The sequence below is a fragment of the Aphidius gifuensis genome, linkage group LG4 (assembly GCF_014905175.1).
Source record: "Aphidius gifuensis isolate YNYX2018 linkage group LG4, ASM1490517v1, whole genome shotgun sequence".
Lineage (NCBI taxonomy): Eukaryota > Metazoa > Arthropoda > Insecta > Hymenoptera > Braconidae > Aphidius > Aphidius gifuensis.
The window spans coordinates 10,130,914-10,191,861 of NC_057791.1; the positions used below are offsets into that span (position 1 = coordinate 10,130,914).

A 60,948-nucleotide genomic window follows, 5' to 3' on the forward strand; every position below is an offset into this window, starting at 1 on the left:
TAAAAATTTTTTTTGTATAGATTTTACATACAAAAGCTTCACAAGCGCCGTGAGTGGTAAAAAAAAGCCCTAAATTGTAATGCCCTGTGAATTGAACTGCAGTAATCTACCAGTAGACTACTGGTAGAACATACCGGAAAGACTTACCAATAATAGGTGTGTTCGTTCACTTTTCACACCGAGCGTATGCACGGAGCGTATGCAAGAAAGCGCTAGAGTCGTGCGGCCATTTAATGAAACTTTAGTAACTAAAATTTACTGTTTATCTATTGTTATTTGTTTTTTCCAGCACCCGTATTCACGGGGGCAAAATTGTTCTCATTAATTTAAAAAAAAATCTCAAAAATTTAAAAAAAAAAACTATTAATTTAACAAAATAAACACAATGATCGAAAATAACGAATGTTTTGGTAAATTTTAGTTACTAAAGGATGACCGCGCGACTCTAGCGCTTCCTTGCATACGCTCCGTGCACACGCTCGGTGTGAAAAGTGAACGAACACACCTAATCTACCGGTAGTTTACTGGTAGCATATATTTAATACTACTATATTGCGCATAGGGTATGATTTTGTTCGGATTCATTAGGTGCTTTCTTTTGGGTGTTTATTTTTCATCTTGTCCATTTTCGCGCATGCGCAATGAAATGCGCAGTCAGCAAAAAGCCAGTTTGCAACAGCGTAGGGCATGAGGGTCTGGATCAGCGATGTTTTAATTCTTTCTTTTGGAAAGTCATTTGCTCGACGCCACTGTTCTCACAAGTTTGCATGACAGGCGCATGTGCATGATCATGCGCATGAAAGTGAAAAAAAATAAATACGCGAAAGAAAGCACCTTTACGGTGCAGACATCTCTCTGTCGCAGTCATACTGCTCGACGAAAATCTTTTGCGCATGTCCGAATTATTATTCGAGTGTGAGCTCGGAAACATTCGGCACACTGAAATATAATAAAACTGGAAGGTGAACTCCTATGCTTAGCCAATGTACGGAGTGTCGCTAGAGATAGCAATACATTGGTTGGCATTCCCTCTCACTCACGCATGCGCACATTAAATCTTGTACAGTCAACGTCAAAACAAACTAGTACTACACGGTATAAAAGTTACATTACATTTCAGTAGTCTCAACCAATTATAATTGACGTGACTGTACCGACAAGGACAACATCCCAACCATTGAATTTCTCTCTCGGCGGCACGAAGTTCGGCTTCCAGTTTTATTATATTTCAGTGATTCGGCAACGCACGCAAATTCATTGTCATGGTGAGACATCGTCCGGACCCTTTGCTTGATCGGTTCGTGATCGCCCACGTTTATTATATGAGCCGGGAGCTTAGAGAGCGGTAGACCTTCTGGAGTTGGAGCAATGTGTGCATCCAACAGGTCTTTCAGACGACGTTGTTCGTCTTCTTTCGGGATCTGTAATCCATTACATGCAATAATGCTATGTATGGATTCCACAGGATCAAACGAGAACGATTTATTTGGCTGATCGCGATAGAACCACGTCTGTCCAAAGAAATCCACTACTATTCCAGCAATACGCAGGAAGTCGATACCTATAATGAATGACTCTGACAGAGAGGGCATCCATAAGGTTTCTATCGAGATCGTACGGCCACCAAGTGAAATTGGAGTCATCGACGTTTGTCGGATGATTTCCACTTGTCCGTTAGCTACGAGAACCTTTTTACCGGGAACTTTCAATGGTTGAATATTCGAAGACTCAAGCAATCGAATACCTTCTAACCCAGCGAACGTGCGCGTCGCACCGGAATCCATCAAAGCATTAAGAGAACGTCCACCGATAGAGATGTTCAAAAAGAAAGTTATCTTTTTACCGGGACCAAGCGATCTTTGCAATTTCTCCAACATAGGATTGGATTCAGGAGTGGCCCAATCATATGCGAGACCCTGTTGGTTAGCATCGTCCAAGATCGTAGTCACAGGGTGAATTATACGATCGGACTCGCGTTTCCCGGGTTGCATCGAGAACAATCGATAGTCGTGGAAATCGATATTTTGTAACCGATTTTCTGACCTGCACGGCGAGAACTATCGGCCAAGGTTAACAACGAGGATTTCTCACCATCCTCCTCAAAATCACCGGGGGGAGCCATACTTACTTTTCATAGTAAGTGGTTACGTTGTGTATAGAACTAGTGACTGGATACCGTAGTTACCGATGGATACATTAAACAAGATGGCTACAGTAAAAACGAAAATTTAAATTTAAAAATTTTCAAACTTTCCCGCCAAAAGTGGTTCACGAAAATTCCAATAGATGTCGCTAGGTGCGAAGATTGGCCGGCACTCCTCATTGGTCGAGAAGGGCTAGGAGTTGCGCAGACGGCAATTATCAGTTCTCGATGGAAGGGATGATGGCCTATATAAGGAGCCGTCTCAAACAGAGCAGCTCATTATCGTCTTGGCTACCTTACGACTTGGTTCTCTTCTAACGTATTGGATCACTACTTGACTTGGATCACTACTTTAAAGACATCATTGTCTTGGCTACCTTAGGTGTTGGATCCTTTTCTTGAAAGACATTATCGTCTTGGTTCCCTGACATGGATCTCGTTATGTCTCGAAATAATAGCATTCATTAGCTGAATGAATGGTTCTCTGGCTATCTTCTACTCCGTCAGGTTAGAGGTTGAGAATGGTTCTCGTTTGATATCTCGATTATATGTTCCGTTCGATTGCTGGTTCTCGTTCGATATCTCGATTGTCTCGATTTTAGTTCTCGTCGTATAGTGATGGATCTCTTGTAATGGATCTCTAATAGTTTTGGTTCTCGCCGCAGGTAAGACTTGGCGCGGAAGTTTTACCACTCCCACTCAGGTTGCGCAGAAGTCTTATGCGTTACTTGGCTCGGAGTAAGAGTTACCCTCTCTACTCTTGAAACGGGTATATAAGCCCAGTCGCGAGCTCAAGTAAGTCACAATCTTGGCTCTCTTTGACTAGTAAGGATCTTTTAAAGAATGGCTAACTCTAAAGAAAGGTTCCCTGATGAAACCTCTGTATCGAAACCTCTAGGAGGAGACGAACAAGAAGGTTCCTCTGGTTCTCGTAATGAAATGGATCACTCTAGTAATAAGGCTCTCGGACGAATGGACAATGATCAGACGATCATTGACGAGGCAAACCATATTCCCGGAGCGCTCCCGATAGTTCCCGAAGATGATATTGCCAACCACGCCTTATTATCTAGAAAGGACAGGTGGTATAAACGGCGTTGGAGTGATATTCAACGCGTTCGCGAGCAGTTCCCGAAATGGAGGATCAGTGATAAGCAGATGTATTTTCAACGACCAGGCTCTAAAGCTTCGGCAGATAATACTGATCTCGAAACATGGAAGCTAGTACTTCCACGAAAAACACGCTCTCGAGCTCTTGCAGAGTGCCATGATGATCCATCTACTGGACATCAGAATATTATCCAAACACATGCACGTTTGAGTTCGAAATATTTCTGGCCAGGCACATATTCCGACGTAGTCGAATATATAAGCAACTGCAAAACATGTCAACATAGTAGGGCAGAGCGAAAGGTTCTCGATATGGATTCTAAGGTAATGGTTAAACCGTGGACTCGTATAACGGCCGACATCATGGGTCCGTATATAGAAAGTAAGGCAGGTAATCGCTATGTTCTCGTTGTCCAAGACACGTTCACGAAATGGGTAGAAATTATCCCAATGAAAAGGGGTACCGGCTCAGCTATCTGTAAAATGTTAAAAGATCACGTACTATCTCGCTGGGGGATCACGGAAGAAATGCTCACGACTCAGGGTACCGAATTCCAGAACAAAGACATACGAGATCTGGCTAGCCAGATTCATATGAAACTAGTTACAATACCGCCGTATCATCCACAAGAAGGTCCTACCGAACGAGTAGACCAAAGTGTGAAAATGATCACGCGCGCGTTAGTGGCAAACAACCCTGGAGAATGGAGTAGGTATTTAGGTGATATACAGTTCGCCTATAATACATCCTATCAAGGCTCACTACAAGCAACTCCGGCATTTGCTAATTTAGGCCGAGAGTTGGAACAGAAAGGATCACTAAAAAGGGAATTAGAAACGGATCACGAAAGTATTGAAATAGGTTCTCGAGATGGGTTTGAATATATGAGACGCCATGACGTTTTAAGACTAGCCTTTAAATTCGCTTTGAATGAAACTAGCAAACGTCAGGCTGAACAATGTAACAGACATCACGAAATGGAATCGTTGAATGAACTGCCATGCAGACCATGGAATATTCATTTATGTCCTGCTATATTGTAGAAAAATTATCACCAAGTGTATCGGTTGATCTCTCAAAGGAAAACAAGGCTTAAGACTTGAAACGGCAGATGATGTACGACCAAACATGCCCAAAGGGAATGGGTCTGTCCGGGTCGAAACTTCCCCGGAATGTAACAAAAATGTGGGTTCTCAATAAATAATTATTATTGAGCTTGTATAAAGTTCTTATTATTTATTTGTTATCGCCTGCATTGTTAATAACTAATAGGAGTTAGTTATTAATAATTAAAGGAACATTGTGCTAGGGCTCTGTGGAGGGCCAAGTCAGTTATACAAGACGTCGAGTGGGGCGCCTATTCGATGTTTATAACGTGACTTGGTACGTAAACCTCTTGGCGATGGCTTCCACTCCTCCGTCGAAGAGACGAACTCACCGAAGGCTGCGTACGAAGCCTGATCGTAAACCTATCGAACTGCGGGCTAGGAAAGCGTGCTGCGCATGTCCGGGGGCGATAGGTAGGAGAGTGCTACCTGAGTGGGGTTAAAGCTCACAGCAGCTGAGCACTGAACGTCGTCGTTAGACGACACAACTTGTCTGGCTCTCGAACTGATCACTTCTCTTCTCTTGACTGGCTCTCTTGGTTCACTACTGGTTCTCTCGACATCGTTTGGATCTCTCGTAAAGGCTCCCTAGGTATCAGACGTTAAGTCCTGGTGAAACTCTGCTTGAATTTCCAATGACAGACTAATACTAATGATCACGCTATATGGTTCTCTCATTATAATAATAATAATTATTATATTCTCGCTACATAATATGTATGTGATGGTTAGACCATCATTACACATAAATGTGTATGTGCGAGTTCACGAATGGATCGCTGTAAATAATAACAATAATAATAATATTGAGATATATTATTATTGCAATGGCAACGTATGTGTAAGACCTGGTCACGGATGGATCGCTGTATGGTTCCCTATACAAAATACATATCTCACATGTAGAATATTTGCTCCTACACTTATGATACTTGTGACGTCAGTATCTTGCTATAGTATAGTCGCAACGTAATATAGGCGTATGTAACACACTTGTTAGATATGTATTACAGGACTTAACGTCTGATACCTAGGGAGCCTTTACGAGAGATCCAAACGATGTCGAGAGAACCAGTAGTGAACCAAGAGAGCCAGTCAAGAGAAGAGAAGTGATCAGTTCGAGAGCCAGACAAGTTGTGTCGTCTAACGACGACGTTCAGTGCTCAGCTGCTGTGAGCTTTAACCCCACTCAGGTAGCACTCTCCTACCTATCGCCCCCGGACATGCGCAGCACGCTTTCCTAGCCCGCAGTTCGATAGGTTTACGATCAGGCTTCGTACGCAGCCTTCGGTGAGTTCGTCTCTTCGACGGAGGAGTGGAAGCCATCGCCAAGAGGTTTACGTACCAAGTCACGTTATAAACATCGAATAGGCGCCCCACTCGACGTCTTGTATAACTGACTTGGCCCTCCACAGAGCCCCTAGCACAATGTTCCTTTAATTATTAATAACTAACTCCTATTAGTTATTAACAATGCAGGCGATAACAAATAAATAATAAGAACTCATTACTTTATAACAAGCTCTTTTAATAATTATTTATTTCGAGAACCCACGAAATAATAAATTTCGTTACAGTATACGTGTGAACCGAACGGATTATTTGGACATGCGCAAAAAATTTTTGTCGAGGAGTATGACTGCGACAGAGAGATTGTCGGCACCGTAATAAATCTGAACAGCCCACTTATGGGAAAGCATAGGCGATGCGCAATATAGTAGTATTAAATATATGACTAGTAGTTCGTGGCAGTCAATAAATTAACAGTTTGAAAAATAATAAGTTGCTATGAAATGTATCAATAATCGTTGAATTCCTTTCATATTACCAGAACTAAATCCATTGATTTTTTTTGAATATTTTAATTTTATACAAATAAAGATATAGCAACTTATTTTAATAAAGAAAAACCGATAAAAATAAATAGCTAAGATAAAGAAGTAGCTAAGGAATTGATGTGGCCAAAAAAATTATGTTTTAAGCAACATTAAATCTTTAGCCACATTCTTTCCTTACTGCTATACTGCTATTCCTTAGACATTTTTGTCTTTTAAAATTCAAATAACGTGTATTTTATTTATAAAATGAATAAATATATATAGGACTAGCAGTAGCTAAAAAAAATGAAGCTAAGGAATAAATGTGGCCAGAAAAAATATGTTTCAAGCAACATCTAATCCTTAGCGACTGTTTTTCCTTGGACGTCTTTATTTTTAAAAATAAAATAATAAGTTGCTCACAAAATAATTTTTCTGGACACATTAATTTCTTAGCTACATCGTTTCCTTAGCTACTGCTTGTCCTTGGGATTTTTATTTATTTGATGAATAAAAATCATGTTATTTTACTTTTAGAAAATTAAAATCCCAAGGACAAGCAGTATACCGTATTTTTTATTATAAAATGAACAGTTCCCTGGTAGAAATGATCTCTCCGGATTTCTCCGGACTTACTCCGGATTTCTCCAGATTTTCTACGTAATTGAGACTTCCGGAGATATTTACGGAGTAATCTCCAGACTATTTCTATAATATCTCCGGATTTTTTCCGGAATTATGACTTAAAAAAACAAACACAAAAAAATGGAAAAATTAATAAGAAAAAGTAGAAATAAGAGTTTACATACGAAAAATGAAAAAGAAATTTTTTCTGAAAAAATCCGAAGAAAATCCGGAGATAACCCGAAATAACTCCGGAATAATATCTCAGGAAGTCTCAATTGCGTAGAAAATCCGGAGAAATCCAGAGAAAGTCAGGAGAAATATGGAGAAAATCCGGAAAGATCGGGAGAAATTCGTAGAAAACGGGAGATAATCCGGAGAAATCCAGAGAAAATCCGGAGAGATTATTTCTACCAGGGTTGTCATCGATAATTGTGAAAGAAAGATAGATAGATAATGTGTAAGTGTGTTACATTATCTTTTTTTTTTTTTAAAAAAATAAAGAAATAAGGTATCCAATCTTTGAAGCAAATATTTTCTGACGTAGACCAAGTGCGTTGTTCACATTGTCTATGCTAGATTATATTTGCTCCAAACACCAGATAAGAAGCATTTAACAGACAACAATTATAATGTTCGTATCAGTCATGGTCATGTTATTTTTATATCATTAACTATAAAATGCACTTGGGATTTGAACCCGAGACCACAAGCACTGTAGGCAGGGATCTTGACGACTTGACCATCTGATCACTCGATCAACTACGAAAAAAAATTAAACTTCATTACTGATTTAAAAAAAATTCAAATTAAATTTAAATTATTCATATTATACCATTGCATTAACTAAAAAATAAAGCGTGTACTAATATATATTTCAATTATTTTTTTTAATTATAGATAATTATCAATTAAAAAAAAATATAATATTTTTCTTATAAATTGATTTTTAAAGATAATATTTTCGGTATTTTAAAACAAAGAAAAAAATAATAATTTAAATTAAATAATAATTTTTTTTGTTAGCCAAATAAATCAAAGTCATTATATTTTTTTAAACTTGAATTTTTCAGTTTTATTCGCTGTTGAAAATAACAATGTCAAAGAAAAAGCAGTTGCTAAGTAAAAGATGTAGCTAAGAAATTGATGAAGGCAGAAAAATTATTTTGTAAGCAACTTCAATTCCTTAGCTACATTCTTTCCTTAACTACTGTTTGTCCTTGACTTATTTACTGAATAAAATACATATTTTATTTAAAAAAAAAAAATGTACAAGGAAAAGCAGTAGCCAAGGAATTAATGTTGCTTAAAACATAATTTTTTTGGCAACTGTAATTCCTTAGCCACATCTTTTCGTTAGCGACTGCTTTTCCTTGAATATTTTTATTTATTAAATAGATAAAATACATGTATTTCTATTTGAAAAAAAAAAAAAATGTCCAAAGAAAAGCAGTAGCTAAGGAAAAGATGTAGCTAAGGAATTAATGTTGCCAAAGAATTGTGTTTTAAGGAGATAATGTTGCTGAAAATATAATTTTCTGGAAACTTTAATTTCTTAGCTACATTCTGTCCTTAGCTACTGCTTTTCCTTGGACATTTTCATTTATAAATAAATAATATTCATGTAATTTTCTTTTCAAATAATAAAAATTTCCAAGAAAAAGATGTAGCTAAGGAATTAATGTCGCCAAAGAATTACGTTTTGAGGAGATAATGTTGCTGAAAATATAATTTTTTGGCAACCTCAATTCCTTAGCTACATTCTTTCTTAGCTACTGCTTTTCCTTGGACATTTTTATATATCAAATAAATAATATTCATGTGACTTTATTTTTAAATAATAAAAATGTCCAAGGAAAAGCAGTAGCTAAGGAAATGATGTAGCTAAGGAATTAATGTTGCCAAAGAATTATGTTTTAAGGAAATAATGTTGCTTAAAATATCATTTTTGGGCAACCTTAATTCCTTAGCTACATCTTTTCCTTAGCTACCGCTTTACCTTGGACATTTTTATTTTTTAAAAATAAATAATATTCATGTAATTTAATTTTTATACAAATTTTTATACAAATTCTTATATAGATTTGGCGCTTTTTTTATAGAATTCTATAAAATTTGTGGTTAATTTTTATAGAATAAATTTATTAATTTTTTATAGGATTTGGTTTATAAGATTATTTTTATAAAAAAAATGATTTGTATATATCATAATCATAATAATACGCTGTTCTATAAAAATATTCTTCTATAGAATTTTGAATGATTTTTATAAAATATCCGAAACGGAATGTTTTATAAAATTTTTCCTATAGAATAGTTTTTATAGAAATATTATATAAACTCTATAGAATAGTCCTGTATAGATTTTATTATATATGTATAACATTGTATATAATTGATTTATTTCATTTATTTATTGCTGTAACGTGTCTTTTTATTTATTGTACAATAATATTCATTTTTTAAACAAAGATATAAACCAAGCCAATGAAACATGATGACACTCAATCCATTGACAAACAGTTACAGTCACTTCTGAATCATCAGGGTCTATCTCATTATTAAACTCGACAAAAACACTTCTTTTTTTTATTTACCAATAAATATATATAATAACAATAAATGAAACTCTCTTCATAATATGTAAAATTTTACATAATCAAGCATCAAGGACCATGCCGTTTATGAACGATTATGCGCATCACCTTCTGGCAGTTGACTGAGCCGATATAATACATGTATTTTTATTAAAAAAAAATAAAAATGTCCAAGGAAAAGCAGTAGCTACGGAAAAGATGTAGCTAAGGAATTAATGCTGCCAAAGAATATATATTTCAAGCGAATATATTTCTTTAAAACATAATTCTTTGGCAGCATTAATTCCTTAGCTACATCTTTTTCTTAGCTACTGCTTTTCCTTGGACATTTTTATTTTTTTTAAATAAAAAACATATAAATTTATTTTATAAATAAAATACATGTAAATTTATTTTATAAAAATACGAATGTCCAAGGAAAAGATGTAGCTAAGGAAAAGATGTTTTTTACATGTTTATTTCTTTTAGCTGAATTAATTTTTTATAACATAATATGTGGCTACATTCTTTTCTTAGACCTAGGGTTACCATGCGTCCTGATTTAGCAGGACATGTCCTGATTTTGATTGGCTTGTCCTGATACGGTCCTGATTTGTCAAATGTCCTGATTTTTGAGACTTGTTCACAATTTTAAAAATTTTTTTTTTATTGTAATTTTTTTTTTTAGTAAATAGGTATAATATAGAATTTATCATTTACGCTAACTATGATAGACTCTTGAATACCTCTAATTATTGAAATTAAAATGGCGTGCAGAATATGTACCTCGTCCTATCGAGTATAGAGGGCCCGATGCAAAATTTCTATAGCGTAGGCAACCCTTCTTTTATTTTTGTAAATTTTGTGGCTTGCCACTTAATTTCTTTAGCTAAATTAATTTTTTAAAAATGAATAAGTAAGCCACATCCTTCCCTTAGCCATTTTTTTTACAGCTTATAATTTGTTTAAATAAATAAAAAGCTATTAACAAATGGCTAAAGAAAGAATGTGGCTTGCCAGTTAAATTTTTTAGCTAAATTGATTCTTCAAAAATTAATTGGTAAGCAACATCCTTTCCTTAGCCATTTTTTCTATAGCTTTCAATTTCCCTGGTAGAAATAATTTATCCGGATTTTTTCCGGATTTCTCAGAATTTTCTACGCAATTCACAATTGAGACTACCGGAGATATTAATCCGGAATTTATTCGGATTTTCTCCGGATTATCTTGGAAGAAAATTCGGTTTTTATATTTCGGATGTAAACTCTTATTTCTGGTTCTTTTATTAATTTTTCTATTTTTTTTTGTTGGTTTTTTTTAAGCGAAAATTCCGGAAAAAATCCGGAGATATTATGAAAATAGTCTGGAGATTACTCTGTAAATATCTCTGGAAGTCTCAATTACGTCGAAATCCTATTGACAATCAACTGGTAAGCAACATCTATTTCTTAGCTATTTTTTCTATAGCTTTCAATTTGTTTGAATAAATAAAAAGCTATATTGTCAAGTTGCTAAAAAAAGGATGTAGCTCGCTAATTATTTTCTTTAGCCAGTGTATTTTAAAAATTAATTGGTAAGCAACTTCCTTCCTTAGCCATTTTTCTCATAGCTTTCAGTTTGTTTAAATAATTATCAATTTAACAACTTAAAAGCTATAACAAAAAAGCCTAACGAAAGGATTTTGCTTACCAATTAATTTTTGATGGATTAATTTAGACAAAAAAATTAACTACTGTAAAAAATTTTTCTATCGTTTGTGTAATTTTGATGAATAATTATTGAATAATTAAAAGAAAACAAATGAATAAGTAACATATAATCAAAATAAATGAATTGTTATGATTATCTACTTGAAACATAAATTTATAGGTGGAGGGGGTAAAATTTTGGAGTGGGAGGAAAATGTCCTGATTTGGCTTTTTCGAGATATGGTAACCCTACCAATGGGAGTTGGCTTTTAATAAATAAAGGATCACTAGTGCAAGGCTCTGTGTAGGGTCAAGACTATTTATATATGACATCAATGGGGCGCCTATTCGATGTTTATAAGATGTCTTGATACACCAAACCTTATCGTGGCGAATGCCCCACTCCTCCGTCGAAGAGACGAACTCACTGAAGGCTGCGTACGAAGCCCGATCGTAAAATTTCATCGATTTTTCTGTCTTAATATACATCAGTTTGACTATTTTTTAGATTAAATTAAAAAAAACTATGGTAAACAGCTGCGTGGACCTAGCACCCCACATTCTGGTAAAGTTCATTTTGAAGGTCTTAATTTGTAGTAATTTGTAGTGTAGAGGGTTTAATTTGTAGTTCAAAAATTAAGGGTGGAGAAAGGGTTAAAAGGTACTTTTTTCAAAAATTGACTTAGAGCGATGAAATTAGGGCCAATACGTTCGTTGGAATTTGTAGTAATTAATATATGAGAGAATTAATTTTCACGGCGGAACCGTTCAACTACAAATTCTAATTTCTTTACTACAAATTAGCTAGGATTTTTCTGTATCTATATGATATTTTAGTTTAAATTTTGGTCTATAAACAAAAGAGTTACGCAATATTTTATTAAGGTATTATATGAGAGAATTATATTTCCCGGCAAAAAGGTTTAACTACAAATTTTAATTTATTTCACTACAAATTAGCTAGGATTTTTCCGTATCTATCTGTTATTTTAGTTATAATTTTGGTTTATAAATAAAAAAGTTCCCGAGTGGAAATCTGTTCAGGCTAGCTTGATTTGCCCCCAATCTTGATCAATACTTGATCAATGTTGCCTTAACTCAGGAAACCTCATCAAGTTTTGATCAAGATTTGATCAAGATGCTTTATTAAGGACAACCTGCTCAAGATAGGATCAAGAAAACTTTAACTCTTCTTGACTAAGGCCCTCTTGATCAAGATAGGATCAAGAAAACTTTAACTCGTCCGTGATAAGGCCGTCTTGATCCAAACTTGATCAAGAAAACTTTAACTCTTCTTGACCAAGGCCGTTTTGATCAAGATAGGATCAAGAAAACTTTAACACGTCCGTGATAAGGCCATCTTGATCCAAACTTGATCAAGAAAACTTTAACTCTTCTTGACCAAGGCCGTCTAGATCAAGATAGGATCAAGAAAACTTTAACACGTCCTTGATAAGGCCGTCTTGATCCAAACTTGATCAAGAAAACTTTAACTCTTCTTGACTAAGTCCGTCTTGATCAAGATAGGATCAAGAAAACTTTAACTCGTCTGTGATAAGGCCGTCTTGATCCAAACTTGATCACAAATTGATCAATAAATATTTATTTTGTTACTTGTTTTTTTGCAAATATATCTTGATCAAGATAGGATCAAGAAAACATTAACTTTTTAATTTATTATATATTATGTTCATTATTACGATTTTTTTTTTAAATATTGATAAAAGTTTTTTTACTAAGAAAAAAAATGCCAAACGTGGCCTAATAATGTCTCAAGACTGGTCTAAATATATAAGCTTCAAAAAATCGTACGGTACATCGTTTCCCTCCGTGGTCGAGCGGTCTAAAGCGTACCCGTTATCAACCTATACTTCGTCGGTTTGATTCTCGGTTACCGTGTATTAGAAAAAAAAAACTTTCGCGCCCGATAATTATCTAACTCTTCTCTATGACATCACACTTCATAATACAATAATAAAAAAAATGATAATTTGTAAATAATTTTTTTTTTTCAATTTTTCAATCAAGTTTTGATGAAATATCTTGATCAAATCTTGATCACGTTTAGCGTTACGTTCTTGATCAAGAATGGATTTGAAATCAATGTTGCCTGATCAAGTCTTGATCAAGACTTGATCTCAATTTCCACTCGGGTTACGCAATATTTTATTAAGGTATTTTATGAGAGAATTAATTTTCCCGCAAAAACGGTTCAACTACAAATTCTAATTTCTTCACTACAAATCAGCTAGGATTTTTCTGTATCGATCAGATATTTTAGTTATAATTTTGGTCTATAAATAAAAAAGTTATTAAGATTTTAATATTTTGGAATAAAAAATAAAATTTTTTTCCACTTTTTTGACGCTTTTTTTTGGGAAACTGGTTTAGTAAAAATTTTCTTATATTCTTTACGAGTTGCTTTTTTCTTATTATACTCGTAATTTTTTTTTTTTATTATAAACAAAAAAGTTATGCAATTTTAATATGATTATTGCTCCAATAAAAAAAATTTTTTTTTTTTGTCATCATTTTCCATCTTAAAATTAAATTTCGTTTACTACAAATTACTACAAGTTCTAAGAAAGCTATTAGACCTATTTATTACTATTTTTCTTTAATTTTCTACGAAAGTACATTTTAACTCTTTTTCCACCCTTAATTTTTGAACTACAAATTAAACCCTTTTCACTACAAATTACTACAAATTCCAACAAACGTATTGGCCCTAATTTCATCGCTCTAAGTCAATTTTTGAAGAAAGTACCTTTTAACCCTTTCTCCACCCTTAATTTTTGAACTACAAATTAAACCCTCTACACTACAAATTACTACAAATTAAGACCTTCAAAATGAACTTTACCAGAAGTTTCTACGATAATGTGGGGTGCTAGGTTCACGCAGCTATGGTAAACATAAAAACATATGGGGGACGTTCCAAAAAGCATTCGGAAACCCGCAGTCCAATTCACAGGGCATTACAATTTAGGGCTTTTTTTCACCACTCACGGCGCTTGTGAAGCTTTTGTATGTAAAATCTATATAAAAAAAAATTTTACAAGCGCCATCAGCGGTAAAAAAAAGCCCTAAATTGTAAAAAATTTGCCCTGTGAATTGGACTGCCGGAAGTTCAAGATTGTGATCATAGAAATATTTTGATACTTTGTTGTGGTAGACATGATTGTTTGTTCATGTATTTTTATAGGCACAAATCAATAAATTATTATTGTTTGATTATTAATAATAATTATGAAAATACTTTTCACAACCGTATTAAGTAACAAAAGCAAATGGCATATGCAATATGGCTGTTTTTGTTATTTACAATATCTACAGTAACCTCTAGTTACTTTTAAGTTTATTTTATCACTATATTTTTTCATCTACTGCGCCGGTCCGGGTTTCCGAGTGATTTTTGGAACGTCCCCTAGTATACTGCACTAACACTTTACCAGCTAAACACATACAGTTAAAGAACTTATATATATATGTGCGTGACTGCCCAGCGTCTACAGAAGCCTGACCCGACTTTGGTCAGTCGAGCGTTCAGACACGACTTCTGATTGCAGCGCTCCGAGCGCGAACGCGCCTTGGAGACCAATAACATAAAACTTGTATTCTCGGCAGTCCAAGGGTGCATTCCTTTAATAAAAATTTTTTTTTCGTTTTGCAATTTCGCCCTGTAATACCGACTAAAAACTAAAAACAGAAACAACGACAAAAGTGATAAATTTCTCTATGCAATATTCCAGGCTTTACAGTTTACGATAATGTGTGGTACGAGCTATGTGACAATAACAAACAATCACAACAAGTCAATTTTTCATTTATTTCAGTTTGATATTAACATTGAACAGTTATCCATCTAATAATTGGAAGCCAAAAAAAATAATGTCATGTGCCTGTACTGCCACTACAAGAAACAGCTTTTTCCTATAAAATTTTGGCCGGTATTACAGCCAATTCTAACCTCTTAGGACCCTAATTCTTATTTCTTAAGAATTATTTGTTCGACGCCACTGTTCTCTCCTCAAGTTTGCATAATATAAGCATGTGCATGATCATGCACATTGAAGTGGAAAAAAATAAATACACAAAAGAAAGCACCTAGAGTGACCGTCAGAAGGAGTTCACGAGGTATGTTATGCGCATGCGCGAACATTGACGCACACAGAGCAACTCAGAGACAAATTAGGGGGACGTTCCAAAAATCATTCGGAAACCCGGAAGGTCAAAATTGTGATCATAGAAAATTTTTGATATTTTGTTGTGGTAGACATGATTTTTTGTTCATGTATTTTTATAGCCGCAAAACAATAAATTATTATTGTTTAATTATTAATAATAATTATAAAAATACTTTTCACAACTGTAATAAGTAACAAAAGTAAATGGCATATGCAATATGGCTGTTTTTGTTGCTTACAATATCTACAGTAACCTCTAGTTACTTTTAAGTTTATTTTATCACTATATTTTTTCATCTACTGCGCCGGTCCGGGTTTCCGAGTGATTTTTGGAACGTCCCCTTTTTGCTGACTGCGCATTCAACTGCGCCTGCGCGACAATAAATAGGAAAAAAAATAAATACACAAAAGAAAGCACCTTCTAGTAAAGTGTAGTAAAGTGAGCAAGACCTAAAAGTTTCCGTTATGCCTATTGAAGGTCGAAATACTGTTATAAATGAGGTATTCATTATCTTCATATACTACTTGTGCTATTAATTGTGCTAATAACAAAACCTTAGGTTAGTTACAGTGATCTGTTGATTATTTTGTTTGATTTGGTTACAGATGCCAAATTTGACAAACGAAAATATATATATGAAAAATTCAAATAATGTAATAAAAAAAATAAAAAAAATTCGTGAAGATGGAATTGATAAACTTCAAGTAAGTGTGTGCATTGTATATTACATATATTTTGTATATTACAATATATTTGGTAAAATCTGGTAAATTTTTACAGGTCGTCAGCGATTTTGACCTTACAATGACCAAACAGCATGTCAATGGAAAAGATGTTTTAAGTAGTTTTGGTACGCATTCAAATTATTGTACTGGCTAATTATTGTACTCCAACTGATATTTATAAATGAAGATTCATTTAATCGCGATTCAATAAAATTATAGAAGTGTATTACAATACTTTTTTTTTATAATCTATAGGTATTTTTTATAGATGTAAACAACTACCACAGACCATTAAAGATTCATCGACAATTCTTTATCAAAAATACCGTCCAATAGAAGTAGATCCACATTTGGCCCTTGATGAAAAAATCAGGGCAATGGAAGATTGGATGCAAAAGACTGAAACTATGCTTCAAGGTATTGATTTTGACAAGTCTGAAATTAATGAAGTTGCTAAAATCTATGGAACATCTTTAAGAGATGGTACTATGCCTTTAATCCAGCGGCTTAATGTAGCAAACGTTCCAGTATTAGTATTTAGTGCTGGACTTGGTGACGTCGTAAAGGCTGTTCTTGAAAATCACAATATTCTGTTAGACAACGTAAAAATAATATCGAACTTCTTAAAATTTAAAAATAATAAAATAGATGGTTTTAAGAATGATCCATTAATTCATGTTTTCAATAAAAACGAAAAGGCATTGGATCCAGACTATTTTAAAGTACTCGAAGACAGGACTAATGTAATACTGATGGGAGATATGACTGGTGATGCTACGATGGCTGATGGAGTTAAATTAGCTGAAACGATTCTTAAAATTGGCTTTTTATATGATAATGTACGTACAAAAAAAATATATTCGTCTCAGTCCAGCTCTTTTCTTTTTTTCGGCCGAATCGCTTGGAAAATTTGATAAATGGTCGAATGAAAGACTAGATAGGAAAGACTAAATATCGAATGTAAATATTCTTCAAATCACTATAGATATTTTCTTTATACTATCACGGATTATTAGTTCTTTTTTTTTTTTTTTAGATTTTTTGGCCTCAAATACATTAAATATAAAGTTTTAATTATCAAATTTTCGCGTGTTTAGAAAAAGAAAAGAATCAACTAAAATATAAATGAAAATTTTAATTTCATGCTTTTCAAATTTCATAGGTCCAGCAGAAATTACCATCTTACATGGATGCGTTCGATATCGTACTGGTTGATGATCAGACGATGAATGTTGCGACCGATATTTTACAACAAATGCTGTAACGATATTTAAAGTTAATTTTTCTTTACAATCTTTGAAATTAATTTGTAATATAAAGTTTGGTCAAATGCACACACTTGTATTTTTGTTTCGAATTTATAAAATAAAGAAGATTTTATAAGTTATATCTTTATTTTTCTAAACTTATAATCTAATGCATGAAAAATATCAACACAAACCTAAAAATACGTAAGGTTTACCCATTTATTGAGTATAGCTCCGTTCCGACACGAGCTATTCGGTTATATAATTGTTTTCACCGTAATTAATTTCTGTCTTTATTGAAAAGAAAAAAAAAAAGGCTGATAGATCTGATAGGTTGTTAAAATCACCTGTAAACAATACGAAAAGATTAAGAGTTGAAATTTTTTTACCAGAAAATTTAACTGCCACCACTTAATTTCACAGTATCAATATCTACATCTCTTGGACCATTTCACAATACATGTCTAACGTTTTTAAATCACGTGTTTCTTAAGGAAGAGCAGATGAATAAAATTATGTTTTATCTTATGTATTATTTATTGAAACAAGTTTGATAGTTTTTTAAGAAAGTTTAGGCGGAGCAAGTCCATTATTTTGTGGATTAGAAACATGTTGCGTTTGTTCTGTTACTGATTGTAATAGTCTTGTTCTACGTCTCGTATAGTGCTGCCAGAGGAGAATTTGCTGATCATCAATAAATTTCGTGCATTGAGAGTTGACAACCTCACGTCTAAAATGTTCATACTGTAGCAAGTCGAGAAAATACAAACACATTGGATATTTTAGGTATTTAGCATATTCTGGCTCTTTCCAATAAACTAAATATTTAAGATAATTGATAAATGCTGAATCCTTAAAATATCCTCGTTGTGCCAAAACTAAAAATTTTTTTAAAATTAAATAACAGTATTTATTGTTATGAAATTCAACTAATTATAACATTTCGTTGTCGAATGATATGTTGCTTGTACTTACAATTTAGATAATTTGGATTGGCAAGACATTGTACGAATTCAAGCTCAACCTGAAAACGTAGACGCTGCTGGTCTTCAGTTTCCGAAGCACCTGCAAATACATACAAATAATAAAAATAACAAATTGTTTAATTCTTATAAATAATATATTACTAGTTTTTAATGATAAATATTAATACATATTATTGTCACAATAATATGTACAATATGATTTGAATTTGTTTATTTTGTCTTATTGAATAATTAATATTAAAATTAATGTTTAGTTTTATGATAAATCTAATATTAGTAATAGAATAAAATATTTAATCATAACGATTTGAACAATATAGATGTTGTTTACCATTCATTCCGATGGACGGAGGTCTTCGATCTTTTAATATTAAAGTATTTGAATCATCCAAACGATTCATATTTCGAAGTACTAGAAATATTCAATGAATGAATGTTTTGTTAGCCTGTTAAATGAAATTCAAAATTTTTAACCAGTGAACAAATTGATACGAAATGTGAAAGTTTTAAATATCGTATATTGAGAACTTACTTTTGATACAATAGCATGATCGAGTTATAATGCAAATAGATTATAATTGAATTCCAACGTTAAAAAATATTAACCACGTTGACTGTCCAAACTGTCCAAATGGTCAACACAGCATTCCCTGACTTTATTCTCTAATCTCTTGCTTCGAACCTTTGAAATTTGACTTGACGCAGTGATGAGGTGATGAATGATGCGAATGATGACTGATGGGCAATTGGGATTTGGGCAGTGTATGTACACAGTCGTCCTACATCCTGTACATCGGGACCCAGCACTATGGAAATAAAGTATGTACGTGTAAATCCGAGGTGGCTTTTTTTTATTACTAGACGCCAGTGTTGTAAATGATCGACTTTTGGGTTTAATACCGGTATGAAAGTATGAAACTCAGTAACGCTCCCTATGGCATTGCCAGATAACCAATTACCAGTAATCTACTGGTAGCTACCGGTAATTTTCGTTGGAAGTCTACTAGTAAGACCTACCAGTAGTCTACTGGTAGATAACTGGTAGGAACTACCGGTAATTCCTACGAGTAACCTACCAGTAATCTACTGGTAGGTCTTACTAGTAGATTACTGGTAAGTCTTTCCGGTATGTTCTACCAGTAATCGACCGGTAGATTACTAGAAGGACATACCGGAAAGACTTACCAATAATCTACCGGTAGTTTACTGGTAGTTTTTGCCAGTCAATTAATTCACAGTTTGAAAAATAATAAGTTGCTATTAAATGTATCAATATATGTTATATTACTTTTATATTACCAGAACTAAATCCATTGAATTTTTTTTTAATTTCAAATTTCATACAAACGAAATTAATGCAATTTATTTTAAGAAAGAAAATCTGAAAAAAAAGCTGAGGAAAAAAAAGTAGCAACAGATCTGGCCAGAAAAATTATGTTTTAGGCAACATTAATTCCTTAGCCACATTCTTTCCTTAGCTACTACTTTTCCTCAGACATATTTATCTTTTGCAAATTGAATAACATGTATTTTATTTATTAAATAAATAAATATATATAGAACAAGCAGTAGCTGAGAAAAATGTAGCAAAGGAATTAAAGTTGCTTACAAAATAAGTTTTCTGGCCACATCAATTTCTTAGCTACATCTTTTCCTTAGCTACTGCTTTTCCTTGGGATTTTTATTTATTTTAATCATAAAATGTAAATAAATTTTAATGTAAATTTATTTTTTTAAAATACAAATGTCCAAAGAAAAACAGTAGCTAGGAAAAAGATGTAGCTAAGGAATTGAGGTTGCCAAAAAATTATCTTTGAAGAAAGTGATGTTGCTAAGAATGTAATCCTTTGGCATTCTCAATTACTTAGCTACATTTTTCCCTTAGCTACTGCTTTTCCTTCGACATTTATATTTTTAAAAAATAAATTTACATGTTTTTTATTCATGAAATGAATAAAAATGTCCAAGGAAAAGCAGTAGCTAAGGAATTTAGGTTGCCAAAAAATTATCTTTGAAGAAAGTAATGTTGCTTAGAATGTAATTCTTTGGCGACCTCAATTCCTTAGCTACATTTTTCCCTTAGCGACTGCTTCTCCTTCGACATTAATATTTTAAAAAAATAAATTTACATGTATTTTATTCATAAATTAAATGAAAATGTCCAAGGAAAAGCAGTAGCTAGGAAAAAGATGTAGCTAAGGAATTGAGGTTGCCAAAAAATTATCTTCGAAGAAAGTAATGTTGCTTAGAATGTAATCTCTTGGCGACCTCAATTCCTTAGCTACATTGTTCCCTTATCTACTGCTTTTCCTTGGACATTTATATTTAACAAAAATGAATTTACATGTATTTTATTCATAAAATAAATAAAAATGTCCAAGGAAAAGCAGTAGTAGAAATGTACAACGATGGTTTTTGATTTGGTTTATCGCTCCCGTGTATTCTGCTTGTACGAGCAATGTACAAGCCATGTATACAATACTTGTACAAGACTCACACAAGACTTGTTGAAAGTTACAAGCATTGTACAACTCTCGCACAACGGTTGTAAGCAATGCTTGTACAATACTCGTACAATACCGGAATAAAAGCGGCTTCCAACGGTTCTCAACTTACTTACAATATTGCGTTTACTTATAAAAGACGGTTTTAAAAGCTTTTTACGATATTTACTATCATTTAAGCGTTAATATTTTTATATTAATAAATAAAAAAAAAATTGCTTTGATTGGGTATTTTATTTTTTTAATAAATAAAATACATGTAAATTTTTTTTTTAAAATACATGTAAATTTATTTTTTAAAAATACAAATGTCCAAGGAAAAGCAGTATCTAAGGAAAAGATGTACACGGAGAGAATTTTCCTTTTGATTTTCGATTAAAATACTTATATAATTCAGGGAGTATCACGAGTCCCCAGGACGTAAGACCATTCCTTTTATTTTTACGTGTAGAAACCAAAAGTTTACGGGAGTATCATGAAAAGTTATGAATGTCATCATAATAATTTATTTTTACGGGAGTTTCACGAAAAAATATTTGGAGCATTATATAAAATAGTGACAAATGCTCACCAAAAAATAATTTTAAGTTTTTTTCTAACAAATTGAAAAACCTTTAATTTTTACGGGAGTTTCACGTAAATTTCTAAGGGCTTAAGCTGAAAAATAAATAGATGTTAACGTGAAAATAAAAAATTTTTTTTTACAAAATTGAAAAACCTGCAATTTTTACAGGAGTTTCACGTAAATTTTCAAAGGCTGTAGCTAAAAAATAAAAAGACGTTCGCGTAAATATAAATTTTTTTTTTTCACAAAATTGAAATACCTGTAATTTTTACGGGAGTTTCACGTAAATTTCCAAAGACTTAAGCTGAAAAATAAATACATATTCACGTAAAAATAAAAAAATTTTTTTTTACAAAATCGAAAAACCTGCAATATTTACAGGAGTTCCACGTGAAATTTTGAGGACTTGCACTGAAAAAATAAATACATATTCACGTAAAAAAAATAATTTCCTTTAAAATTTAAAACTTTATTTAATAATTAATTATTAATTTTATTGATCAAAGAATTTTTAAATACATATAAAACATAAAGTAAATTTTTATGGCACGCTAACATATTTTTTTTTTTTTTTTAAATTTATGAACTATCACTTATTTAATTAACAGTTAAGTTACTTATAAATAGCTGTTCACATCAAAAATTAAATTTCAAAACTAATTTTTATAATAAATATTAGTTACGAAAGTTTTCTACAAAAAATACAATTAAATTATTGATCATGATATTTGAATTCATAGGTCAGTAACTCTTCAGTCTTAACAAACTCAAAATTCACTCTATTATTAATATTGATTATATATAAAATTAACAAACTTTTAAACTCATGTCCAAGTTTTCACAATATATGACGTACCAGTAAAACTACGAGAAATCTTAGTAATTACGCACCCTGACGTCAATTGTTTTTCTGAAAAACTTGTCCACTCGTATAACTGAGAAAAGACTTCATATGCCTGCATATGATAATCAAAAAAAATATCTTTCATTAACTTTCCAACAATAAAAAAACTATCTTCATCTGTTATGAAAATTGTTTTGACGATAAAAAATAAAGGACCTTCGTCAGAAGGTATCATCAAAATACAGTCAACAAATAACTCATGGCCTTCAAAAACAGCTTTATTTGAACAATAAACTTTGTCAGAATTTTTTATATTTGCTGGCAAAATATCTTGAAAGTCTTGATAATTTTGTAGCTCTATTAGCGAAAGTTCTTGAATTTCATATTTGTCATTTTCATTTGATGTGAGAGCTTTTAAAAATCGATTATTAAGAATCAGTTGATGTTTGATGGCGATCGTTCTAGTAATATTTAAGCGACTTGTTGTTGTTTTCGCTGTTTTCTTACCTTCTTGGTGTTTACTCTCGTAACTAGGGTTACCATATCTCCAGGAAACCAAATCAGAACATTTTCCTCCCACTCCAAAATTTCACCCCCTCCACCCATAAATTTATGTTTCAAGTTGATAATCATAACAATTCATTTATTTTAATTATATGTTATTTATTTATTCGTTTTTTTTTAATTATTCAGTAACTATTCATCACAATTACACGAACGATAAAAAAATTTTTTACAGTAGTCAATTTCTTTGTCTAAATTAATTCATTAAAAATTAATTGGTTAGCAAAATTCTTTCTTTAGGCATTTTTCTTATAGCTTTCATGTTGTTAAATTAAAAATATTTTAAACAAATTAAAAGCTATAGAAAAAATGGCTAAGGAAAGGATGTTGCTCACTAATTATATTTTGAAGGGAAAGGATGTGGCTTACCTATTAATTTTCAAAGAATTAATTTCGCTAAAGAAATTAATTGGCAAGCCACAAAATTTACAAAAAAATAATTTTACGAAAATAAAAGAAGGGTTGCCTAGGCTATAGAAATTTTTCATCGGGCCCCCTATACTCTATATGACGAAGTACATATACTGCACGCTATCTAAATTTTAATAATTAGAAGTATTCAAGAGTCCATCATAGATAGCGTAAATTCTATATTATATTTATTAAAAAAACTTTATAATAAAAAAAAATTTCAAAAATTGTAAACGAGTCTCAAAAATCAGGACATTTAACAAATCAGGACCGTATCAGGACAAGCCGTTCAAAATCAGGACATGTCCTGCTAAATCAGGACGCATGGTAACCCTACTCGTAACGCATCGCGCAAAATTTCCAAAATGGCCCGCACGTGGCAAAGACTGTTGGGTAATGAATTAATAGGTGATGCTTGGGTTTGAAACTGAACGGAAATAAATTTTGCAATGATTTAAGATAGTCAGCTATTTGTTCACGAAGAAAAATGACAATGTTAACTTCTAAACATGGACTTACAAGCATTTCGACAAGTTCATGTAATTGTATTAATAGTTCCCAATGAATATTTCCACGTGGTATTGAAGACCCGAGTATTGTTGGGATATGTCGAATTAGGCATAGCATTTCAGAAGAGGACATTTTTATTTTTTTGCGAATCACATGTTTTTCTAAAATTTGTGTCGGTTTATTTTTTGCATTTCCATAATTAAAACCGGAAATATATTCATTCAAATTTTTAAGAGTGATAAACTTGTCAACTTTAATAAATTGATATAAAATAAGACCTAAATCGTACTGACAGATACCCTCAAACAAATCGTGCATGACATCGACTACAATATTTTTCGTTATATGAAAGTCATTCAAGTTATGAAAAGCACATTGCTTGTTAATTCCTGTTAATTTAGGATTGCCTACTAACAAATCTTTTTCGTAGCTTGCTTCAGTTCTCATTACGCACTCAGATTCATAAAATACAGTATTAATATTTTTACGCCTAATATAGCAAAATCTACAGAAATGAGTTGCATTAAAATTTTCAACCATTCCAAAAAGTGATTGAATCCCCAAATTGTCACCTAAAATTAATGCCAGTTTGAAATAAATAGTTTTTTTTTCTCCAAGAAAATCAAATTCAATTCCATGTTCTTCGAGGTAATTCAATTCATTAATAGCTTTCGAAAATACAATACTATCATCGAATGTTTTCTGATCGAGACTATGAAATAAATTAAACAAAAAGATATTTTCTACTTTTGATAATAAATTAGGTGGTAAACATGCGACAGATATATAAATGCCACCACACTTAGCAATTTCAGCATGACTACACATAGGATTATTATTTTCGTAATCATCATAATACATAAATAACGGTAAAACCAGTTTTCCAGAAAAATTTTTGGTTAAATTTTTCCAAAGAGGACTTTGTATAATGTTGAAAATGATATCTGTACTTTTATTTAAATGATCTATATATTGTAGTGTTTTTTCCAAGTGCCCAGAAATTTCGAAAAAATTTTTCAACACATGTCGTATCGGAATGAATTGAGTGGTGACAGGGAGTAATTTTAAAATAGGGGTTTGTTTTTGACGAACATAGTTTTGGCGCTGCCATAAGGTATAATGCTCGGGCCGAATAAACGTTTCTTGCTTACCAAATTGTTTGAAGCAAAGCCATTCAGATTGAATAGTTGAAAATTTAGCACGATATTTATCAAGAACATTGCTTATTTTTCCGGAACACACTTGGTTGCTGTTACTTAATGCAATCTCTTCCTGAATATCTTTTTCTATGTCATCAATAGTAGTTTTAAATCTTATCAACATCATGAATAATTTCTCCCACGCGAACTCGAGATACATCAGGAAAGCTATGTAATTGAGATGCAAATAGAATATGTTGATCGACTTTTTTACTAATCAAATTTTGAGGACAGCTATCTATCACTGGTGTTTGTAAACAATCTGAATTATCGATTTCTGAATTTTTAAGTTCATTATGCTCGGAAAATTCAACAGTTTTACATTCTAATTGGTTTTGACTGATTTGAGAATTTATATTTTGAATTGAATTTGAAGCGGACACATCAGCTGATAATTGACTACTTTGTGAATTTACATTTTGAATTAAATTTGAAGCAGAGACATCAGTTGATAAAATTACAGAACTTTCGCTAATAACAGGCATCGAAACATTTTCATTTGAAACATTTGTTAATTTACATCCATGCTGTTTATTTACGTGTCGGCGAAAAGTATCATAACAGGCATATGTTTTAGCACAAATCAAGTTAGTATCAAGAGATTTATAACCACATGAGAATGAATTTATATGTTTATGAAATGTAAGAGTATGCTTGATAAACTCTTTATTATTGTTACTAGTAAACTCACATTTAGAACATTGAAACATTTTTTATATTGGATAAAAACAATATTACATATAAAATATTTAAATTAAATAGTATTTAAAAGAGATTTTGAAAATGCCGTCAAATTTTTATGAAAAAAAAATTAATTTAAATATTTTAAATTACATATAAAATATTTAAATTAAATAGTATTTAAAAGAGATTTTGAAAATGCCGTCAAATTTTTATGAAAAAAAAAAATTTAAAAAAAAATATTAAAATTCATAGTGGTGGGTTGGCAATATTATTAGCAGCATTTATTTTTTCATTGATGTTGTGATTCAATGTAACGACTGCTTGAGTTAAACGATCTTTCGTGGTTATTTGGTATCCAGCAGTTTGTAAAAACGACCAAATTATGTTTGCACGTAATGGATACTTACAATCTAATACCCAGAAAATTTGAAAGCACAGATTAAGTGCTTCTAGTGGAGAACTTACAGGATATATGATTTCATTGACAAAAACATAAGACGATTCAACAGCATCCAAAGGGCCGACAAACGCGATTGTTGGTTGGAAGCTCAATCCTGAAGATTTTAATAATCTTTGATGTTCTTGAACGCATGAATTGAAATTTGTAGGGTCCTGAAAAAGATAAAAGCCACGATTCTTTGATTGATAACTCGAACTCTGTTACTCCATGGAAAAGCAGTAGCTAAGGAAAAGATGTAGCTAAGGAATTAATGTGACTAAGGAATTATTTCCTTGAAACATAATTTTTTGGCAACATTAATTCCTTAGTCACATTAATTCCTTATAGCTACATCTTTTCCTTAGCTACTGCTTTTTCTTGGACATTTGTATTTTTAAAAAATAAATTTACATGTATTTTAAAAAAAAAATTTACATGTATTTTATTTATTAAAAAAATAAAATACCCAATCAAAGCAATTTTTTTTTTATTTATTAATATAAAAATATTAACGCTTAAATGATAGTAAATATCGTAAAAAGCTTTTAAAACCGTCTTTTATAAGTAAACGCAATATTGTAAGTAAGTTGAGAACCGTTGGAAGCCGCCTTTATTCCGGTATTGTACGAGTATTGTACAAGCATTGCTTACAACCGTTGTGCGAGAGTTGTACAATGCTTGTAACTTTCAACAAGTCTTGTGTGAGTCTTGTACAAGTATTGTATACATGGCTTGTACATTGCTCGTACAAGCAGAATACACGGGAGCGATAAACCAAATCAAAAACCATCGTTGTACATGGGGCATTCTGAGTCACTTCAGCTGGTCATCTGCCTGACCCTCACGGATTGAGTTGAAAATTTTTTTATATGTTGTTTTTGGCTTTTTATGCAGCCTGAATTTTTTCGGAAATTTTATGACGTATTTTAGCCGGTAAAGTCGAGTGTTTTAATGTTAATTCTCTTCTTTCATAAAAAAAGCCCCAATTTAAATACATGAAATTTTTTCCATAAAATAAGATACTCAATCCACGTATATTTAATTAAAAATTAGAGTGGGCCGAGACGTTTATATGCTTTTTTTTTTTTTTAAAAAATTTTTTTTTTTCAAAATATTTTGAAAAAAAAAAAAAAAATTAAATTTTTTATACAAAAAAATAAAACAAAATTAAAACATATCTTGGTAAAATTTCATTTTCGGCATATTTTGAAACTTAAAAGTGGAAAATTTCACGAACATTTCGTTAAAAATTAAAATTGAAACATTAAAACACTCGACTTTACCGGCTAAAATACGTCATAAAATTTCCGAAAAAATTCAGGCTGCATAAAAAGCCAAAAACAATGTATAAAAAAATTTTCAACTCAATCCGAGAGGGTCAGGCAGATGACCAGCTGAAGTGACTCAGAATGCCCCACATACATTGTACAAGCCTTGTAACCACGCTCGTACAAGGCTTGAACGAGTATTGTAATCGATCTCAGTGATTCAGTCTGTTAACACAGCCTTGTACAAGACTTGTTCAAACCTTGTATACAAGTATCGTTCAAGCCACGTCTACAAGGCTTGAATAAGCCATGTGTTTTTGGACAAAACAAGCCTTGAACAAGTCTGTTTCACATGGGACAATTCCGTCAGGGAATGGCGGAGTAATGGCGGAGAAATTTTCTACCAGGGTGGCTACTGCTTTTCTTTGGACATTTTTATTTTTTAAAAATTAAATCACATGTATTTTATTCAATAAATTAAAAAAAATTCTAAAGAAAAGCAGTAGCTAAGGAATTAATGTTTTAAGCAACATCAATTCCTTAGCCACATTCTTTTCCGAGCTACTACATTTCGTTAGACATTTTCAAAAAAATTACTTGTATTTTATTAAATAAATGAATATATATATAGGACAAGCAGTAGCTAAGGAGAAAATGTAGCTCAAGAATCAATGTGGCTCAGCTTAGCTACATCTTTTTCTAGGACATTTTTGTTTTAAAAAATATAAATTTTCTCAGCTGCATATATACTTTAGCTGTATGCCGTAAAATATTAATTTATTCAATAATATAATTACAAGCAAGCGTGTTATTTATTACAGCAAATACTCTAATGCTGAGGCTTTCGGGTTTATCAAAATAATTTACCAGTAATCTACCAGTAGACTACTGGTAGTTCTTACCAGTAATTTTCTACTGGAATTCTACTGGTAGATTACTGGTAGTTCCTACGAGTAATTTGTAACTGAAATTTTACTAGTAGATTACTGGTAGTTCCTACCGGTAGTATTTACCAGTAGAATTCCAGTAATATACTGGTTTGAAATTACTGGTAGGAGCTACCAGTTACCTACCAGTAGTAGTTGCCGGTAAGCTACCAGTAGATTACCGGTAGCAAATCGTCCTACCAGTTGTGGTTATCTGGGATGTCGGCAATTCTACGATATCCGTGGCGACAAAATGTGACAGCTGAAATTACAACGTTTTTTCCAGTTTTTTCGAGAAAAAAATAATGGCCGCAACAGAATTTCGATATTTCGAATACTTTTCGAGATATTGAGGGCCCAAGATATCGAATTTTTTTTTTTTTTGTTATTTTTTTTATAAATAAATGGTATATAAAAAAATTAACTTTAAGCTCAATTTCAATAGTATTTTTTATGAGGAATAATATGGATTAAACAGAAATATCGTATCTTTAATATTTTTCGAGATATTAACCTTTGAAAGTGAAAAATATCGAAATATGATTTATGCTAAGTAATGTAGCTAAGTAAAAGATGTAGCTAAGTTAAATATGTATCTAAGTAAAATATTTAGCTAAGTAAAAAATTAAGTTGGTGAAATTATGTAGGTATTGTGTGTTGGGCTAAAATTGAGACTACGTAAAATATCTAGCTAAGTAAAATATGTAGCTAAGTAAAATATCTAGCTAAGTAAAAGATGTAGCTAAGTTAAATATTTAGCTAAGTAAAAGTTCTAGCTAAGTAAAATATTTAACTGAGTAAAAAATTAAGCTGGTGACATTATGTAGGTATTGTGTGTTTGGCTAAAATTGATACTACGTAAAATATCTAGCTAAGTGAAATATTTAGCTAAGTAAAAGATGTAGCTAAATAAAATTTTCAGCTACGTAAAAAATGTAGCGACTAATCATTTTTCTTTATCCAAGTCCAAGTATAACTATGAAATCTAGTTTTTTCTGGTGACATTTCGTTATTTTATTAATATATCGATATTTTGAATTTTCAATGATTTATATTTCAAAAACTATTAGAGATATTGGATTCCTATCATAACCATTGTTTTCCTCGTAAAAAATACTACTGAAATCATTAATAAATTTATTTTTTTTTTCAATTTATTTATAGTGAAAAATAGCAAAATAATAAAAACCTAGTAAAAAATTTCGATATTTTTCACCTTCAAAGCTTAATATCTCGAAAAATATCAAAGATACGATATTGCTGTTTAATCCATATTATTCCTCATAAAAAATACTATTAATATCGAGCTTAAAGTTAATTTTTTTATATACCATTTATTTATAAAAAAAATAACAAAAAAAAAAATTCGATATCTTGGGCCCTCGATATCTCGAAAAGTATTCGAGATATCGAGCTTCTGTTGCGGCCATTATTTTTTTCTCGAAAAGACGTTCTAATTTTTGTCATAAAATCTTGTCGCCACGAATATCGTAGTCTTGCCAAATTGTCTACCATACCAGCATAAAACTCTCGACTGTCAAATTTTTTGTTGATATATTAACGTACAACAGTAGCAAAATTTTTGGGGCGTGGCCTAAATCCAGCTCCTATGCTTCAAGGCTTCAACACAGGAAATATTCATGCTTGACAACCCCAAATAAATAAAAAAAAATATTGTCAATTAGTTTTTTAATTATGAAATCAATCATTATTTATATATATTTTGATCAGTATAATTATTTTATAGCATAAAGAATCATTTTTCCATAATAAAAAATTTTATAATCGTATTTAAAAAAAAAACACTGAATTGTGTTTATTATGTTGTCAGATTGATGGTGATAAACAGTGAAAAACCTGATGAAATTCCATTTTTTTGTGGATAGTTTTTATAATTACAAAAAATCTAATTTTATTTGCCCCAATAATATTGGTATCAAAAAAAACTTGATATTTTTTTTTATAATTCAGTAGTTTTTGGGAAATCTGTCATTCCATTTGACCACATTTGTTTATGTTCCAAATTATTTAGTCACAGTTGCTCCCATAAGAGCCATGTATAACCTCTCTAAAACAGGCCTACTTTAATAATTAATATAGAAAAAACGAATATTATTACCTATAATTCTAAGGGCATATTAAGATTCGTTATTATTTCATTTATCTAATCTCAAAATTTCAGAACATTCTCATTCCATCAAGTTTACTAGCGTTGTACGTTAATAGATGCATTACAGAATAAACAAATAATATGAACAATATTTGATTATCTAAACAACAACAGTAATGTATTTCAATTTATTTGAACAGATAATAAGCTATTGACAAATGGCTAAGAAATGGATGTAGCTTCCCTGTTAATTTTAAAGAATTAATTCAGCCAACTCAGGAAAAAATCGCGTAGATCTAACTAGATCTAATAAGATCTAACTGGATCTAACTAGATCTAATAAGATCTAATTAGATATAACCCTAGCGGAAGAGTCATTAATGACATGGGCGCTTATTCAATAGCAAATTAATAGCAAGTCAATAGCAAAAAGAATTATGGATTACAAAGGCTCTACATTACACTAAACATATTAAATTGATCTACATAAATTAAGGAAAAAATTAACAATGTTCCTATCATATTATTATAGCGTGATTCGATGTCATTTCTCAATAATGATAGCGAAGAATGATGTTAAATTTTTTTAGGTTATGTCCGAGCTGTCATTCGTTGTTGTCTGAGTTTTGGTAATTTATGGAAACTTACCGCGAGAATGGAATGACATGAAACATCCACTCGATAGCTAGTCAATAGCTAGTTAATAGCAAAAAAAAAAAGTACAAAATATGATATTTATCATTGCTATTGTTTAATTGTTTATTATATTGTTTTTTTAAAAGTTTTTAACAACAATACATAAAATTAAAAAAAAAAAAAATTTTTTTTTTCGTTTAAATTCGTCCATTATCTAGTCAATAGCAAGTCAACAGCAGATCAATAGCAAATTCGTAGCAACTCAATAGCTAGTCAATAGCTAGTCAATAGCAAAAAAAAAAAAGTACAAAATACGATATTTCTCATTGTTATTGTTTATTGTTGTTGTTTAATTGTTTATTATATTGTTTTTTTAAAAGTTTTCAACAACAATACATAAAATTAAAAAAAAAAAAAATTTTTTTTTTCGTTTAAATTCGTCCAACATCTAGTCAATAGCAAGTCAACAGCAGATCAATAGCAAATTCGTAGCAACTCAATAGCTAGTCAATAGCTAGTCAATAGCAAAAAAAAAAAAAGTACAAAATACGATATTTATCATTGTTATTGTTTATTGTTGTTGTTTAATTGTTTATTATATTGTTTTTTTAAAAGTTTTCAACAACAATACATAAAATTAAAAAAAAAAAAAATTTTTGTTTTTTTAAATTTTATGTATTGTTGTTGAAAACTTTAAAAAAAACAATATAATAAACAATTAAACAATAATAATTATAAATATCGTACTTTTTATGACTGATATTATTCTTATTCTCTATTGACTATTGGCTGAACACGGAGCTAAACGAAAAAGAAAAAAAATTTTATGTATTGTGGCAAACAATATAATAAACAATAACAATGACAAATATCGTATTTTGTACGCTGACTAGCTATTGATTGCTGTTGACATGATTGACTGATTGACGGTTGGACGAAACAAACAAATTTTTAGCTTTTAAAAAACTTTACTATAAACAATTAAACAGCAATGATAAATATTTTACATTTTAATGCGCTAACTAGCTATTGACGCCAATTTCGCTGTTTTGTGCCGTAAAACTCGAACAACGAAATGCGGACGCTCACAAAAAAAATTAACATCATCGCCTTCGCTATCATGAAGATTACATCGAATCACGCTATAATAATGTGATAGGAACATTGTTAATTTTTTCCTTAATTTATGTAGATCAATTTAATATGTTTAATGTAATGTAGAGCCTTTGTAATCCATAATTCTTTTTGCTATTGACTTGCTATTAATTTGCTATTGAATAAGCGCCCATGTCATTAACAAGTCGCTATCAAACTGTTGTTGAGTGTTCCGCTAGGGAATTGGATTCGAAAGTAGCAAGAACTACTTATATATGCTTATATATAATTAGATCTATTGACCCTGGTAGAAATAATCTCTCCGGATTTTCTCCGGATTTCTCCGGATTTCCCCGGATTTCTCCGGATTTTCTACGTAATTGAGACTTCCGGAGATATGTACGGAGTAATCTCCAGACTATTTCTATAATATCTCCGGATTTTTTCCGGAATTTTGACTTAAAAAAACAAACACAAAAAAATGGAAAAATTAATAAGAAAAAGTAGAAATAAGAGTTTACATACGAAAAATAAAAAAGAAATTTTTTCCGAAAAAATCCGGAGAAAATCCGGAGAAAACCCAAAAAAACTCCGGAATAATATCTCCGGAAGTCTCAATTGCGTAGAAAATCCGGAGAGATTATTTCCACCAGGGGAGATCTAATTATATCTAACTAGATCTCATTAGATCTAAGTAGATATAATCAGATCTAATCATATCGAAAATGATGCGGGATCGAATTATATATAAACATATATAATTAGATCTAATTAGATCTAAGTAGATATAATCAGATCTCTTCGTATCGAAAATGCAGCAAGATCTAATTATATAAATATTCAAGTGAAACAAATTTTCGTTATTTTTATTTATTGCTGCTATGGTTGAGTAGGTAAGGTTCGCGTCTGTCGCGCTGTGGCATGCGAGCTGAATGCAAGCAAACAATTTACATCCATGAATAAACCCTGGATATATATGCTGTCGAATGGTTGTCAAATCGCTGTCGACTGAGTGCTACATTGGAGAGTCAAATCCCGATCGAATAGGTGTCGACGCATCCGCTAGGGAAAACGAAAAAAAAAAAAATTGTGTTTTTTTTTTTTTTTTTGCACGAAAAATACTATTCGTACGATAAAAATTCATTCAAAACAGTTATAGAATTTTGAAAAACGATTATTTTAAGCCTAATATGAAACCTCTGCGACTACTCTATTTTGAGTTATAGCTTGTGCCGTTTTTATTTTTTAGGCAAACGATAACTCATGATGAAAATGGTGTTAGAGACTTCATATTAGGCTTAAAACATGCGTATTCGAAAATTCTATCGCCTCTCTGAAAAAATTTTGATCTATGAATCATATTTTTCATAAAAATTAAAAAAAAACCGTTTTTTTTTTTTTTTAAATTTAGTTTTTAAAAAAAAAATAAAAAGTGACTGAACAGATAATGCTCTTTCTCGTGAAGGGCGATGGAGTTTCAGAAGACGCGTTGTTTGAGCCTAATACGAAGCCTCTACTACAATTTTATCAAAAGTTATTGCCTTCCTAGTTTTCGAGTAATTTCTGAAAAACGCTCTAACTTTCGACAAAATCGTCCTAGATACTTTGTATAAGACTTAAAAAGCATGTGTGGTAAAATCCTACAACTTTTAGTCGAAATTTTGTTTTCGAAAATTTTTCTCTTTTGTTTCAAAAAAAAAAAATTGACTATTATTTTTGTCTCTTTTGTTTCAAAAATAGAAAAAAATTGACTATTGGAATCAGGATAAACTCCTTAAGGGGCAATAGAATTTAAAAACCACGTTTTTTGAGTTTAATATGAAGTCATTCCGTTCATTCTAACAGAAGTTATAGCTTGCCTTAACTTGAACGAAAAAAAAAAAAAAAAAATCGATTTTCAGAAAAATAAAAAAAAATGTACTATTATTGTATTGTTACTTTTAAAAACCATTTAAGAGATAAATTTAACACGGCCCTAGCCGGAGTATTGAAAATTTTTAATTTTCAACGGTAATGCGGGCCACACCCCCCAACAAACGTTACCAGATCTTTTTTTTGTTTATAATTTTTCAATTAATTGTTAATAACAATTGTATGTAAAAAACATAATAAAACAGTATAATTAAGCATTTAAAAATTATACAATCGTAAAAATAACTTTTTTTCAATTTTTTTACGCTATATATCTACTGACTTTGTCTCGACACGGTTTCGACAGCATTTCGACAGGCTTGCGACACCGAATTGAGAGGTGTCTAATTTATTTATTTTTTATTGTTTTTAATTGTTTAAACATTATGAAGGACTATATCAATGATAAATATGCATTTTTTTTATGAAAAAATTAATAGAATATATAAAAAATGTTTGTATAAATTTTTACAAGTTTTTTTATTTATTCTATTAATTTTTTTATAAAAAAAATGCAAATTTATCATTAATAAAGTCCATTATAATGTTTAAACAATTTAAAACAATAAAAAATGAGCAAATTAGGCACCTCTCAATTCGGTGTCGAAAGGCGGTCGAAATGCTGTCGAAACGCGATCGAAACGGTCTCGAGGCAGAGTCAACTGGCATATAGTGATATAAAATTTAAAAAAAATTATTTTGGTGATTGTTCACTCTTTAAATGCATAATTATACTGTTTTTTATATTGTTTTTTACATGCAATTGTTATTAACAATTAATTTAAAAATTATAAACAAAAAAAAAATTTTTTTGTTTAAATTTTTACAAGTTTTTTTATTTATTCTATTAATTTTTTTATAAAAAAAATGCAAATTTATTATTAATACAGTCCTTCATAATGTTTAAACAATTAAAAACAATAAAAAATAAATAAGTTAGATACCTCTCAATTCGGTGTCGAAAGCCTGTCGATTCAGTGACAAAATATCTCGGTAATAATGACCGAATCAATTACCGATGAATGGTCTGCGGCTCGACAGCTTTTTGACTCCAGTAGATATTCGAATCATGTCAACCTAACTTCTCTACCGTATGTAATTTAAACTCTTATTTAATATTAAATACATATACTATAGTCAAGGTTTTCTTCAGTTTAAGTTGTTGTCATTATAATCTTATATTTATTTTATAATTTTCCAATTCATTTTGATTATCCGGAGCTCGTGAATTACGTTTTATATATGCTGTCGAATGGCTGTCAAATCGCTGTCGACTCGACAAGGCTATCCATCCAACTGAGCACTTGAAAAACTTAAAAAACTTAAAAATCTAGGGATTTGTGGTGTGGAAAAATATTGTGTAAATTAGATTTAAGTGTTTTAAGTTTTTTAAGCTTTTTAAGCCTTTATATGAAGAAATTTTATATTAATAAGATTTTTAGTTTTTCAATTTTTTTACCTAAAAAAAAATAGACCAAAATAGACCCTGAAAATTGACAATATCTACATAATTTTACCAGCTTAATCTTTGCCTTATGTACATCTTTTACTTAGCTATAGATATTTACTTAGCTACATCTTTTCCTTAGCTACATCCTTTCCTTTATCTTTATCACTTAGTCTCAATTATAGCAAAAAAAAAAAATATCTATCTATGCTTAACAGCTAAATTTTTCACTTAGCCACTCAATTTTCAGAATTTATTTTTTTTCGGTAAAAAAATTGAAAAACTAAAAATCTAATTCATATAAAATTTTTTCATATAAAGGCTTAAAAAGCTTAAAAAACTTGAAAAGCTTAAAAAACATGTAACCAGCGGTTTTATTACTATTTGAATTCTTTTATTTTATATTCAAATTTTACCACCAAATTACTTTAATTTAATATTATAAGATTTTAGTTAAATATTTTAAATAAAATCGAACACAATTTTTTAATTTAATATTATTTTAATTCTTTATTTTAATATTCAGTTTATATGATATACTGATAATAATTATACAAGATATGCTTTAATGTATGTGTGATGTGGCAAAGCCACGTCACCAAGAAGTATTTATAAGTTTTATTTTACGGACGCACTCGATGGTGGCCGGACTGGAAGTAATTTTTATATTTTTAATATTTTACAAACTAAATTTTCTCCGCTGGCGCTCGTACAAGTTCGAGCGTCATCGGGCTCATGTGCGCAGTAAAAGATGCAGTAGCGCAAATTTGCGTTATGCCACTTCCATCTCGTTACAAACAAATCTAATTTACACCACAAATCTCTAGATTTCCAAGTTTTTTAAGTGCTCAGTTGGCTGGATAGCCTTGTTGCAATAATTACCAGTGATGGGTAATTCGACGATATTCGAGGTATCATACAATCATACGTATGATACTACATAAAGTGTATGATAGTTGAACCTGCCCTCTTTTTCTATAAAATGAACTCAATGATTCATTAAACTCTCACTCACACCACCGCAGTCCAATTCACAGGGCAAATTTTTTACAATTTAGGGCTTTTTTTTGCCGCTGATGGTGCTTGTAAAAATTTTTTTTATATAGATTTTACATACAAAAGCTTCACAAGCGCCGTGAGTGGTGATTTGGTGAAAAAAGGCTCGAATTTGTAATGCCCTGTGAATTGGACTGCTGTACACTAGAGTGGGTATAAGCAGAGTGGAGCCATTGGGAGTCATAGATGATTTTTACCTCGGAAGTGACGGAACCCCCTTATACCCACTCCATACGGTGAGCTCGGAAGTGACGAAAACCTCTTATAACCACTCCATACGGCGAGCACAAAATGTCGAACTAATGGGACCTCGGTGGCTTCACTCTGCTTATACCCACTCTACTGTACACAGCTGTCAAACTGTTTTTTTTTTATTACACTATAAATAATAAATAAATTCATCAACGTGTATAAAAAATTTTATTAGAATTAAAACATTATACGAGAAAATAATTTAACAGTTAATATTATGACTCCTTAAAAAAATTCGTTCAGGAGTTTGCCTGCACCCGTATTCAGAGGATGTTCTCATTAGGGCGTTTTTTTTCCGATGGTGGCGTTTGTGGAGCTTTTCTATGTGAAATCCAAGAAGTCTAGAAATACAGGAGGACGAACTTGCCTCAAAAAACCGTATCGCTATATGGTCGCCGCATAATTGAGGGGCGCTAGTGGTACCCGGGTTACGTGCGCGACTTGTATCGCTTTTTTTTTACAATGCGCACAATACAAACATACTCTGACAAACACTAATAGAGCATTATACACATGATGTTTGTCAGAGTATGTTTGTATTGTGCGCATTGTAAAAAAAAGTGATACAAGTCGCGCACGTTACCCGGGTACTACTAGCGCCCCTCAATTATGCGGCGACCACATAGCGATACGGTTTTCATTTACAGGCGATATAGGGAGTAAGTCCTCCTGTATTTCTAGTCTTCTTAGTGAAATCTATATAAAAAAAATTTTTTCAAGCGCCATCAACGGAAAAAAAAAGCCCTAATGAGAACAATTTTTCCCCGTGAATACGGGTGCTGGAATATATTAAAGTATGCCAATATGATGAAGGAGGTCAACTTGGCAAATAGGTCTCCCGGATTAATATAATACGTTCCTCATATAGAACGACAGGGAAAATATATTTGTGATATTGAGTGATGTTAAATTATCCGTGTGATTATAATCTCATAATCACTGTATTTATTATTTTTTTTTTGCAAGCTAATGAAACTATCTCTTTTCCTGGCATTTCATGATGTTCCTTAGAACCTGTCAAAACGCTCCTTGCCCACATATCATGTCTATTATCTCATTTTTTTATTGTAATTTTTGAGATTATTCAAATAAAATACAAACAATCATTTTTCGTTAGTTGATTTATTAATAAATATTAATAAATTCTTGAGATTACATATTATGTTGGATGTTGACATATTGTTTTTGGGCGCCAAATATGTGTACAATGGCGGATAGGCAAAATGGCGTCAGTAAAATAGTTTAAAAAGTTAAATGTAGAGGCGCTCTTAATGTATGATACATGGCGTATGATAATGGAGATGTATCATACCTACCCAACACTGCCGAAGAACTTGGTTTGAAAACTTGGCTAAATAGTGGACACCACCCTTAAGGCTTGTGGCCACTAGCATAGTTTTTCGACCAAGTTCTATGCTATAGCGCTATGGAAGGAAAAGTTCACATATGACGGCTATAGGGCGGCGTTTTAATCGTTTCTTGAAATTGTTTTAGCTGTACCAACTTGCTTACGAACACATAAAAAATAAATAAAAATATAACCTTTCTTATTTGTTGACAATTTGATATTTTAACAGTCAATCATTATATATATGTACTATACATGTGTAAATATAAACAAAGAAATTTATTAACAACGCTAACCATTGTTGTTGTATTTTTTTAATGTTGGCTGTATCAAAAAAAACTAGTGTGAAGTTAGCGGTTCTATGCTGAAAATGCTGCATGCAGCATTTTTTCAACATAGTCCTCGGCGGCCATTTTCTAGTAAATTTCTAGTTAGATATAGTGACGCAAGTGCTATGGCATAGAACTTGGTCGAAAAACTATGCTAGTGGCCACATGCCTTTAACATACATACGTATCTATGTACATTCGTCAAGGGGTGCATTCCTTTAATAAAAAATTTTTTTTCGTTTTGCAATTTTGCCCTGTAATACCGACTAAAAACTAGAAACAGAAACAACGTCAAAAGTGATAAATTTCTCTATGCAATATTCCAGGCTTTACAGTTTACGATAATGTGTGGTACGACCTATGTGACAATAACAAACAATCACAACAAGTCAATTTTCTATCTATTTCAGTTTGATATAAACATTGAACAGTTATCCATCTAATAATTGGAAGCCAAAAAAAATAATGTCATGTGCCAGTACTGCCACTACAAGAAACAGCTTTTTCCTATAAAATTTTGGCCGGTATTACAGGGCGAAATCGCAAAACGGAAAAAAATTTTTTATTAAAGGAATGCACCCAATGCTCATTGCTTTGTATTAAGGCATGTGGCCACTAGCATAGTTTTTCGACCAAGTTCTATGCCATAGCACTTGTGTCACTATATCTAACTAGAAATTTACTAGAAAATGGCCGCCGAGGACTATGTTGAAAAAATGCTGCATGCAGCATTTTCAGCATAGAACCGCTAACTTCACACTAGTTTTTTTTGATACAGCCAACATTAAAAAAATACAACAACAATGGTTAGCGTTGTTAATAAATTTCTTTGTTTATATTTACACATGTATAGTACATATATATAATGATTGTACGGAAGCCCGGTCCGGCCATTCCAAAATATTATACATGGTGCAGGAAGCGGGGTAGTGATGTGCAAATACCGGTATTTTATTTTTGATACCAAATACGGTACAAAATACGGTATTGATACGGTAATTTACCATTCAATACCGTATCAATAATCTGTATGTAAAAATACGGTATCAGTGAAATTTTCGATACCAATACCGTATTTACAGCTATAGAGATGTTACTCACGGTATTGAAAAATAAAAAATATATGAACATAACTTGATTTTATTGTATAAATAAAAATAAATACATACGAAGTTATAGATGATAAATAAATTCAATAAATAAATTCAGTAAATAAATTATATAGCAAAATTAAAATATAAAAAAAAAAAAATATTTGTCCTTAAAAAAATAAGGTTTTTTTAAATAAAAAAAGTTAGTATTATTGGAAGAAGTATTTATATTAATAAATTTTCATTACACTTAAAAAGTTTCTTTGTTATTATATCGGCTTTTAAAATAATAATGTCAATGTGGAATGTGCAATATAATAAAAACAGCTGAGCAATTGACATTTGACAATAAAACAAAATATCAAATATGGCCGCTATTAATGACCAGTGCCACGGTTGATAATCTAGAAATTATAAAAAAAAAAAAAAAAAAAAAAAAAAATTTTTTTTTGCTGGTACCAAAAACAGAAAATACCGTATTTTCACCTATATAGTTGTAAAAATACCGTATCGAAAATTTTACTCGTATTTTACGGTATTTACATGGAAAAATCGGTAAAAGGCATTGAATTGGTATGGTATTTCAATTTGATACCAAATACCGTATTTTACCGTATTTAATACCGGTAAAATACCAAATACCGTATCAGTCGACATCACTAAAGCGGGGTAAGGGGCAGTAACTTTAAGGTGGGTTTACAAAAAAGCATCTTTAATATTTTCATGTAAACACAAAATATAACCTGATGTTATTGTTTATATGTATTAAATGTCACCTGTACATTTCTAATATTATTTTTTAAAATAGACAAAATTAATTGATTGAATAGATAAAAATGAATAAACTAAAATCTAGAGGTCACAGGAGCTTTAATATCAACAAAATTAAGTAAGATGTACAATATAAAATAATATAGGTACTCAATGTTTTTATTATAAATAAATAATGACTTGCTGATATTTTATTTACTTAGTTTATGTTTTTTTTTTCTCTTCAGAACAACCACGATAAAACCTTAGATATTTTTGCTAATTGATTATTATAAAAGAAGAAATTGGTAATATAGTTGAACAAATGGTAATTGAATAATTTTTTTACATTCATAAAAAAACCCTATTATTTATGAAAACAATTATTGTTTATTTTATTACAGTGTATGTTGTGGAGTTGGTATTTGGCTGATGATACATAGTTTGATATTATTGGAGAAGTTAATTTAGTCGTTGCAACAAATCATTTTAAAATTTCAGCATTTACAGTTGTTACTTTGTTGATAAGTTCATGGATAATAACTGGTCTCATAATCTAGAGGTCATAAAAATTAAGTAAGCAATATAAAAATAATATTCAAGTGTTTATCATAAATAAATAATAACTTGCTGGTATTTTATTTACTTGTTTTCATGTTGTTTTTTTTCTCTTCAGAACAATCACGATGGAATCTTAGTTATTTTTGCTGATTGATTATTAAAAGAAGAAACTGGTAGTACATTATTTCTAGTTGAAATAATGGTAATTAAATATTCATTTTACATTAATAGAAATAACCCCATAATTCATCAAACCAATTTTTGTTTATTTTATTTTACAGTGTATGTTATGGAGTTGATACTTGGCTGACAATACACAATTTTATCTTCTCTTGTAGATACAATTAAAGTAACAACTCTGTAATGAAAAAAAAATTAAAAATAAATAAACGATACGTATTTATTTGAATTATATAATAAATAATAAAGTTATTATTTACTCTGTATGTCCTTGAAAAACAGATAAAGAATGTAATGTATCTAATACTTCTTTTGGTTCCTTCCACTCTTCACTTAATCTATTCAAATATCTTTTTTCTTTTTTTTTCAACTAGAAAAAAATTCAATAAACAATAAATAATTATTCATAAATAAAATCTATAAATATTCTTACCTCAATATAAAAAATTTCTTGGTGACGTTCTTTCCATGCTTCGAGTTCATCAATAATTTTGTAAGTCAACCTGTCATCAAGAATTGATGCTCTAAAATTATCTTCTACAAAAAAAAAAACCAAATAAATACTGTTTATTGTAATTATTTGATTATTTTATTTCTTTTGTTACCCCAAGTTTGTAGATCTGTCTTTCTGTAAGGTCCAAGATCAACAAGCTTCATCGCCATCCAAACACCTCCAATTACATCACAACTATTACATGACAAATTACTATCATCCTGACACTGCAACTGTACCATGAATGCAATTAAAAACAATATGAATAAAATAAAAAAAAAATACAAATATATATTTTCAATAAATTACCTCTTTATAATAAAACAATATCTCAACATCAAGAACACCCATACAAACTTTATCAGATGACAATACGAAATATAATTTACATTCAATGTCTTTCAATTTCAACTGACTGTCAATGGTAACTGGAATTTTTGAATGTGTTGTTGACATCTTCTCAGCTTTTGAATGATAAAATTTAATAAAACAAATAATACATTTAAATTTCATTTATATTTAACAATTAAACATTGTCAATTAAAAAAATTATCCAGACTATTCTGTCTGACTGATAATCCTGATTTTGATTTGAGACTATTTATGGTATTTTTAAACAATACTAATGATGAATATCTGGATTTGAACTACTTTTTTTACTACACTGGTGTACCAGGCTACATAATTATGTGAGCTTAATGTTATAAATCATTGAACAATTCAATCAATCAGATCAAGGTTTCATCGTGATTGTTCTGGAGAAGAAAAAAAAAACAGTAAATAAAATATCAGCAAGTCATTATTTATTTATGATAAACATTGAATAATGAATATTATTTTATATTGCCCTACATAATTCTGTTGACCTCTAGATTTTTGTTTATTTATTTTAATTAATTTAATAAATAAATTCTATCTATATTTTATTAAATAATAACAAGAATATGAGGTTAGTTGTACTGACATATAAACAATACCAATACGTTATATTTTGTGTTTACATGAAAATATTAAAGATGCTTTTTTGTAAACCCACCTTAAAGTTACTGCCCCTTACCCCGCTTCCTGCACCATGTATAATATTTTATAATGGCCGGACCGGGCTTCCGTATGATTGACTGTCAAAATATCAAATTGTCAACAAATAAGAAAGGTTATATTTTTATTTATTTTTAATGTGTTTGTATTTTGTAAGCAAGTTGGTACAGCTGAAACAATTTCAAGAAACGATTAAAACGCCGCCTTATGTGAACTTTTCCTTCCATAGCGCTATGGGCAGTGTTGGGTAAATGGTCGATTTTTGGGTTTAATACTTTCATACCGGTATGAAAGTATGAAAGTATGAAACTCAGGAACGCCCCCTATGGCATCAAAATTGTCTACCATACCAGCACCCGTATTCACAGGGCATTACAATTTAGGGCTTTTTTCATCCACCGGTGGCGCTTGTGGAGCTTTTATATGTAAAATCTATATAAAAAAAATTTTATAAGCGCCATCAGTGGCAAAAAGAAGCCCTAAATTGTATAAAATTTGCCCTGAGAATACGGGTGCAGCATAAAACTCTCGAATGTCAAATTTTTTGTTGATATATTAATAGATGTATTACAGAATAAACAAATAATATGAACAATATTTGATTATAAAAACAACAACAGTAATGTATTTTAATTTATTTGAACAGATAATAAGCTATTGACAAATGGCTAAGAAACGGATGTAGCTTCCCTGTCAATTTCTAAAGAATTAATTCAGCCAAAGTAATTAACATCCTTTCCTTAGCTACCATTTTTCCCATAGCTTTTTATTATAATTTAAATAAATAAATGGTCATAGGAAAAATGGTAGCTAAGGAAAGGAAGTTGTCACATGTTAATTCATACGAAATTAATTTTGCCAAAGAAATTAACATGCAGGCAACATCCTTTCCTTAGCTACCGTTTTTTTCTATGACCATTTATTTATTTAAATAAATAAAAAGCTATAGGGAAAATGGTAGCTAAGGAAAGGAAGTTGTCACATGTTAATTTTTACGAAATTGATTTTGCCAAAGAAATAAACATGCAGGCAACATCCTTTCCTTAGCTAATATTTTTCCCATAGCTTTTTATTTATTTAAATAAATAAATGGTCATAGGAAAAATGGTAGCTAAGGAAAGGAAGTTGTCACATGTTAATTTATACGAAATTAATTTTGCCAGAGAAATTAACATGCAGGCAACATCCTTTCCTTGGATAATATTTTTCCCATAGCTCTTTATTTATTTAAATAAATAAATGGTCATAGGAAAAATGGTAGCTAAGGAAAGGAAGTTGTCACATGTTAATTCATACGAAATTAATTTTGCCAAAGAAATTAACATGCAGGCAACATCCTTTCCTCAGCTACCATTTTTCCTATGACCATTTTTTTATTTAAATAAATAAAGAGCTATGGGAAAAATATTATCCAAGGAAAGGATGTTGCCTGCATGTTAATTTCTCTGTCAAAATTAATTTCGTATAAATTAACATGTGACAACTTCCTTTCCTTAGCTACCATTTTCCTTATAGCTTTTTATTTGTTTAAATTAATAAAAAGCTATGGGAAAAGTATTAGCTACGGAAAGGATGTTGTTTGTATATTCTTTTGGCTAAATTAATATTTTATGAATTAACATGTAAACAACATCCTGTCCATAGACATTTTTCCAATAGGTTTTTACATAAATAAAAAAATAAAAAACTATGGAAAAAATAACTAAGGAAGGGTGTTGCCACATATTGATTTATAAAGAATTAATTGAGCCAAAGAAATTAACAGGTAAGCCTCATCCTTCCTTAGACATTTGTCAATAGTTTTTAATATATTCAATAAATTTATTACTACTGACAAAAGTCTGAGAAAAGGATGAAGATTATTACTATTATGCTATAATTAAAGGAATGATATTCTTAAATTTAAATTATGAGCAATTCAAAATGGTGTGTGACGTAATATACGAAAAATTCCTACAGATGGCGCTACTAACGTGGTATGAAAGTATGAAACCTCCGCGGTATAATACCGGTATTATACCGAGGTTTACGACCGGTATGATACCGCGGTATTATACAAACCCAACACTGGCTATGGCATAGAACTTGGTCGAAAAACTATGCTAGTGGCCACAAGCCAAGAAGACTAGAGACCAGGAGAGGCCGAAAGCGCCTCTCTGTGGCCAAATGTACAAGCCTTATTTCACGACATATTTTGTCCCATTCCCAATGTACATAGTTGACTCTCCTGCAGTCCAATTCACAGGGCAAATTTTTCACAATTTAGGGCTTTTTTTTGCCATTGATGGCGCTTATAAAATTTTTTTTATATAGATTTTACATATAAAAGCTCCACAAGCGCCACCGGTGGATGAAAAAAGCCCTAAATTGTAATGCCCTGTGAATACGGGTGCTGCAGTCCAATTCACAGGGCATTACAATTTAGGGCTTTTTTTCACCACTCACGGCGCTTGTGAAGCTTTTGTATGTAAAATCTATATAAAAAAAATTTTTACAAGCGCCATCAGCGGCAAAAAAAAGCCCTAATTTGTAAAAAATTTGCCCTGTGAATTGGACTGCAGGTTTCTAGTCTTCTTGCCACAAGCCTTTACATATTTTTAGTTTTTCATCAACTAGTAAAAAAAGTGCTAACTTAGTCAATAATTTAATAAACCCAAGATTTTTAATTATCATTATGTGATGTTCAAAACATGAATCTTAAAGTTACAATTATTTGTCTCATCAAATTTTTATTGATTTGTGGTAATTTATTATGAATAATGAGTTTTACATATAAAACAAAGTATTAATTTTTTTTTTCCTTCAAAACTACAATGCATAAGTTATTTATAAAGTTCATTTATAAATTGTTATATAGTAATTCATTGGTGACATACAAAACCATAAACATAATAACAAATACGAATTAAGATTGTAATAATACAAATAATATATAATCGAAGAAATGAAAAATTGGCATTATATGAATTACCTAGATTTTGCCAAAAAAACTAGATTTCGTAAAAAAAAAAAACTAACAAAAAAGCTTGACGAAATGGGAGATGATTTAAATCTTAATGAGATATTAATAAAGCAAAATAAATCAAACACATAAAATAATGAAGACTAGCAGGAACGTACGATTTCTGGTATCAATTTTGAAACTTGCATGGTGTACATTACTTACTGATAATAATACTTTATTATCAACTGCAACATTGCTACAAAAATTGGATATACCTGGACACTGTGTAGAGAACAGTGATACTTCCCTTACATGTGTTTATCATAATCTGTATAATGAGAGTATATCAAAATATAATTTTTCACAAATTACTAAAGACAATATAAAATCATTAAATATAATTTGTAAGAATTCAGATAATCAAATAAGAGTTGATAATTTCGAATATTTATGGAAATTACGTGAACTCAGTATAAATGGGTGTAAGTTGATATATCGGCCTGAAAAATTACTTAATTGTTTTTATAATTTGAGAAATTTAACAATTAAAAATTCATACGATATTGAATATAATATTTTTTTTAATCTTATAACTGGTGTCTTTAATATGACACCTTTTATAGAAAAAATTGATTTATCATTCAATAAATTATGGCAATTGCCTGAAAGTATTTTTTGTAATCTAAAAAACTTAATTGATCTTAATATTTCATCGAATAATCTTAAGGATATCAAAGAATTTGGTTTTTATGATATAACTACATTGGAAAGTCAATCTAATGAAACGTACAAAGAATTATTGAAATTAAGCACTACTTCAAGATGTTTATTAGATATACAAAATTTGGATGCATCAAACAACAAAATATCGGTTTTATCAGCATTTGGATTTTCAAAATTGAAACGATTAAATACACTCAATGTTTCTAGCAATATTATAAATATTGTTGATGACAATGCATTGCATGGCTTAAGATATCTTAAAATATTTGATTTATCAAGTAATAAAATTGTTGCACTACCAGCATTAATGTTTAATGATGCTAGAAATACAATTAAAGAATTATGGCTTCAAAATAATTCAATAAAAGCACTAGCACCCGGTCTTTTTATTGAAATGAATCAATTAGTGTCTCTAGATTTATCAATGAATGAATTGACCAGTTCTTGGTTAAATTCTAATACATTTTATGGTTTAATACGTCTTGTTTTATTGAATTTATCCTGGAATAAACTAACAAATATTGATTCAGAATTATTTAAAGATCTTTATACATTACAAATACTTGATTTACATCATAATCATATAAAAATGATACCATCAAATACATTTTTATCAATGAATAATCTTCACACATTAAATCTTGCACATAATAATTTAAATTATCTTGATGCATATTCATTGAATGGTTTGTATGCTGTATCATTGGTTTATTTTGATTCAAATTCTTTAACGAGTATTCATAACGATGCTTTTTCAAATTGTTCAAGTATGCAAGATTTAAATCTTGCAGGTAATAATTTAAAAAATATACCCATTGCATTAAATAACATGAGAATGTTAAAAACACTTGACATTGGAGAAAATAAGATCGATAAATTAACTGGTTTTCATGGTATGCCAAATCTTTATGGATTACGTATAATTGGTAATAATATTGTTCATATAAAAAATAATGATTTATCACAATTAACGTCATTACAAATTCTTAATTTATCTAGAAATAAAATTACTAGTATTCAAAGTTTAGCATTTCAAAATAATAAAATGCTTCAAGCAATACGACTTGATCGTAATAATCTTAAAAATATTTCTGATATTTTTACAAATATATCCAGTATTATTTGGCTTAATATTTCTGACAATATGATAACAGAATTAGAATATACTAATTTACCAATAAATATTCAATGGTTAGATTTGCATAAAAATCAAATAAATCATGTTAGCATTGCTCCAAAAACATTTCATCTTCAATCATTAGATTTATCATTTAATAAATTAACAAAAATACATCCAAATTCATTGCCAGATTCAATAGAATTACTTCTTATGAATAATAATAAACTTCATACAATTGAACCACAAACATTTCATAATAAAGTAAATTTAACACGTGTTGATTTATATGCAAATCAAATAATGAAAATGGATTTTTCTGTATTTCATTTGAATCATATTAATGATGGTCATAAATTACCAGAATTTTATATCGGTGGTAATCCATTAGTATGTGATTGTACAATGGAATGGTTACAAAGAATAAATTCATTACAAATTGGAAAATATCCAATAATAATGGATCTTGATTCTGTATATTGTCAACTTCCTTATAATAGATATTATTCATTTATTCCAATATTAGATGCAAAACCATCACAATTTCTTTGTACGTATACAGTTCATTGTTTTGCTCTATGTCATTGTTGTGATTTTGATGCTTGTGATTGTGAAATGACATGTCCAACAAACTGCACATGTTATCATGATGAATCATGGGCATCAAATGTTGTTGATTGTTCAAATTCAGGCTATAATTATTTGCCTGATTGTTTACCAATGGATGCAACTGAAGTATATTTAGATGGTAATGATTTTGGTGAATTAATATCACACTCATTTATTGGTCGTAAAAATTTACAAATACTTTATACAAATAATAGTAATATAAAAACTATATATAATCATACATTCAGTGGTTTAAAACGACTCATAATACTTCATCTTGAAAATAATAAAATAACACAACTAAGTGATATTGAATTACAACCACTTGAAAATCTTAAAGAATTATATCTTCAAAATAATAAACTTTATTACATTGATGACGACCTATTTTTAGCTTTACATCATCTTGAAGTATTAAATTTAAGAGGTAATTATTTACGTACATTCGGTATTTGGCAACTTAATTTTAATCCTTATCTTGTGGAAATAAGCATTTCAAATAATCCTTGGATGTGTGAGTGTACATACATTAAAAAAATGTATGAATGGATATCAAATAACAAAAATAAAATTTTAGATTTCAATTTAATAACATGTGAATTCAATATTTCAATTAATGAATCTACAATTGATTGTACAATGATTACAGAAACAACATCAATTGAAAAAATTCAATTAAAAATGTATCTATCATTTGGTCTTATAATCTTTGTCATGATAATTTTACTATTCAATTTAATTAAGTATCGCATATCTATAAAAACATGGATTGCAAACAAGTGTGCTTTTCGAATGTGCTACAAAACAGCTGCATTTGAAGACAGTGAAAAACCATTTGATGCTTATATTTCATATTCAGCTGTTGACGAAATTTTTGTTTCCCAAGTACTGGTACCAGGTTTATCTTCATACAGACTTTGTTTACATTATCGTAATTTAAGCTCTGATGCAAATTTAACTGATGCTGTAACAGAAGCAGCTGATGCATCTAGACGTACAATTCTTATTTTGTCAAGTAATTTTCTTAATGGTGAATGGGCAAGATTTGAGTTTAAAATAGCATTAAAAAATGCATTAACAAAAAAAGGACGTTCAGTTATATTACTTTGTATTGGTGGAGTTTGTTTTGATGATTTAGATGTTGATTTTAAAAAAAAAATATCTCACCATACTGTCATTGACTGGGATGATAAACTTTTTTGGCAAAAATTAAAATTTGCTATGCCAGAAATTATACCAACACCAGTAATGGAAAGACCATTGTCTTCATCAACTTCACCGTCGTCTCCTATGCATCATGCATTGTGGACTTCTTAACATATCAGGTAGTTATATGAATATTTGATAAGTTTTTTATTTTAAATAAATTTCATTTTTTTTATTCATTTTCAGAATTAACTACTGGTGAATGTTAAGTCAGCAATCGGTTTATCAATGATAAAAAATTACAATTTTATTCAACAAATAACTATGGAATCTTTCAAATTTCTTTTGCAACCATTCTTCAACTAATGCTACTATGTATTCACTTTCATCGTATAAACGTTGATTATTTAAATTTAAATCTAATATAAATTTGATAGAGCGAATGCTTTTAATAAAAGATTACATATTTTTAATACATTATTCCAGATCATGTAAATGAATGATTAAGCCAATTGAATTCTTTGAATCAAAAAGTTTTGTAAATTATTATTATTATTATTATTATTATTATTATTATCAGTATTAAATTATAAAAAATAAACAGTATTAATAATTTATTCAAATAAATAAATAACGATTTTCAAATATTTTTACCTCTTTTTGTATTACTTTTTAACAAAGTCTTAATCATTTTAAAGACAATTATTTATAATAATGATAATAATAATTATTATTATGATACAATTTAATAATGAAAAAAAATGTAAAATAACATATTATTAATATAAAAATACTGTGATTATTTAATAAATATGTATGAACAGATAGGAAATAAAATTAGTTATTAGGCTAAATAAGTGTTGTTCATTTTATTGTAATACACTTAATAATGAAAATTTATATTGTCAACGTTGAGGTTGATAGGAATCCATTATAAGATTTCCATCTTTATCTTTTTTTCTAACTCTTCCACTTGAATAACGAGTTTCTTGTGATCCATCAGGATATACATATTTGACAGTACCATCTGCATATTCTCGTCGCTTGAAAAAAAAGAAGAGAACTAAAAATTGTGTCCTAAACAAGTTTTAGGATTCAAACAGGTAAATATGAAAACATATATATATATTTTTTTTTTTCATAGATAATTCGATCGGAAGACTAAAATAGGACAGCTAGACAGTATATTCATAATTTGTGTTTACCTTGTGGTCTTTAGTATGTATTTCACGTTGTCCATTAGGTAATGTAAGAATTTTGTCTCCATTTGGGAATGTTTCAGCAATAGTTTTATCAGCAAGAGTCCATTTTTCTTCACCATTTGGTTTTATTAAACGTTTTGAACCATCGGCAAAAGATACTTCAACTGTTCCATCTATATCTCGTCGTTCTTGTTGCCCACTGTCGATCGAATAAATATTATTATTAATATTAATGATAGATATTTCAAAAAAAAAAAAAAACAAGCAAAAAAAAAAAAACGATACGTACTTTGAAAATTCTATAAATTCAAAGCCATTTAGATATGTAATATGCCATGTGTTTGAAGCAGCATAATAATATTTAACACAACCATCTGCAAGTGTTTCTCGTACGTCACCATTATTATAAATTAACTTTATTATATTTTTATCCGGATAAACTTTTTTTAAACTACCATTAGGATACCAGTAGTTGATATGATCAGGATGCTCAACAATACGAACATCTTGTGGGTTGAAATGATTTAATTCAGATTTGCCTGGACTCAACATGTATGATAAATGACTCACTTGAACGGGATCTGGTCTAGGTGTCATATCCTCAGAAGGTCGTGGTAATGGTTTTATTTCTTTTCGAGGATTGTAATCTGAGTCAACATAATTTTGTTGATTAACTGTTAATTTATCGGTTTGTAATGTAAAATGTTGATCAATTTTATTCAAAGCTCTATAATTTTCGTGATCATAATGTACTGGTGAAGATTGTGAATTGACAGTAGTATATGTTTTATGATTTATCATAGGTGCTAAAGGTTTCATTAATTCTTCGTGATGATTTTTTGTTAAGTTTATCAGTGGAAAATGATTTTCCGTATTATTAACTATTTCTGTAGCGTCATTTTGTGAATTAATAACTTTACGAACAAATTGCTGATAAGTACCATGAGATGGTGATTGACGATCTAGGTTTTCAATTGATCTTGATTTTTGTTGCCAAGATTTTACTTCACTGTTGCAATCTTTACTACTAATTGAATCTAACATATGTGGCATTTTTTTATTTATAATACTTTCTTTCATAGTTTTAGCGTCTGAAAAATGTGTATTTATCTCGTTAGTCTCACTTTCTGGCATAGAATTTTGTATATTTTTAATATCATCATCTGTAAAATCATCAACTACATGGTTAATTTTTTCTGTATTAGCCTGAAATTCTTCTTCATCCAGATCTCTTGTATTTTTGTGTTTATAATTTTCTAAATGTTCATATATGATAATTTTTTCGTTATTATTATCAATTACAGCATCATAATTAATATTTGATGGTAAGTTGATATCAGATTGATTTTTTTTCGTTTCTTTTGATTCATGTTTTTTTTCTAATATATCTTTATTTGGACTCGATGATGTCTTTCCATCGAGTAATTTATTAATTTGATGAATAGCTTTAGTATTAGTAGGAATATTATATTTTTTTGATTTACCATTACATCGTTTTACATCTTGTAATATTTGTAGTTCTTGTTTTAAATTTAAATTTTCCATTTGCAGTACTCGTAATTGTGATCGTTGTTGACCTTGAGATACCTTCCATCGTCGTTCTTTTTCATCAAATTCATTTTTCAATTCTTCAAATTGTTTTTTTAATAATTGATTTTCTTCATGCTCATGTTTTATTAGTTGACATCTTTCTTTAGCATCACGAATTCGATTTTCAAGAGCAACTTTTTCACGCATAAGACGTTTTTTTTCATCTTGAATTTGTTCTTCCAATTCAATTTTTTTTTGTATGAACTGTTTTTCTTTTAGCTTAAACTCACGCTCAGTTTTTATTCGTTCATCATACCATTTTTGACGTTGTATTGACAATGATGCATTTTCTTTTCTAAATATATTAATTTCATGTTCAAGTTCTAATAATCTACTTTTTAAAAGATCTGATTTAAATACGATTTCATTAATTTCATCATCTGATTTTTTAAATTGATATTTGTTATCTATTTCATTGTCATCAATCTGTTTCGAATACTGTGTAATATCATAAATATTTTTTTGAGGATTTTGTACATCTTTAATTGAACTAATTTGATAATAATTTGTTCTGAATGAATTATTCAAAGTTGAATTCTCATCGTCAGTTGTATGATCAGATAATTCATCAACATAATTATGAAAACTATTATTGTTTGAATTTTCAATCAAAGATTTTGCAAGCAACTGTGAGCATTGTGAGCTATCTGACTGATCACTGGAGGAATCGTTATAACTCATCTGACTTGTTTCATAATCATTTGAAAGTATGGAAGTATCATTTAATCTAATTGTTTTGTAATCATTGTGTTCAGCAAATCTTACATGCATGCTAGTTTCTAATTCATTGGCTTGTCTATGATTTGCTTTTTGTTCAACCATTGTTTTTATACCATCATGTATATCTCTTAATATTGTTCCATTTTCATTCATTTCATTTGACAAAAAAGAACATGAACCCAATTGAGATAATAAATAATCATTTTGTAATGAATTTTTTTTTCTTTTTGAATGTGATATTTTAATTTTTGGTGTTGATTGATTCAAAATACCAGCATCCATACAATCTTCATCTATCGATGAACTCATAACAACATGATGAGACGATAATTGTTTCTTTAAATTTTTCGTTTTTAATGGTGTTGATTGCATGAATGCTATATATGTACTTGATGTAGAACCAAAACTTGAATTTTCAACTTTTTCTTCTAGCATTTCAAATTCTCGAGTTTCTAGTCTTGACGAATCCATGTCAGATTGACGTGAATCATCACTTCTAGAAATATTAACATTATTATAATTTGATTGTGGTGTACGACCGGTTTTATCATTTGAAACATCAGCATTATATTTTAATTGAGGAATATTTAAATCTGGTTTACTGTCCAATGAAGATGAGTTAGATATTTTCTTATTTTTATTTCCATTAACATAGGATATTTGGGTTTCTACATTTTGGCTATTTGGTAAATAATTACATTTTGATTTGATTGAATTATTATTATTGTTTTTATTTTTACTTATTTTATTTATTCCATTTGATCGAAATCTTGCTAAGCCTTGACCTTTTCGTAGAAAAGGCTGTTTAACTTGATTTGTTTTGTTCGAAACCACTTTATTCGTCTCAGAAGGTTCACTAACTTTTAATTTTTCATCAAGCAAAGTTTTGAAATCTTTATTTAGCGATGGAAGAGGAATATCATCGATAATTAAAATTTTATTATTTGATGGATTAATTAATGTATCTTTACTTTCATTTAAAAACATTGTTTCTGGTTCATTCGTTGACTGATATTTTAGGGTAGGTAAATGATAAATATCACATTGAATTTCATTGGGTGAATCGTCAGTTTTATCGCTAACAGTTCGTAGAAACACTTGTGGAGCACTTAATTGAAAGTCTAATTCGTTGTTGGTATCATTTAAATTTGATATTTCGATAACGGATTTATTATCATTAGAAAGCGATGAACCCAATGAATTATTATTGACATCGGAATTTAATGAGAGATGTCTTTCAGTCAACACTTCGTCATTAACACTTTCATTATTTTCAATTGATAGTCGTATATCTTCGAATGTACGTTCATAGGCCTTACTTAAAGATTCTCTTTGTTCTTTTTGTTGTTGTAAGAGTAGTTCTTGTCGGCTTGTTTGCCATTTTTTTAATATTTTGAGTCTTTCGATAATGATAGAAGCCTCTGTTTCCATTCTCTTTGAACACTCCAAACATTAGCAACTGTCAAATTCATAACCTACAAAAAATCACAATTTTTTTTTGAAGTTAATGAGTGTAAAAGTAATTCGTTTTTTGTTGTTAAAAATTCAAATATTTTAGACTGACATATAACAATCGGATTAATCGTTATGTGAAAAAAAAAAAAAATTATCCTCAACTTACTACATTTACGTTCGAATATCAGGTTTTAGATGCTGATGAGTTTTCGAATCATAACATTTGTTGTTAGAAATCAACCAACCAAAAATATAAATAATTAAAGAAGCCACATAGCAACAAAGCAAAACAATTGTTTAAAAAAAAATGCACTATTATTACATATAGGTATATGTAAATTGTAAACAATTGTAGATAAATAGAAAACAAGATTATACAAGAAGACTAGAATTAAGGGACGTTGCTATTGGCACTATTCCGCATGCTCTATAATATATAATATAATATTGGTAAATATCCCGCATGCGAGATAAGTGACGGTCAGATTGAAATTTACATTATATAGCATGCGCGTACGTTCAGTATCTTTACCAAAACTTCGATACATCGATAATAATTCGAGGCTACTCGGCAACTGGCGCATGCTATATGCGCATAGAGCATGCTATATACATATGTACAAGGCTAGATTTTTTACTTAGCTAGATTTTTTACTTAGCTAGCTTATTTAGTTAGCTCTTATTTTAGTTTTTTTTACTTAGCTAGAATTTTTACTTAGCTAGATTTTTTACTTAGCTAAATTTTTTACTTAGCTAGATTTTTTACTTAGCTGTAATTTGTAGACAAACAATCGATAGAGCATGCTACATATGTATAGAGCAGGCTATTGTATCGAGCATGCTATACATGCTATATGTCATGGAGTAAACCTCCATGCTATATGTGTATACCATCTATAACCACATGTTACATAATTTTTATCCTCACCTTGGTTTTGAATGGCTAAGTAAAAAATCTCGCTAAGAAAAAATTCTAGCTAAGTAAAAAATTTAGCTAGGTAAAAAATTTAGCTAAGTAAAAAAACTAGCTAAGTAAAATAATGTATCGATTGTTTGCCTACAAATTACAGCTAAGTGAAAAATCTAGCTAAGTAAAAAATTTAGCTAAGTAAAAAATCTAGCTAAGTAAAAATTCTAGCTAAGTAAAAAATCTAGCTAAGTAAAAAATCTAGCTAAGTAAAAAATTTAGCTAAGTAAAAAATCTAGCTAAGTAAAAATTCTAGCTAAGTAAAAAATTTAGCTAAGTAAAAATTCTAGCTAAGTAAAAAATCTAGCTAAGTAAAAAATCTAGCTCAGTAAAATAATGTATCGATTGTTTGTCTACAAATTACAGCTAAGTAAAAATTCTAGCTAAGTGAAAAATCTAGCTAAGTAAAATAATGTATCGATTGTTTGTCTACAAATTACAGCTAAGTAAAAAATCTAGCTAAGTAAAAAATTTAGCTAAGTAAAAAATCTAGCTAAGTAAAAATTCTAGCTAAGTAAAAAATTTAGCTAAGTAAAAAATTTAGCTAAGTAAAAATTCTAGCTAAGTAAAAAATCTAGCTAAGTAAAAAATCTAGCCTTGTACATATGTATATAGCATGCTCTATGCGCATATAGCATGCGCCAGTTGCCGAGTAGCCTCGAATTATTATCGATGTATCGAAGTTTTGGTAAAGATACTGAACGTACGCGCATGCTATATAATGTAAATTTTAATCTGACCGTCACTTATCTCGCATGCGGGATATTTACCAGCATGCTATATTATAGAGCATGCGGAATAGTGCCAATAGACACTTCGCCCGGGGGATCATGCAAACATAAAGCGGTGTCTCCACCAAGAAGACTAGAAATCTCAAATCAGTGTTGGCAGCAGTGATGGGTAAATGGTCGATTTTTGAGGTTTCATACACTTACAGTAAGATACTGTAAGATACTGTAAGAAACTGTAAGATACCTCTGACGCCATTTTGAAAATTCTTATTGACTGTCGACTCGACAACTAGTTCTTATTGCTCGATATATATTGGTACATGTAATTTATTTGTTATATAAATATATATAATATCAAGAAAAACCAGTTTTAAGGAATTAATGTTGCTTGAAACATAATTTTTTGGCAACATTAATTCCTTAGCTCCATCTTTTCCTTAGCTACTGCTTTTCCTCGGACATTTTCTATTTATTAAATAAATAATATACATGTCATTTTATTTTAAAAGATGGAAATGTCCAAGAAAAATCAGTAGCTACTATTTTTCCTTGGAATTTTTTATTTATTTAAAAAATAAAATGCATGTAATTTTATTTATCAAATAAATTAAAATGTCCAAGGAAAAGCAGTAGCTAAGAAAAAGATGTAGCTAAGAAATTAATGTTGCCAAAAAATTATGTTTTAAGGAATTAATGTTGCTTTAATTTTAAATAACTAATTTTTTAAATAAATAATCCCAGCGAAAGTGAAGAGGGATAAGGAATAGCAGCCAAAGTTTTGCCAAACATACAATTCCTTAGCTACATCTTTTCCTTAGCTACTGCTTGTTTTTGGAATTTTTATTTATTTAATAAATGAATTACATGTATTTATCGAATGAAAAAAAATTGTAGCACGAAGGTTCCACTTTTATTCGTAGGAGGCACTGGGAACACAATGTAAGATACCTCGATGTATGAAACCGATGATGTAAGATACAGTATCTTACATGGTATCTTACACATGTAAGATACCAAGGTATCTTACCTACCCAACACTGGTTGGCAGTGATGGGTAAATGGCAGTGTTGGGTAGGTAAGATACCATGTAAGATACCGTATCTTACATCATCGGTTTCATACATCGAGGTATCTTACATTGCGTTCCCAGCGCCTCCTACGAATAAAAGTGGAACCTTCGTGCTACAATTTTTTTTTATCCGATAAATACATGTAATTCATTTATTAAATAAATAAAAATTTCAAAAACAGTAGTTATGAAAGATGTAGCTAAGGAATTAATGTTGCTTAAAAAAGAATTTCTTTGGCAACTGTAATTCCTTAGCTCCATCTTTTCCTCAGCTACTATTTTTCCTTGGGATTTTTATTTATTTAAAAAATTAGTTATTTAGAATTGAAGCAACATTAATTCCTTAAAACATAATTTTTTGGCAACATTCATTTCTTAGCTACATTTTTTTTTTAGCTACTGCTTTTCCTTGGACATTTGTATCATTAAAAAATAAATTTACATGTATTTTATTTATGAAAAAAATCAAAAAGGTCCAAGGAAAAGCAGTAGCTAAGGAAAAGATGTAGCTCAGGAATTAAGGTTGCCGAAGAATTATATTTTAAGCAACATTATTTCCTTGAAACATAATTTTTTGGCAACCTTAATTCCTCAGCTACATCCTTTTCTTAGCTACTGCTTTTCTTTTGACATTTGTATTATTGAAAAATAAATTTACATGTATTTTATTTATGAAAAACATTAAAAAGGTCCAAGGAAAAGCAGTAGCTATGAAAGATAGTTAAGAAATTGGTTGCCAAAGATTTATATTTTAAGCAACATTATTTCTTTGAAACATAATTTTTTGGCAACCTTAATTCCTTAGCTATATCCTTTTCTTAGCTACTGCTTTTTCTTGGATATTTGTATTATTTAAAAATAAATTTACATGTATTTTTTGGACATTTTTATTTTTAAAAATTACTAGAATTTTGGTGGAAATCAGCCTTAAAAAGCCTTGCAAGACTATGAGCTAGTTTTTTCGTCCAACATTACAGTTAACTGAGCATTAACTAACTTTAACTAACTAAGGATGAACTACTAATCGATTGATATTTTCAATACTAAAGCATATAAAAAACGCAGTCGGTAACCAAATCCTTAGTTAGTTAACTAGAGTTTAAACCTTAGTTAACTGTAATGTTGGACGAAAAAACCGGCCCTATCACAGCTAATGGGACATGTTCCGTCTTTTCGTGCAAGAACTTGCATGAGATTTCTATAGCGTGCACTCCAATTCACAGCAGTCCAATTCACAGGGCAAATTTTCTACAATTTAGGGCTTTTTTTTGCCGGTGATGGCGCTTGTAAAATTTTTTTTATATAGATTTCACATACAAGAGCTCTACAAGCACCACCAGTGGAGGGAAAAAGCCCTAAATTGTAATGCCCTGTGAATTGGACTGCGGGGCAATTTAGGGCTTTTTTCCTCCACTGACGGCGCTTGTAGAGCTTTTGTATGTGAAATCTATATAAAAAAAATTTGACAAGCACCTGTGAATTTGACTGCGGACATTTGGGCATTCTTGAAGGCATGGTTTGGTAAAGCGGTGTCTCCACGCTATAGAAATCTCATGCAAGTTCTTTTTGTTAGGCTGATTTCCACCAAAATTCTAGTAATTATCTAGTGATGAAAGATCTTGCAGCAAGATCTTGCAAGCATTTCTATAACGTGGAGACACCGCTTAAGAGTTATAAGTCCCTATAGCCATGCGCTATGGAGCATTCAATAGCTGCAGTCAAGGATGGGTAATTGGACGATTTTCAGGGTATCATACAATCTGCAATTTCGCTCTGCAATTTTGCCCTGCGATACCGAGCAAAATTTTATAGGAAAAAGCTGTTTCTTGTAGTGGCAGTACTAGGACTTGACATTATTTTTTTTGGCTTTCAATTATTGGAAGAATACCTGTTCAATATTTCTGTCAAACTGAAATAAAAAAAAAATTGCCTTGTTGTAATTGCTTGTAATTGTCACATAGGTCGTACCAGATATTAGCGTAAGCTGTAAAGTCTGCAGTCCAATTCACAGGGCAAATTTTTTACAATTCAGGGCTATTTTTTGCCGCTGATGGCGCTTGTAAAATTTTTTTTATATAGATTTTACATACAAAAGCTTCACAAGCGCCGCCAGTGGAGGAAAAAAGCCCTAAATTGTAATGCCCTGTGAATTGGACTGCTGGGATATTACATAGAGGATTTTATCACTTTCGTCGTTGTTTCTGTTTCTAGCTTTTAGTCGGTATTACAGGGCGAAATTGCAGAGCGAAAAAAAAATTTTTATTAGAAGAATGTATCCAATGGAAATTCTCTGGACTATTCCGGAATTGGCTCACTTCGAAAAATTACAGAGTAATCCGAAAATTACGGAATAATCCGGAGCTGTCTGGAATTTCAATGGGCCAATTACGGAATTTTACGGAGAAGTAATTTCCACCAGGGAGTCCTCGGCGGCCATTTTCTAATTTTCTAGTAAATTTCTAGTGAGATATTGCTGATCAATTACCAAATTATTAGGTGAAATTAATTAAAGTAGCTTTAGAATTTATTAACATTCCCGGGAAAAAAAATAGTGATAAAGGAAGATCGTTGAAGATGTTGCTTTTGTCCGCATCAGTGACTATCGCTGACGATCTTTAACGATATCTGCCAATCGGCAACGATCTACATGAAATTTACTAGAGAGTTATGATGTCGAACGATCTAGAAATATCTATACCCTAACGGTATGACCCAACCCGTTTCGTGGGTTGGAATCAGGTTATTTTAGGGTTAAGTTTTTATAAGGTTTCTTCGTGGTTGGGTAACCGGTAACCGTTACCTGGCGGTTGCAATGTCCGCAAAAACAACTGTCTCTAACCGCGTTATATAATCGTTATTCTAAGTTTTTTTTTTTTCCGTTTTCGTTTTTTTGGGCTCTACAACTTTTCTAAATAACATTTTTTAATTAAAGCCATATTTTTTCAGGAAAATCCATAAACAGAGAAAATCGGGCCGAAAAACAAAGTGATTTTATCGAAAAATTTTTCAAATAAAAAGTGTTAGTTTTGATATAGAAAACGTTTTGGTGCAAAAAAAAATGCAGTATCCATTTAAAAAAACTATCTTTATACCAGAAACTCCGCCATTTTGGATTTTTCGAATTTTTTTTTTTTATTTTCTTCGTCCCCCTCCAAACCCTACAACTTTTACTTAAAACATTTTACAATTTAAGCTATATTTTTCGAAAAAAATCCATTGATAAATTAAAATGGGACCCTCTGTATGTATGACAATCGGTCATTTCGATGACACTTTTTTTTTATATTTTCAAACGCTCTGTAATTATGATTCAAATAACTGTTCCAAAGAATGTTTTTCGATTGGTATTTTTAAAGATATTCAACATTAAGTACGGATCGGTCAGTTTGATGACATCGAAAATATGAGAAACGTTGACTTTGGTGACTTATATATATGATATATATAGTCACCAAAGTGACCTAATCATGGAATTTTTTTGTATATATGCATATATACAAGTCATCAAAGTTAACGTTTGATATATTTTTTATATATAATTATATATATGAACGGCTACTGAAATAACCGCTTAGTAGTGTGCATACAAAAAAATAGTCAGCAAAACGCTCAATGCTTAATATTCCACTAATACAAGAAATTATTAACGACTCGAATATCGAAGAATTGAATGGAAAAATAGAAAAAAAAGGAAAAATCAGGTACCCAGGTTTACTTCATAATTTCTTCTAAATTCTCCCTAAAAATACAGGATTATCAATGTATACTTAATACTGTGACTCTCTCTGGGAAAAAAGTAGACGATCGTCAACGATCGTCAGCGATCGTTCACCGTCGATCGTTGAAGATGTCAAATTTGTCCACATCTCTGTCGATCGCCGTCGATCACTGTCGATCGCTATCGATATACAAAAATCTTTAGAAAAATATACACATTATAACAATTATTAACTTCCTGAGTGGAAATTTAGTTAAGGTCCTGATCAGAACCGGATCAGGGAACCTGATTTCAAATCAGAACCGGATCAGAATGTAACGCTCTTTTTTAGGATTCTGATCAGAACCGGATCAGGACACCTGGCCAGATTGTAGTGTTAGAGCCAGGATACCTGAACAGGAATGGATCAGGATTCCTGACTAGAATATTACCAGGAATCCTGTTCAGGAATGGATCAGAATGTAACGCTTTTTTTTAGGATTCTTATCAGAATCGGATCAGGAAACCTGACCAGGATACCTGATCAGGAATGGAA

General features: G+C 30.5%; 5 protein-coding genes and 1 long non-coding RNA gene across 8 annotated transcripts; 3 read left to right on the top strand and 3 right to left on the bottom strand.

Annotated features, from left to right (window-relative positions):
- The first annotated feature begins 15,628 nt into the window (after positions 1-15,628).
- LOC122855013 (7-methylguanosine phosphate-specific 5'-nucleotidase) lies at positions 15,629-17,582 on the top strand. 2 transcript variants are annotated; one of them, XM_044156105.1, is made up of 6 exons: positions 15,629-15,753; positions 15,859-15,957; positions 16,034-16,103; positions 16,234-16,580; positions 16,677-16,817; positions 17,141-17,582. In XM_044156105.1, exons 1-6 carry the CDS (start codon positions 15,718-15,720, stop codon positions 17,240-17,242), a joined length of 795 nt encoding a protein of 264 aa, XP_044012040.1. In that variant the 5' UTR covers positions 15,629-15,717; the 3' UTR covers positions 17,243-17,582. The 2 variants fall into 2 exon arrangements, with proteins under 2 accessions (XP_044012040.1, XP_044012039.1); XM_044156104.1 differs by having other exon boundaries at positions 16,234-16,817.
- A 156-nt stretch (positions 17,583-17,738) lies between these two features.
- Positions 17,739-19,085, bottom strand: LOC122855014 (mediator of RNA polymerase II transcription subunit 31). Its single transcript, XM_044156107.1, has 4 exons — positions 18,744-19,085; positions 18,543-18,657; positions 18,201-18,290; positions 17,739-18,103 (listed from the first exon to the last, which is right to left on the bottom strand). Exons 2-4 carry the CDS (start codon positions 18,610-18,612, stop codon positions 17,787-17,789), a joined length of 477 nt encoding a protein of 158 aa, XP_044012042.1. The 5' UTR covers positions 18,613-18,657; positions 18,744-19,085; the 3' UTR covers positions 17,739-17,786.
- Positions 19,086-40,403: 21,318 nt separating this feature from the next.
- LOC122855016 lies at positions 40,404-41,024 on the top strand. Its single transcript, XR_006374031.1, has 4 exons — positions 40,404-40,478; positions 40,555-40,726; positions 40,827-40,913; positions 40,993-41,024. It is a non-coding gene; the product is annotated as an uncharacterized LOC122855016 (long non-coding RNA).
- LOC122855015 lies at positions 40,591-41,974 on the bottom strand. Of its 2 annotated transcripts, XM_044156109.1 has the most exons (7): positions 41,694-41,974; positions 41,497-41,617; positions 41,325-41,428; positions 41,152-41,261; positions 41,054-41,069; positions 40,797-40,986; positions 40,591-40,706 (listed from the first exon to the last, which is right to left on the bottom strand). In XM_044156109.1, exons 1-6 carry the CDS (start codon positions 41,895-41,897, stop codon positions 40,936-40,938), a joined length of 606 nt encoding a protein of 201 aa, XP_044012044.1. In that variant the 5' UTR covers positions 41,898-41,974; the 3' UTR covers positions 40,591-40,706; positions 40,797-40,935. The 2 variants fall into 2 exon arrangements, with proteins under 2 accessions (XP_044012044.1, XP_044012043.1); XM_044156108.1 differs by having other exon boundaries at positions 40,797-41,069.
- Positions 41,975-44,998: 3,024 nt separating this feature from the next.
- LOC122855018 (toll-like receptor 6) lies at positions 44,999-49,815 on the top strand. Its single transcript, XM_044156111.1, has 2 exons — positions 44,999-49,140; positions 49,208-49,815. Exon 1 carries the CDS (start codon positions 45,521-45,523, stop codon positions 49,130-49,132), a length of 3,612 nt encoding a protein of 1,203 aa, XP_044012046.1. The 5' UTR covers positions 44,999-45,520; the 3' UTR covers positions 49,133-49,140; positions 49,208-49,815.
- On the bottom strand, positions 49,809-54,372 carry LOC122855017 (uncharacterized protein PFB0145c). The gene is made up of 4 exons (XM_044156110.1): positions 54,095-54,372; positions 50,453-53,948; positions 50,167-50,362; positions 49,809-50,004 (listed from the first exon to the last, which is right to left on the bottom strand). The coding sequence occupies exons 2-4, from the start codon at positions 53,902-53,904 to the stop codon at positions 49,867-49,869; spliced, it is 3,786 nt and encodes a 1,261-aa protein (XP_044012045.1). The 5' UTR covers positions 53,905-53,948; positions 54,095-54,372; the 3' UTR covers positions 49,809-49,866.
- Between the last annotated feature and the right edge of the window lie 6,576 nt (positions 54,373-60,948).

Excerpts from the sequence above, each read along its gene's own strand:
- LOC122855013 (XM_044156104.1), top strand. The coding sequence starts at position 15,718 with ATGCCTATTGAAGGTCGAAATACTGTTATAAATGAG. Across the intron at positions 15,754-15,858 it reads GAAATACTGTTATAAATGAG|ATGCCAAATTTGACAAACGA; the intron begins GTATTCATTATC and ends ATTTGGTTACAG. Across the intron at positions 16,818-17,140 it reads TTGGCTTTTTATATGATAAT|GTCCAGCAGAAATTACCATC; the intron begins GTACGTACAAAA and ends CAAATTTCATAG.
- LOC122855015 (XM_044156108.1), bottom strand. The coding sequence starts at position 41,897 with ATGAAATTTAAATGTATTATTTGTTTTATTAAATTTTATCATTCAAAA. Across the intron at positions 41,618-41,693 it reads TATTGTTTTATTATAAAGAG|TTGCAGTGTCAGGATGATAG; the intron begins GTAATTTATTGA and ends TTCATGGTACAG. Across the intron at positions 41,429-41,496 it reads GACAGATCTACAAACTTGGG|AAGATAATTTTAGAGCATCA; the intron begins GTAACAAAAGAA and ends TTTTTTTTGTAG.
- LOC122855017 (XM_044156110.1), bottom strand. The coding sequence starts at position 53,904 with ATGGAAACAGAGGCTTCTATCATTATCGAAAGACTCAAAATATTAAAA. Across the intron at positions 50,363-50,452 it reads GAATTTATAGAATTTTCAAA|TGGGCAACAAGAACGACGAG; the intron begins GTACGTATCGTT and ends TTCGATCGACAG. Across the intron at positions 50,005-50,166 it reads TACATACTAAAGACCACAAG|CGACGAGAATATGCAGATGG; the intron begins GTAAACACAAAT and ends TTTTTTTTCAAG.
- LOC122855014 (XM_044156107.1), bottom strand. The coding sequence starts at position 18,612 with ATGAATCGTTTGGATGATTCAAATACTTTAATATTAAAAGATCGAAGA. Across the intron at positions 18,291-18,542 it reads TCCGTCCATCGGAATGAATG|GTGCTTCGGAAACTGAAGAC; the intron begins GTAAACAACATC and ends ATGTATTTGCAG. Across the intron at positions 18,104-18,200 it reads CAATCCAAATTATCTAAATT|TTTTGGCACAACGAGGATAT; the intron begins GTAAGTACAAGC and ends AAAAATTTTTAG.
- LOC122855018 (XM_044156111.1), top strand. The coding sequence starts at position 45,521 with ATGAAGACTAGCAGGAACGTACGATTTCTGGTATCAATTTTGAAACTT.